The sequence below is a fragment of the Ranitomeya variabilis genome, chromosome 2 (genome assembly GCF_051348905.1).
Source record: "Ranitomeya variabilis isolate aRanVar5 chromosome 2, aRanVar5.hap1, whole genome shotgun sequence".
Taxonomy (NCBI): domain Eukaryota; kingdom Metazoa; phylum Chordata; class Amphibia; order Anura; family Dendrobatidae; genus Ranitomeya; species Ranitomeya variabilis.
Genome location: NC_135233.1, coordinates 111547274 through 111612824, shown reverse-complemented (window position 1 = coordinate 111612824; position 65551 = coordinate 111547274). Strand labels below are relative to the sequence as shown.

The following is a 65551-nucleotide window of genomic DNA, read 5'->3' as shown; positions in this document are numbered from 1 at the left end:
CTGTGCCATAATTGCTTCATAGGTAAAATGAAGGTTGATCTTGGAAGTCAAAATAGCCATAGATGGAATATCTGAGGATTTCCAATGACCCGCTATACATTGTCTAGCAGCAAACAGAATATTAGAGATTATTGGACGGAGAGGGGTGGGGAATCCCGCAAGGGAGACACCCAAAACAGCCAGACACCCGGTTAAAACAAAAGGAATTCTGGATGACCTCCGCAATCAGAGTTTCAACTTGACGCCAGAAGACCTGAATCCGCGGGCAGGACCACCAGATATGAGATCCGGAACCAATAGCCCCGCATCCCCTCCAGCAGAGAGGGGAAGAAGAGGGACCAAACCTGGCTAAGCGAGCAGGGGTTAGATACCATTGCAGCTGGATCTTTTTTGATTGCTCCAAGTGGCCTATACACGAGGAATATTTAGTTATTTCATAGTTTTGATGCCTTCAGTGTGAATGTACAATTTTCATAGTCATGAAAATACAGAAAACTCTTTAAATGAGATGTGTCCAAACTTTTGGTCTGTACTGTATATTGTATATATAAAACTTTCATCCTTCACACGGTTTAATAGTAGATCTATCCAGCAGCCACATAGATTTCAGCCACAATGATCAGATTACAGAAACATCCAAAGCATGATCTGCTCCGATATGGACACAGGACATCATGAAGGCAGCGAGAGAAGGGCAGTGATGTCATCTATTGAGAATAATAGATCCTGTGTTATCTAATGTACATAGAGCTTTTATCTATCTAATATATAATTGCCTAGAATACTACTTCCTGCAATTTGTGCCAACTTCCGTGGCTTTGTCCGGAGCTATTGTCCGGAGCTAATGTCCGGAGCTAATGTCGGGAGCTAATGTCCGTAGCTAATGTCCGGAGCTAATGTCCGGAGATAAGTGACGTCACCAGTGTCCTACACCCAGGCAGAGCACAGTGGCCCCAGGCAGAGCACAGGGGCCCCAGGCAGAACATGGGGCCCCAGGCAGAGCACAGGGGCCCCAGGCAGAGCACAGGGGCCCCAGGCAGCATATGGGGCCCCAGGCAGCATATGGGGCCCCAGGCAGAGCACACACCAAATCGGAGGCCGAGGGGCCCCGCCAACCAAATCGGAGGCCGAGGAGCCCCGCCCACCAAATCGAAGGCCGAGGAGCCCCGCCCACCAAATCGAAGGCCGAGCGGCCCGGCCCCGCCCACCAAAGCGGAGGCCGAGGGGCCCCGACCACATCTGTGGCCGAGGGTCCCCGCCCACCAAATCGGAGGCCGAGCGGCCCCGCCCACCAAATCGGAGGCCGAGCGGCCCCGCCAACCAAATCGGAGGCCGAGGGTCCCCGCCCACCAAATCAGAGGCCGAGGGGCCCCGCCCACCAAATCGGAGGCCGAGGGTCCCCGCCCACCAAATCGGAGGCCGAGGGTCCCCACCCACCAAATCGGAGGACGAGGGGCCCCACCAACCAAATCGGAGGCCGAGGAGCCCCGCCCACCAAAAGTAAGTGCGGCCCCAAAAGTAAGTGCGCCCCCGGGTGCAAAAGTAAGTGCGCCCCCGGGTGCAAAAGTAAGTGCGCCCCCGGGTGCAAAAGTAAGTGCGCCCCCGGGTGCAAAAGTAAGTGCGCCCCCGGGTGCAATAGTAAGTGCGCCCCCGGGTGCAAAAGTAAGTGCGCCCCCGGGTGCAAAAGTAAGTGCGCCTCCGGGTGCAAAAGTAAGTGCGCCCCCGGGTGCAAAAGTAAGCGCGCCCCCGGCCACGGGTGCAAAAGTAAGCGCGCCCCCCAGTCCCGTGTGTGAAAAGTGCTGCTGTAAAGCTGGTAGCGCTGTTCAAGCACCATGTATTTCCTTCAGGAAATGCCCATCTAATATATAATTGCCTAGAATACTACTTCCTGCAATTTGTGCCAACTTCCGTGGCTTTGTCCGGAGCTAATGTCCGGAGATAATGTCCGGAGCTAATGTCCGGAGCTAATGTCCGGAGATAATGTCCGGAGCTAATGTCCGGAGCTAATGTCCGGAGCTAATGTCCGGAGATAAGTGACGTCACCAGTGTCCTACACCCAGGCAGAGCACAGGGGCCCCAGGCAGCATATGGGGCCCCAGGCAGAGCACAGTGGCCCCAGGCAGAGCACAGGGGCCCCAGGCAGCATATGGGGCCCCAGGCAGAGCACAGGGGCCCCAGGGCAGCCTATGGGGCCCCAGGCAGAGCACAGGGGCCCCAGGCAGCATATGGGGCCCCAGGCAGAGCACAGGGGCCCCAGGCAGCATATGGGGCCCCAGGCAGAGCACAGTGGCCCCAGGCAGAGCACAGGGGCCCCAGGCAGAACATGGGGCCCCAGGCAGAGCACAGGGGCCCCAGGCAGCATATGGGGCCCCAGGCAGAGCACAGGGGCCCCAGGCAGAGCACAGGGGCCCCAGGCAGCATATGGGGCCCCAGGCAGAGCACAGGGGCCCCAGGCAGCATATGGGGCCCCAGGCAGAGCACAGGGGCCCCAGGCAGCATATGGGGCCCCAGGCAGAGCACAGTGGCCCCAGGCAGAGCACAGGGGCCCCAGGCAGCATATGGGGCCCCAGGCAGAGCACAGTGGTCCCAGGCAGAGCACAGGGGCCCCAGGCAGCTTAAGGGGCCCCAGGCAGAGCACAGTGGCCCCAGGCAGAACATGGGGCCCCAGGCAGAGCACAGGGGCCCCAGGCAGAACATGGGGCCCCAGGCAGAGCACAGGGGCCCCAAGCAGAGCACAGGGGCCCCAGGCAGCATATGGGGCCCCAGGCAGAGCACAGGGGCCCCAGGCAGCATATGGGGCCCCAGGCAGAGCACAGTGGCCCCAGGCAGAGCACAGGGGCCCCAGGCAGCATATGGGGCCCCAGGCAGAGCACAGTGGCCCCAGGCAGAGCACAGGGGCCCCAGGCAGCATATGGGGCCCCAGGCAGAGCACAGTGGTCCCAGGTAGAGCACAGGGGCCCCAGGCAGCATATGGGGCCCCAGGCAGAGCACAGGGGCCCCAGGCAGCATATGGGGCCCCAGGCAGAGCACAGTGATATTTTGGACCACTGTGCGGTGTTTCAGACCCCCTGTGTGATGTCTGGGGCCCTGTTCTTAAGTATATTAAAGATTAAAGTAACGTATATTAAAGTATATTATAGATCAAATTTGACACGTTTATGAGCACCATTGAGTGATATACTCAGGAATGACATAATTTTTCAACATTTTATGGTTTCAAACTGTAAACACTCAGAGTTTTTTTTACTTCAACCAGAAAACCTTAACGGTTCATAAAAAACTTGACTGTTCAGGATATGATAAAAGTCATAGTATTCTGAATCTTTAACTTATAAAGATACCTTTACATGGGGTGATTATTGGTTCCAGAGAGGCTTTCGGCCGATAATCGTACACATGGCTGGTGACAGGACAATACAATATAAACGTTCAAAGGTAAACACTGATAACATTAAAATCTAATATATAATTGCCTAGAATACTACTTCCGGCAATTTGTGCCAACTTCCGTGGCTTTGTCCGGAGATAATGTCCGGAGATAAGTGACATCACCAGCGTCCTACACCCGCTCAGGGTGGACAAAGATATATGCCTTCGTGGTGCGCGGCACTTTTCTGATTGGTTGCCGCCTGCCGCGAGCGACCAATCAGAAATGTGCCGTACTGTCAAGAATTGTCAAGAGCTGGTGAGTGCAGCCATTTTTTGTTCTTTCTTACTATTATTTATTAATTGTATTATTCTTACATTTGAATAAATAAAGTATATATGGATTCTAGACTCCCGATTCTTTAGAATCGGGCTGCCATCTAGTAATTTATAATCCTGTCTGTGATCATAATAAACCTGTTGAAAAGTCATCTGCACAGGAAAGAAAACATGAATCTAGTATACAATTTAGTGACCAGTGTAAACATTTTATTTCTGATTATTGTATGACATTTAAAGCCATGAACAATTTAGAACCCGGCTATTTAAAGAATCTACTGAAGTCCCCTACTCCTTGCCAACCGCTCAGAACAACAGGCATGAATAAACTGTTCATACCCATACACGGGACGTCATCATTACCTGGATCATTTGGAGAAAGCTCATCCTTGGACACACTTGAATCATGACTGATGATGCACCTGTTCAGTTTAGCGTTTGCAGACAAATAACCCACCCGTCCTCTACATTGGGCATAATACCAAATACATTAATTTATTTTACAAATTCACTTTGACTCCATTGTGAAAAAATAAAAATAAAGGGAACACTAAAATACCACATCCTAGATATCACTGCATTTAATATTTCAGTTGCAAATCGTTATTCATTACATAGTAGAATGTGTTGAGAACGATAAAACATAAAAAATGATCAATGTAAATCAAAATGAATATCCCATGGAGGTCTGGAGTTGAAATGATACTCAAAATCAAAGTGGAAAATCAAATTACAGGCTGATCCAACATCAGTGGAAATGCCTCAAGACAAGGAAATGATGTTCAGTTGTATGTGTGTTGCCTCCATGTGCCTGTATGACCTCCCTACAATGCCTGGGCATGCTCCTGAGGTGGCGGTGGATGGTCACCTGAGGGATCTCCTCCCAGACCTGGATTAAAGCATGCGCCAACTCCTGGATAGTCTGTGGTGCAACGTGACATTGGTGGATGGTGCGAGACATGATGTCCCAGATGTGTTCAATCGGATTCAGGTCTGGGGAACGGGCGGGTCAGTCCATAGCTTCAATGCCTTCATCTTGCAGGAATTGCTGACACACTCCAGCCACTTGAGGTCTGGCATTGTCCTGCATTAGGAGGAACCCAGGGCCAACCGCAACAGCATATGGTCTCACAAGGGGTCTGAGGATCTCATCTCGGTACCGAATGGCAGTCAGGTTACCTCTGGCGAGCACACTGAGGGCTGTGTGGCCTTCCAAAGAAATGCACCCACACACCATTACTGACCCACTGCCAACCTGGTCATGCTGAAAGATGTTGCAGGCAGCAGATCACTCTCCACAGCATCTCCAGACTCTGTCACGTCTGTCACATGTGCTCAGTGTGAACCTGCTTTCATCTGTGAAGAGCACAAGGCGCCAGTGGCGAATTTGCCAATCCTGGTGTTCTGTGGCAAATGCGAATCGTCCTGCATGGTGTTGGGCTGTGAGCACTATCCCCATCTGTGGATGTCGGGCACTCAGACCATCCTCATGGAATCAGTTTCTAACTATTTGTGCAGACACATTCACATTTGTGGCCTGCTGGAGGTCATTTTACAGGGCTCTGGCAGTGCTCCTCCTGTTCCTCCTTGCACAAAGGCTGAGGTCCTGCTGCTGGGTTGTTGCCCTCCTACGGCCCCCTCCACGTCTCCTGGTCTACTGGCCTGTCTCCTCGTAGTGCCTCCAGCCTCTGGACACTACGATGACAGACAAAGGAAACCTTCTTGCCACAGCTCGCATTGATGTGCCACCCTGGATGAGCTGCACTACCTGAGCTACTTGTGTGGGTTGTAGAGTCTGTCTCATGCTACCACGAGTGTGAAAGCACAGCCAACATTCAAAAGTGACCAAAACATCAGCCAGAAAATATTGGTACTGAGATGTGGTCTGTGGTCCCCACCTGCAGAATCACTCCTTTATTGAGTGTGTCTTGATAATTGCCAATAATTTCCATCTGTTCTCTATTGCAGTTGCACAACAGCGTGTGAAATTGATTGTCAAACAGTGTTGCTTCCTAAGTGGACAATTTGATTTCACAGAAGTTCAATTTACTTGGAGTTATATTCTGTTGTTTAAGTGTTCCCTTTAATTTTTGAGCAGTGTATATCCCTATCTATCTATCTATCTATCTATCTATCTATCTGTATGCCTCATTGAAATGGCTGAGAATTGTCTCATGTATGTGCAGCTTTAGACCGGGATCCAGTGATGTCAACTCCAAGAGCCAAAAAATGTTGTAAAGTTCTTTTGTCACAGTATATTCATTAGACTTTTATAATTTTAGTGCAGTTTATTAATTTACCGGACTAGAATCACATGACAATTTTTTTATAAAAACTTTAAAATAAACAGGACTGATCTGCAATATTACACACAACCCACAGACAGGAGTGGTGCTGTTTTCGAAATCTTGTCATCCATATTTTTTTATAGGAAATTGTCTGCTCAACTGCCCAAGAGAATTTGCATATTTAATTTCTCAGCTCAGCATGCATGGCATATGTCTCCTCACTTTGATATGCCAGGGTTGGCTTTTCACTCTTCACATGGAGAAACATTACCCATTAGTGCCCAAGAGAATGACCTTTGTCTCTAGAGTAACTTTCTCACTGAAAAGACAAAATAATGACTGATTGCTCAAGTGATGCTTGGTCTCCAACCAATGAAACAGACAACGACCGACGTTTCGGCCACTCAGACCTTTGTCACAGTTATCTATGTCCTGCAGAGATGGATGCATAAGTGAAGTGATGTGAGTGCGGGACTCCCCACACTGAACGTCAGTTTTTGTCTTTTCATTAATTGGAGACTAATTGATCATTATTTCGTCTTTTCGGTGACTAAGCCATATATTGCAATCTTTGACCATGTCACAGATGTATGGAGGAGACAGGTGGTGGATGGCTTTGTATGTCATAGTTAGGGTTTTGAACTGGAGCCTCTGGACAATAGGAAGCCAGTAAAGGGCTTGACAGAGAGGAGAGGCTGGGGAATCATGGGGAGACAAGTGGATTAGTCGGGCAGCAGAGTGTAGGATGGATTGGAGTGGTGCTAGAGGGGAGGCCAGAGATATCTGGCACATATCTGGCACTACTGTAGAACAACCATGATCATTGAAGGTCACCATAGTGTTAAACAATCCTCACAGTGCACATGGGAATGTTTCTAGACCTCTTTCGTCCTTCAAAAAACTATTTTTCCTGTTTTCCTAGCAAATATGTAAATAACTTTAAGAGGGTGGTTCAGTATTCTTACACTTCATCAGTAATTTAATTTCCTTCCTTCTGCTGCCTACAATGTGACTGACAGGGAAGACTTTCCTGAAGTCTGGGCTAATCTACCATGTTGTTCTATAGACCTAATGTACATGTGCAGCGTTACTCTTGGTCAGCTTGGTTATTGCAGCAGATTGTGGTTACACACTGAAAGTTCTCCTGGAAGACAGGCTATTTTTTGTGCTCTGGAGACTGCGGCTTTAGGCTATGTTCACACTTTGCGGGTTTTGCCGCGGATCCGCAGCGGATTTGACACTGCAGATCCGCAGCAGTTTTCCATGCAGGGTAAAGTACAATGTTACCCTATGGAAAACAAAACCCGCTGTGCCCACGCTGCGGATTTCCGCGGAAAAAGCCGCGCGGCTTTTCTGCGGAAAAAAAGAAGGAGCATGTCACTTCTTGGTGCAGAATCGCAGCGATTCTGCACCCATAGGAATGCATTGATCCGGTAACTTCCCGCATGGGGCTGTGCCCACGTTGTGGGAAGTTAAGCGGATAATGTGCCGATGGTACCCGGGGTGGAGGAGAGGAGACTCTCCTCCAGGCCCTGGGAACCATATTTTGGTGTAAAAAAAAGAATTAAAATAAAAAATAATGATATACTCACCTCTCTGCGCTGCCCGCGGCGTCCGGTCTCAGTTGCTGTGCCGAGCAGGACCTGTGGTGACGTCGCGGTCACATGACCGTGATGACGCCGCGGTCACATGACCGTGACGTCATGAAGGTCCTTGTCGGCACAGCCGCTTGCAGCGCCGAGGAGATCGCGACGTCAGAGGGTGAGTATAAGGCCAATTTTTATTATTTTTTACATTACTATTGATGCTGCATATTGCTGCATATGCAGCATCAATAGTACAGGAGTAATCCCGCAGCGGAAACCGCGGAACAAACCGCGATAAATCTGCAGGGATAACCGCAGCGGTTTTGCCCTGCAGATTTATCAATTCCGCTGCGGGATTAACCCGCAGAGGAACCCGCAAAGTATGAACGTGGCCTTATGAAGATTTCAGATGCAGACTGTCAGTCAAGCGAGGTGGGCGGAGATACTGAGGAATTTGCAGCCTCATGATCTCATAACTTCTGGCAGTGCATACATGAATAAATAAAATGCTGATTGTTCAGAAAAGATTACAAAGTCATTCGGATAAGGCACCACTCCCAGCATGTGGTGATACGAATAGTCTTCAAAACGCTCTCTTGCAGAGCAATGTGCCGTCCATCACGTCTGTCTGTGGTGCTCACATTACAATTTCAAATCATGCATCCCGAAAAAAAAGTGAAAAGCGTCACTCACCGGGTATGTGATTCATAAATCCTTTATTTCCAGTTCATTGGAAGAAAGATTGGCAAAGTGGAGGGCAGGGAGAGAAACAGAGAACAATGGCCGTCTCACGCAGCTGCGCTTCAATGGGCTCAACTAGCGGTGACATAGCAACTGCTTCCTTCTGTAGTAAGGCAGGTGCAGAACATCTGTCATTACAACAATCAGATTGTAATTTTGATCAATGATTTTGCGTCATTCTCCCTATTCTGCCATTTCCTACAGTATATCGTTTTTTTTTTTCCTGTGATGTTTAATTTGAGGAAAGTCTCGAACAGGACATCAGAGGAGGACCGCTTTGCTCTTAGTACTCAGTTTTATCACCCACGTAAAACTGGACATCATTAGAAGACAACGTTACGGTCACTTATCTCAACCTCTTTCATACTCTAGTTCATCAGCAGTTCTGTCCCTGTAACCCGTATCTTCAGTAGCTGCAGCCACACTTCTTACCACCTACATCTTCAGTTGACGCCACAGTCCCTGCTTCTGATACTGTTGTTTTTTCTCTGAAACGAGATGACATCATGGGGAAAGTGATAGAAGCAAAGGTGAGTGACACCTTCACCACCCCACAGCTTCTGTCACTGCCCTCAAATGAATCGTCGTCAGGAGGCAGCATTTGTGTCACTCACCCTTCTTCTATCACCGACCTCTGATGGGAATTTTATAAGAAAGCTAAGAAGAGTAGTTATTGCAAGATTTTATCTTTGTCTCTTCTCATCTGTTGTGTCTGCTGTATCAGGTATTTTATTTCAAACTTAAAATGGCTTGTATGTCAAGAAACTCTCATTTAGACAATATTTTTGTGTTGTCAGTTTTCTTTGATTCTTTTTATTAAGCTGTTTCAGTTAATGATTATGGTATTATTGATGTAATCTATATATATAATTATCTAAGGGTTTTTCTGTCTGTCTGTCTGTCTATCCTGGAAATCCCGCGTCTCTGATTGGTCGAGGCCAGACAGAAAAACCCTTAGACAATTATATATATAGATGTTCTGTATGTCATAAGTTGTATGTGCTGTTGTATGTGCTGTATATTATATGTTGTATGTTCTGTTGTATGTTGTATGTTCTACATGTCATATGTTGTATGTAGTATGTTATGTTTTATGTACTGCATGTCATATGTTATATATACTGTTGTATGTTGTATGTACTGTATGTCATATGTTGTATATACTGTTGTATGTTGTATGTACTGTATGTCATATGTTGTATGTACTTGTTATATGTTGTATGTACTGTGTGTGTGTTTTTTTACATTCAACACATTAGCTGGATGATGGGACTACTACTGTTCCATCATTGGCTAATGTGTCAATCACTGTCACTATAGCAGGCATAGCGTGCGCACACACACACACACCCAAAGACCCCACCGCACAGCCGCACAGACCCCCCACAGCCCCCGGCAGCCCCGCACAGACCCCCGGCAGCCCTGCACAGAACCCCGACAGCCCCTGCAGACCCCCGGCAGCCCCGCACAGACACCCAGCAGCCCCGCACAGACCCCCAGCAGCCCCGCACAGACCCCCGACAGCCCCGGCAGACCCGCACAGACCCCCGACAGCCCCAAAGATGCACCGGCAGACCCCTGGACAGCCCGCAGACCCCACCTGCACACACATACACGCAGTCTCCGACCATACTCCGTCCACACACTTCCCTCCCAATCTGTAGCGTTTCCCCCGCAGCTAAACCGCAGATGATTTTTTTACACCTGCGGTTTTGCAGCGGATGTGCCCGACTCAATGCAAGTCAATGGGGGCAGAAACGCTGCAGATCCGCACAAAGAATTGACATGCTGCGAAAAAAACAACGCTGCATTTCCATGCGTTTTTTTCCGCGCTTTTTTTTTCCGCAGCATGTGCACAGCGGAATGGGTTTTACATAGGTTTACATGATACTGTAAACCGCATGGGGAACTGCTGCAGATCTGCAGCGTCAAAAACCCTGGGGATCCGTGGTAAAATCCGCAACATGTGAACATGGCCAAAAGGCTCCTGGATTCAGAGAGTTCATGGAATTCATAATATTCAGACATCATAGATCCTATCCGCATCGTAGGAAAAAAGAGATACCTCCCATGATTAAAACCAACAAAATACAGCATACAACACAAATAAAATTAAAAACAGGACTAAATGGGGATTTTAAATAAATAATAATAGGGACCCTCCATTTTTTTACAGAAATGCATTAAAGCCTAGGGTTTCATTAAGGCCTTGCGGAGCCATAGTGCCTAGTAAATAAATCCATCTACTCTCTTTTTGGGCTAGAGCTTTCCGTGACCGTGAGAACCGTGAAAACAAGAAATATCCTGATATCTTTAATCATAGGAAAACGAATAGGAGACACGAAAAATATTTAATGGAGGATACCAGAATGTACCACATAAATATTTTTCTATCTACTGGCTTAGGCCGGTTTCACACGTCAGTGGCTCCGGTACGTGAGGTGACAGTTTCCTCACGTACCGGAGACACTGACACACGTAGACCCATAAAAATCAATGCATCTGTTCAGATGTCATTGATTTTTTGCGGACCGTGTCTCCGTGTGCAAAACACGGAGACATGTCAGTGTTCGTGGGAGCGCACGTATTACACGGACCCAATAGAGTCAATGGGTCCGTGTAAAACACGCACCTCACACGGACATTCTCCGTCTGGGGTCCGTGTGCGTGCAGGAGACAGCGCTACAGTAAGCGCTGTCCCCCCCACATGCTGCTGAAGCCGCGATTCATATGTTCCCTGCAGCAGCGTTTGCGGCAGAGAAAATATGAATAATAGTGTTTAAAATAAAGATCTATGTGTCCGCCGCCCTCCCACCCCCTGTGCGCCCCCCCGCTGTTCAGAAAATACTTACCCGCTCCCACGTTGGCTGTCACTCCTTCCTCTCTGCCCCGCGCCTCCTACTGTATGCGGTCACGTGGGGCCGATCATTTACAATCATGAATAGTCGGCTCCGCCCCATGGGAGGTGGAGCCACATATTCATGATTGTAAATGATCGGCCCCACGTGACCGCATACAGGAGAAGCCGCGGCCAGACCAGGAAGCAGCGAGGGAGGCGGGTAAGTATTTTCTGAACAGCGGGGGGGCGCACAGGGGGTGGGGGCCTGCGGACAGATAGATCTTTATTTTAAACACTATTATTCATATTTTCTCTGCAGCAAACGCTGCTGCAGGGAACATATGAATCGCGGCTTCAGCGCGATGCAGGGTACCACACGCGTGGGTACCACACGCTCTGTGTGGTACCCACTCGCCATACGGGCGGCACACGTGTGCCACACGTATGGCCTACATGAGTTCCCAGGCACACGGACACGGATAACTCCGGTACCGATTTATTCCGGTACCGGAATTATCTGGACGTGTGGGACAGCCCTAACACGGTACCAAGATATATATCTTTCATGTAGGCGACACGATACATCCAAGGTAATTAACCTATCTAATCATGTCTTAAGTGATACGCAAATAAAATTGTTGGAAAAAAATTTGACATTCTCCCCCTCCTCACATCTAGATAAATTCCAAGTAGCGAAGGATTTACACTTATTTGCACGCAAAAGTATCTTGCAAAAGTTACAGCATAGAAGTAAGGTGGGCCACTTGTTCCATACTGAGGTTGAAATGGAATTCCCTTGTCTTGTTTTATTTTTATGTCAAATAAACTGATGTTTTTATAACACATTTATCTGCCTATGCCTCTTTTTCACCTGCAATGGGCATGGTGTATGTGAGAAGTAAAATGTTCAGTTTGCCTGATTTTTCTCTTTATAGGTATATTTTTGAGTAAAATTTAAATTGTTCTTTTATTCTATAAACTACTGACAATATGCCTCCGAAGTTCCAAGCAATACATTTTGTATTTATTTTCTGAATATGAGAAATGGTCAAAATTTAAAAAAAAAATTGTTTGCAAACCTCAAATAATGCAAAAAAAAAATCAAGTTCATAAGCATTTAGAAACAACAATACTAATGTTTTAACTCAGGAAGAGTTCAGAAATCAATATTTTGTGGAATAACCATGATTTTTAATCACAGCTTTCATGCGTCTTGGCATGTTTGCCACCAGTCTTTCACACTGCTTTTGCGTGACCTTATGCCACTCCTGGTACAAAAATGTAAGCAGTTCTTCTTTGATGGCTTGTGACTATCCATCTTCCTCTTAATTACATTCCAGAGGTTTTCAATGGGGTTCAGGTCTGGAGATTGGGCTGGCCATGACAGGGATTTGATGTGGTAGTCCTTCATCCACACCTTGATTGACCTAGCTGTGTGGCATGGCGCATTGTCCTGCTGGAGAAACTCGTCCTCAGAGTTGGGGAACATTGTGTGAGCAGAAGGAATCATCTGTTTTTCCAGGATAACCTTGTATGCAGCTTGATTCATACGTCTTTCGCAAAGAACAATGTGCCCAACTCCAGCCTTGCTGAAGCATCCTTAGATCATCACCGATCCTGCACCAAATTTCACAGTGGGTGCAAGACACTGTGGCTTGTACACCTCTCCAGGTCTCCGTCTAACCATTAGGCGATCAGGTGTTGGACAAAGCTGAAAATGTCCCCAATGTCTGCTGCTTGACCTTGTTGTAATGGACTGTCGTCTTAAGGTACCTTCACACTGAACAACTTAACAACGATAACGATAGCGATCCGTGACGTTGCAGTGTCCTGGATAGCGATATCGTTGTGTTTGACATGCAGCAGCGATCAGGATCCTGCTGTGACATCGTTGGTTGGAGCTAGAAGGCCAGCACCTTATTTCATCGCTGGATCACCCGCTGACATCGCTGAATCGGTGTGTGTGATGCGGATTCAGCGATGTCTTCACTGGTAACCAGGGTAAACATCGGGTTACTAAGCGCAGGGCCGCGCTTAGTAACCCGATATTTACCCTGGTTACCAGGGTAAATGTAAAAAAAAATAAACACTACATACTCACATTCCGGTGTCTGTCGCGTCCCCCGGCGTCCGCTTCCCTGCACTGTGTCAGCGCCGGCCGGCTGTAAAGCACAGCACAGTGGTGACGTCACCGCTGTGCTCTGCTTTTACTTTACGGCCAGCGCTTACACAGTGCAGGGAAGCGGACGCCGGGGGACATGACAGGCACCAGAATGTGAGTATGTAGTGTTTGTTTTTTTTTACATTTACACTGGTAACCAGGGTAAATATCGGGTTACTAAGCGCGGCCCGATGCTTACCCTGGTTACCCGGGGACTTCGGCATCGTTGGTCGCTGGAGAGCTGTCTGTGTGACAGCTCCCCAGCGACCACACAACGACGAAACAGCGATGCTGCAGCGATCGGCATCGTTGTCTATATCGCTGCAGCGTCGCTTAATGTGACGGTACCTTTAGGAATTTTAAGGATGGAGACAACATGACACTCGCTGTGTCCCTCTGCTAGTAAAGTCAGAATTGAGCCCTTCTTTTCTTCACTCAAGACTTTTCTTTTCAACTCCTTTGGCATGGGTAAAATTTATTTTTTCATTCCTATTACTTTTGGGATATTACTAGCACATGTTTTGCTATCCAGCTTGTCCTTTTGCAAGAGGATTGTGAACACCACAGCAGTGTTTTTTTACACTTTCCTTCGTTAAATAAGATTTGGTTCAGGTGATTAGAAGCACATTAAGTAGAATGAGGTGTGCTCTGGTTGGAATTCAACTGACACTGGACTAGAATGGCTGTCAGACATGTAGAGAAGCTGATTTTTATAAAACTGTGCGGTGATCTCTTAATTTTTGCCAGAGCTGTATGTAAAATGTTATGTATTAACTATTGTATGTGACATAACTCAGTGGTATAGGGACATAAAAATGTAAAGTTTGAAAATTGCTAAATTTTCCAAATTTTAGCCAAATTTCTGATATTTTCACAAATAAATGCAAGCGTATCAAACAAATTTGACCACTATCATGAAGTATGTCAAAAGAAAACAATCTCAGAATCGGTGGGATCCGTTGAAGCGTTCCAGTTATTACCTCATAAATAACACTGCTCAGAATTATAAAATGCGGCCTGGTCAGGAAGGTGAAAACAGACTTTGAGGTGAAGGGGTTAAAAGACTTTTTTGGGTGTGTTTATTTCTTTTGACTAGGGTGTTAGTAATGGGGGTGTCCGACAGACATTTCTCCATTACCAACCCCTGAGCTTGATGTCTGCAGACATTACATACCTGACTTCAATCCAAAGGAGTAGCTAGGGTTTTGGTTCAGGGGGGAGAAACTTCTGAGTGGGCCCCTAACCAGGTACAACTGGGTGACGCACACTAAGGCCGCTGTCACACGTGTCTCCGGTACGTGTGGTGACAGTTTTCACACATAACGGAGACACGTACACACGTAGAGCCATTCAAACAAATAGGTCTGTACACATGTTGACAACAGCCGAAAACCCCGCCTCTATGGCTGAAAATTGTTCCCTCCAAATTCAGGTGACAGAGTCCCTTTAAATAAAGACACGGTCAGAATAAAGTCTTTTATTTTAAAAATTACACGGACACCTTAATGTTCTAAATTAAACCATACTTACTGCTACACCTAATTCCCCGACGCCATCGATCTCCTGTAATAAAAATGAAATAATAAACCAACACTATACCATACCTGTCCGTCGTTGTGTCCCATGCCATAATCCATATCTGGGGATATAGTTTTCACCAGGACGGTGCTACGATGTGACCGTTCCGGGTGAAAACCTCCGGCAAATGGGCTGCTGAGAGCACAGCATCATTCACCAGCGGTGACAGCATCACAGCCGGGCTGAACTGCGGTGACCTCAGGACCATGGAAAAAGCCGGTGATGTCACGCCACTTTCTTTTGAAGGTTTGCACTCAGGGCAACTACGCCTGTGGACCCAAAGTACCGGTCCAAATGTTACCAGGACCTTGTGGAGTGTGACCACGACGTCTAAGACCCCCTAAACTAACTTAAATGCCAACCAGTAAGTAGCAGACACGTAGTTTCTCAGCCTGCACGGCGCCCCTCACAAGGAGCACAGCGCACACCTGACTGACATGCCCCGCGCCACTGCGCCCAATATACCGCGTCCAACAAATACACCGCGTCACACACACAACCCCACCCCCCCTTAGGAGCGATGCATTTTGGGCAATGTAGTCTCTCCGTGTGCGCGACCGCTACCCTTTGGACTCTTAAAACTACACTTCCCAAGATGCATTGGTCCGCAGAGTAATGGCCGTCGGCCGATAGCTGGGAATATGGTTGTGGCTAAATCCAAGTCGGCTAAAGGACCTGGTCCCTCTGCCGACTGGGAAATAGCCGGCTCAGTATAGAGAGAGCTAAATCCCAGTCGGCTAAAGGACCAGGTCCTTCTGTGCACTGGGATTTAGCTTTCTCACACAGAGTCGGCTATTTCCCAGTCGGCAGAGGGACCAGGTCCTTTAGCCGACTTGGATTTAGCCTGCTCTATATAAGAATGCTAAATCCCAGCAGATAGAAAGGCCCTCATTGTATATAGATATATATGAATCCTGTCATGTGATTTTTTGCAGTAATATTGAGCTGCAGACTAGATATGACATCTGATTACACATTTATTTATATGTGACAATTATACACACAAATTTTCCCCTTAATCCCAGTGTGTACAATATTCTGCGACAATCTCATCCGCGTCCCGTTTTATTTACTGGTGATCATTTTTGTAGATCACACAACCACAGATTTTTTCCATGCATGCACCTAGGAGTGTTTTAACCCTCGGGCGATTTTCCGTTTTTTAAAAAAATGTTTTCCTTCCCGTAACTTATTTTTCCATCTACATCGCCATTGGTTTTTTTTTTATTTTGGCGGGATGTTCTTGTTGATACCATTTTGGCGCGGATACCATGTTTTGATCACCTCTTATTTCATTTTATTGCAATGTTGCGGCGACCAAAAAAAACGTAATTATGGCGTTTCTAGTTTTTCTCTCGTTATGCCGTTTACCGATCAGATTATTTTACATTTTGATTGGTCAGACCTTTCTGAACACGTCAATTCCAAATTTATTTATTTTTTTTAAATGGAGCAAAAGCGATATTTTTTTTTCTGATATTTTTATGATATATGACGTAACTGCATCATGCGTTGTGAAGGAGTCAATACTATAATTATTGGCCAAATGGACCTGGTCCTTCTGCAGACTTGGATTTAGCCTGCTCTCTGTGAGAAAGCTAAATCCCAGTTGGCTAAAGGACCAGGTCCTTCTGTGCACTGGGATTTAGCTTTCTCACAGAGAGGCGGCTATTTCCAAGTCGGCAGAGGGACCAGGTCCTTTAGCCGACTTGGATTTAGCCTGCTCTATATAAGAATGCTAAATCCCAGTAGACAGAAGGACCTTTATTGTATATAAATATATATGAATCCTGTCATGTGATTTTTTGCAGTAATATTGAGCCGCAGACTAGATATGACATCTGATTACACATTTATTTATGTGACAATTATACACACAAATTTTCCCCTTAATCCCAGTGTGTACAATATTCTGCGCGAATCTCATCCTCGTCCCGTTTTATTTACTGGTGATCATTTTTGTAGATCACACAACCACAGTTTTTTTTTCCATGCATGCACCTAGGAGTGTTTTAACCCTCGGGAGATTTTCAGTTTTGTAAAAAAATTTTTCCTTCCCATAACTTATTTTTCCATCCACATCGCCGTTGGGAATTTTTTTTTATTTTGGTGGGACGTTCTTATTGATACCATTTTGGCGTAGATACCATGTTTTGATCACCTCTTATTTCATTTTATTGCAATGTTGCGGCGACCAAAAAAAAGTCATTATGGCGTTTCTAGTTTTTTCTCGTTATGCCATTTACTGATCAGATTATTTTACATTTTGATTGGTCAGACCTTTCTGAACACGTCAATTCCAAATTTGTGTATTTTTTTAATTGAGCAAAAGCAATATTTTTTTTTCTTATATTTCTATGATATATGACGTAACTGCATCATGCGCTGTGAAGGGGTTAATACTATAATTATTGGCCAAATGGACCAGGTCCTTCTGCCAACTTGAATTTAGCCTGCTCTCTGTGAGAAAGCTAAATCCCCGTTGGCTAAAGGACCAGGTCCCTCTGAGTGTTTTAATACTAGACCTAGCAGGCTAAAGGACCAGGTCCTTCTGCCAACTTGGATTTAGCCTGCTCTCTGTGAGAAAGCTAAATCCAAGTGGGATAAAGGACCAGGTCCCTCTGAGTGTTTTAATACTAGACCTAGCAGGCTAAAGGAACAGGTCCTTCTGCCAACTTGGATTTAGCCTGCTCTCTGTGAGAAAGCTAAATCCCCGTTGGCTAAAGGACCAGGTCCCTCTGAGTGTTTTAATACTAGACCTAGCAGGCTAAAGGACCAGGTCCTTCTGCCAACTTGGATTTAGCCTGCTCTCTGTGAGAAAGCTAAATCCAAGTGGGATAAAGGACCAGGTCCCTCTGAGTGTTTTAATACTAGACCTAGCAGGCTAAAGGAACAGGTCCTTCTGCCAACTTGGATTTAGCCTGCTCTCTGTGAGAAAGCTAAATCCCAGTCGGCTAAAGGACCAGGTCCCTATAAGTGTTTTAATACTAGATCTAGCAGGCTAAAGGAACAGGTCCTTCTGCCAACTTGGATTTAGCCTGCTCTCTGTGAGAAAGCTAAATCACCGTCGGCTAAAGGACCAGGTCCCTATAAGTGTTTTAATACTAGATCTAGCAGGCTAAAGGCACAGGTCCTTCTGCCAACTTGGATTTAACCTGCTCTCTGTGAGAAAGCTAAATCACCGTCGGCTAAAGGACCAGGTCCCTATAAGTGTTTTAATACTAGATCTAGCAGGCTAAAGGACCAGGTCCTTCTGCTAACTTGAATTTAGCCTGCTCTCTGTGAGAAAGCTAAATCCCATTTGGGTAAAGGACCAGGTCCTTCTTTCAACTTGGATTTAGCCTGCTCTCTGTGAGAAAGCTAAATCCCGGTTGGCTAAACGACCAGGTCCCTGTGAGTGTTTTAATACTAGATCTAGCAGGCTAAAGGACCAGGTCCTTCTGCCAACTTGAATTTAGCATGCTCTCTGTGAGAAAGCTAAATCCCCATTGGCTAAAGGACCAGGTCCCTGTGAGTGTTTTAATACTAGACCTAGCAGGCTAAAGGACAAGGTCCTTCTGCCTACTTGGATTTAGCCTGCTCTCTGTGAGAAAGCTAAATCCCAGTCGGCTAAAGGACCAGGTCCCTGTGAGTGTTTTAATACTAGACCTAGCAGGCTAAAGGACCAGGTCCTTCTTTCAACTTGGATTTAGTCTGCTCTCTGTGAGAAAGCTAAATCCAAGTGGGATAAAGGACCAGGTCCCTGTGAGTGGTTTAATACCAGACTTAGTAAGCTAAAACACCAGGTCCTTCTGCCCACTTAGATTTAGCTTGCTGTATATAACAAAGTCTAGTGGGCAACGCAGTCCAACAGTGATTCACCAATCTGATGCACTGTAATGATTCCACTGGTTCACTGTCGGACTTCCGTACTGTAGTGCCGCTGTGTCACGCTGGGGGCAGTCCGGCAATCCAACCTACTACAATGTTTCCGCCAGGTTATGCGTATTGCCGGTCACTGTGTTCCTTGAGTTCACCTCAAGTGACAGTTGACAGCTCGGAGGGTACTGTGATAACCGCAAACTGTAATCTCCAGTGACCTCGCAGGTGGCGGCTTCCATGCCACCCTTAGTGTGTGTACGGCGGACACGGGGAGGGGTCACGTTTTATGATGCCACTGTGGCTTCTGTATGTATTGATCGTCTTGGGACCTTGATGTGGATTACGCTGGACCTTGTGGATCTCATTGAACCTGCAGGTGTTTTTTTTTTTGGTAAATGAGTGAAAGAGGGTGTCTGTTTTTATATTTTAATTACATGTGTTTAATCTGTGTTTCTTTATTTTTACTTACAGTGTTAGTAAACGGGGTGTTTCATAGACACCTCTCTATTACTAACCCTGGGCTTGATGTCAGCTGTGATTTTTGACAAATCACAGTTGTAATTATACTTACAGCTCTGGCAAAAATGAAGAGACCACTGCAAAATGTCCAGTTTGTCTGATTTTTCTCTTTATAGGTATATTTTTGAGTAAAATGTAAATTGTTCTTTTATTCTATAAATTTCTGACATGTCTCAGAATTTTCAAGCAATAAATTTAGTATTTTTTTCTAACAAAGAAAAATGGTCAAAATAAAAAAAACCCCGTGCTTTCAGACCTCAAATAATGCAAAGAAAACAAGTTCATAATCATTTAGAAACAACAGAACTAATTTTTTAACTCAGGAAGAGTTCAGAAATAGTGATGAGTGAACGTGCTTGCCACTACTCGTTACTCGCCCGAGTATCAGGGTACTCGGCGAGCAGCGAGCATTTCCGGTATTATTAGGCGGTAACTGCAGTCTCCACCCAGCAGTTTTGGCGGACTTTAGAGACCCAGTCACGGTGCAGGGATTGTCGGCCAGGCCAAGAAACGCCGCAGCCATCTTTGTTGTGTTGTGCAGTGATTGGTTGGGCCGAACAGCATCATCCCGAGTATAAGAGACCTGGTGCGGCCCTGCTCGCCGCATTCTGTTCCTGTTTCAGAGTAGGGAGAGCTGCTGCCGAGATAGAGTCTGAATCGTGGTTTTAGAGTTAGTGTAGGTCTGCAACTCTTACATCCACAACTCCTCAGAAACCAACAGTCCTTTTTAGGGCTAATTCGTGGGTCCCGATATTGCAGCGCTAGGCAGGCAGGGCACAGCATATCCACATCAGTGCAAGGCCTGCAGGCACTGTATGTGCGTCCATTGCTCCCACTGCATCCCTCCCAAAGCTCCATAACTGCGTGCCTGCTGCTGCTTATTTACTGTCTATATACCTATTTTTCCTTCTTTTTTTTTTTTTCAAAAAATCCCCCCCCCCCAAAAAAAAAAAAAAATACAGTCTGTTTTGTCAGGCTGAGGCCTGTTGAAAACTAATAGTTTGTCAGGCATACGTAGCATAGTTGTCTGTGCGACCCTTGTGCTCCCTTTTTTTTGGGTGTTTTAAATTCACTGAAAAAGGCCTCATATATCTGCGTGCTCCATGTTTGGTCATTGGAGGCCGGTGTACTTATTTTTTGACTGTGTGATAGTCAAATTCTATACAGCACTATTTCGTATCAACAAAATTCAAAGGCCACAGATTTGCCAGTGTGGTATTTCCGTAACAGCCGTGATATATCTCTGTGCTCCAAGTTTGGGCATTGGAGGCTGGTGTACTTATTTTTGGCTGTGTGATACTCAAATTCTATAGAGCACTATTTTGCATTAATTAACTTTAAAAAAAAAAAATTGAATACAGTGTGTTAGGTCAGGCTGAGGCCTGCCTGGTGTTTGGGTTTGAAAAATCATAGATTTGCAGGCATACTGATCACATATTATTTTGCTACTAATAAAGACATTTGTGTTGAGCATTTGAAATAGTGCAGTAGTCCATTTAAAATAGTTAAGGCAAGGTGCAAGGGACGGGGAAGTGGACGTGATGCTGATGGTGCATCCAGAGGATGAGGCCGTGGGCAAGGTGAAAGTGGGCAACAACAAAGACCCACATCTTCTCGCTTGACATTCCTGTCCCAGTTTCTAGGGTACCGCAGCACACAACTATTGAAGCCAGAGCAGTGTGTAACGGTTGTTGGTTGGATAGCGGATAATGCTTCCAGTCACTTAGCCACCACCACCTTGTCTTCCACATGGTCAAGTCTGAGTAGCCGTGAGTGAGGCCAGGATATTCCTCACCCTGATCCTCCTTCCTCCCACCATGCCGAGTGCCCTGAGACAACTAATCCCACACTTGGACACTCTGAAGAGCTGTTCAGTTTTCCATTTCAAGATTCAGAAATCTCTCCCAGTCAACTTGAAGTGGGGAAAGATGAGATCTCATGTAGAGCTGCCCAAAGCTTTGACCAGCCCCAGTCACACGAAGGCAATGGTGGGAAAGTGTCACAAGAGGTGGACCATGATGAGATACAATTTCTAGAAAGTCAGGAGGAGGAGCAGGGTGCAGATGTAGAAGACAAGGTGGTGGATGACATAGTAACTGACCCAAGCTGGCAGGAGGACATGCGTAGCAAGGACAGTAGCGCAAATGGGGAAGGAGGAATATCAACAGGAACAGGCAGGAAGAAGCAGTGTGGTGGCCACAGACAGAAGGCATGCATCCGTTCCCTGTAACACCAACATGAGTGAAGTTGCCATTCCACCTGTGAGATCTTCCTGAGTCTGGCTATTTTTTAAAGACTCTGCCGATAACCCTAAACAGGCCATTGGCAGCACCTGCCATGCCTGCTTCAGCAGGGGTAGCAAAACAACCAGCCTGACCACCAGCATGATCAGGCACATGCAAGCAAAGCACCTGACTTTGTGGGCCGAACTCCAGGCTCGAGGACCACTGCCTGCTGGTCACACCACTGCTTCTTCCACTGTTTTGCATAGAAGCCAATCCCCAGTACACCGTGCATGTGAAGATGCCTCTAGCCCTGCACCTGTTGTGGCCCACAGTCAAGCAGCACCATCAGCAAGCCCGTCCACGTCCTTGACCCAACACATCGTTCAGTTGTCTATAACCCAGTCTTTGGAACGCAAGCAGAAATACCCAGCCAACGCCCCACAGGCCACAGTCCTCAATTCTAATATTTCTCTTCTGCTTGTGCTAGAAATGCTGCATTTTAGGCTTGTTGAGACTGAAGCATTCCGCAACCTGATGGGGGCGGTGGTCCCAAGGTACTCGGTCCCCAGTCGCCACTATTTCTCCCGGTGTGCCATACCGGCATTACACCAGCATGTGTCCCACAACATTACCCGTGCCCTCAACAATGCTGTTACCGGGAAAGTCCACCTAACCACGGACACGTGGACAAGTGCTTGTGGACAGGGATGGTACATCTCAATGACGGCACACTGGGTTAACATAGTGGAAGCTGGGACCCAGTTGGACCTTGGGATGGAACACATCCTCCCCACGCTGAGGATTGCTGGCCCTATGTCAATCAGGGTTGCCCCCACAGTCTACAGCTCCTGCACCTCCTCCTCTTCATCCACCATCTCTGAAATTAACACATCAGTCAGAAGCTGGAAGCACTGCAGCACTGCCTCAGCCAAGCGGCAACAGGCTGTGCTGAAGCTAATCTGTATAGGTGACAAACCGCACAATGCAGAAGAGTTGTGGACAGCGCTGAAAGAGCAGTCAGATGTTTGGATGACACCACTGAACCTACAGCCAGGCATGGTCGTGTGTGACAATGGTCGTAACCTGGTGGCGGCTCTGAGGCAAGGTGAGCTCACACACATACCTTGCTTGGCCCATGTGCTTAACCTCTTGGTTCAACGTTTTCTGAAAAGCTACCCGGAGCTGCCGGATCTGCTAGTGAAAGTACGCCGTCTGACCATTTTAGAAAGTCAGCTACAGCTTCAGCCGCCCTTGCCGTGCTTCAGCAGCGTTTTCAGATTCCAGCTCACCGACTATTGTGTGATGTCCCCATCCCCACGCACTGGAACTCTACGCTGCATATGTTGGAAAGGATTTGTGAGCAGAAGAGGGCCGTTGATGACTACCAACATCAACAAGGCCGTCGAATTTCAGGTCAGACTCCACACATAAAACCTCAGGAGTGGACATGGATGTCAGACATATGTAACATCCTCCAAAACTTTGAGGACTGCACTAAGATGGCGAGTGGCGATGATGCCATAATTAGCATCACTATCCCGCTTCTCAGCATTCTGAAAAACTCTCTGCTCACAATCAAAGAGGATGCATTGCAGGCGGAGCACGAGGACATGGAGCAAGGAAACATACAGGGGGATTACACTCAGCCCAGCCTCATGTCTTCTCAACGTGGATTGGTAGGCAATGAGAAGGAGGACGAACAGGAGCTACTTTCATGTGCTATAGATGGTATTACAAACACATCCGTATTAGCTTCTGTTCAGCGGGGATGACCTGAGGACAGGGAGGAGGAGGGCAGCATCGTCAGTCTTCCTGTTGATGAGGACACGGAAGTCTTGCCTGTTAGCAGTCTGACACGCATGGCTGACTTTATGTTGTGCTGCATTTCACGTGACCCTCGGATTATCAAAATTTTGGGTGACACTCATTACTGGTTGGTGACACTTCTAGACCCACGCTACAAGTAGAACTTTCAATCTCTTCTGCCTGAGGCAGAGAGGTGTACTAAAATTTTGCAGTACCACAGGGCCCTTGTAGCGGAATTACTTAGAAAATTCCCATGTGAGAACGCTGGCAGCAGACGTCAGAGTTGTTGTACAACCAAGGACTCCAAGCGAGAGACAGAAGTACAATCCAGCTCAGGCAGGAGAACAATGGCCAAGTTCTGGGACAGTTTTCTCAGACACTCCCATCGTGGCGGCACAGAGGCAAGGGGTGATGTCACAAGTGTAATGTTTGGGAAGATGGTGAGGGAGTACCTTGCAGATCGTACAAACATCCTCCGTGATTCCTATGTGCCTTTGAATTATTGGGTATCCAAGCTGGACACGTGGCATGAACTGGCTCTCTACGCCTTGGAGGTCCTGGCCTGCCCTGCTGCTAGCGTTCTGTCAGAGAGGGTTTTTAGTGCCGCTGGTGGAATTATAACAGAAAAGCGCATCAGCCTGTCAACTGAAAATGCTGACAGGCTGACTCATAAAAATGAACAAGGCCTGGATTGGGAAAGACTTCTGTACACCACCAAGTGAAAACAGCGAAACATAACCTCAAATACATTCTTTTTTGGGGAGGCGTATTCTCATGCACCTCTTCACAACCCCACGTGGGTATACGCTTACAGATTTGGTCTGTTTGTTCTTATCCTCCTCCTTATCCTCCTCATCCGGAACCAATATATCACCAGGGTGAACATGGTCTGTACGGTGCATTTTGGCCAAGGATGCTGTGATGGCACTCTTATTTTTTTTAAAAAAAGGACAACACATTGCGGAACTGGGCATGACATTACATTGGGCCTACTTCTTAACTCGGTCTCCTGCAAACTGTCCTGTACCTGCCAGTAGATCACCAGGGTGAACGTGCTCTGTACTGTTATAGGCCAGTGAATTTTGGACAAAGGGGCTGTGATGGCACTATTTTTTTAAGTCCAAAAAGGACAACACATTGGGGAATTGGGCATGACACTACATTGGGCCTACTTCTTAACTCGGTCGCCTGCAATCTGTCCTGTATCTGCCAGTAGATCACCAGGGTGAACGTGCTCTGTACGGTGCATTTTGGCCAAGGGGGCTGTGATGGCACTCTTATTTTTTTTAAAAAGTTACCCACATTGGGGAATTGGGCATGACATTCCATTGGGCCGACTTCTTAACTCGGTCTCCTGCAATCTAAAATGTTCCTGCCACTAGATCACCTGGGTAAACGTGCTCAGTACTGTTATAGGCCGTTGATATTTGGGCTAGGGGCATGCGATGGCACTAGTGTACTTTTAAAAAAAGGTACCCCCATTGGGGAATTGTTTGGCAGATCATGCACTGCATTACAAGTCTCAGAGACACACACCACTACATTGGCCCTAATTCTTAACTGTCTCCTGCAATGTCTCTTCCTTATCTCCGACGACATGACCCGGGTGAACATGATTTGTATTGTTATAGGCCCGTAAAGTTTGGGCATGGGTGGCTGTGATGGCAATAGTATATTTTTAAAAAAGGTACCCCCCATTGGTGAAACCACATCCTTGATGGCAAACACTTCACATTTGTGTACCTTAAAGAGCTCACTGGAAAAGCTCCTTTTTGTGTTGCCTGGTTGCGCAAATTGGACACAATACACTTCATATAAATTTGATAATGCAATGATGTCTCACTTCAGAAACAGTTCGAAGACTCTATATGTTTGCTGTTTGTCATTGTAAAACATTAAGGTTTACTGAAACTCTGCCTGTGGTGGTTTGATCTAAATCCTTGTGGCTTTTATTTTCTAGTGGTTTATGGCCCCTTGTCTGATGACTCCACGATGTCTCAGTTTCATCCAACCTTGAAAGCTGGCCACTTGAATGTCTGGGTGAAACTAGAGTTACTACATAGTGTAAATTACTATATAAGACCAGAGAAACATGACTAAGACAGATGCCAAAACTGGGGTACCTGTACATGTACAGTGTGCTGATACCAGAATAATTGGGGACGCCCATGCAGTGTAGATAATCTCCCAGGGGTTCTCTGTCTTGGTGTTGCTTCTCGGATATTCCAGACAGATGATATTTAAAAGCCTCTTGGTGATGATCTAAGTAGACTGTGTGAAGTTAATCTTCATATATACGTAATCAGTATATTTATGTAATCCTTATATATAATCATTAACTTTTGTATGTTATTGGTAACATATACAAAAATGTATGCACTCACACTATTCAATCTTAATATTCCTTGAATTTTGTAGTTTGCAATGAAATTGCTTTGTATTGCAAGGATTAGACTTTTTTAAAGCCGTATCTGAACCTTAGTGTTAAAAACATGGCAAACACAATTGCCAAATTCTCCTGTAAATAATTCTGCAAAGAATTATACCAATTATACAATTATACCAAAAAATCATACCATAAAAAATACGAGTGGATTTTCATGGGCACATCCAGTATGTGGGTTCCAAGGCCTAATGGGGTGCATATGACTATGCAGCAGGGCTGGCCTTGCCGCCAATGTGTAAAACAAAGGAGTACAGAGTACAAAATGCATATTGTGAAGTGGATTTTCATGGGCCCATCCACTATGTGGATTCAAAGGCTTATTGGGGTGCATATGAATTGGTAGCAGGGCAGGCCTTGAATTCAATGCAACACTTTTTCAGGAGTCCCCCTGGACATCTTATGACAGGGGTACTGTGGTGCGTCGTAATTCTTGGCAGCCCATCCACTCACAGCATAGGATACAACAGCTTAGGAGACCCACTGTTTCATATTGGCCCTTTAAGAAGATTAATGCCGCCTGATGCACCAGTAAAAATAGGCTCTGTGACTTTAAGAGTCCCTCCTTTGTAAATGAAACAAGATGGGTCTGCTTATGTGTCACACACCACATGGCCAGCTAGGGGTGTTAAATGTTACAATGACATTTCCCAGTGAATGCATTTGTAGTGGTTAAAAGCAATGTTAAAGTTGAAAAACGCTTCAAAAACGCTGCGTCTGAACTAAGCCTAAGAGGGAGAGGAAATTTTCGGTCTGGGGTTAAATATTTGGCCTTACAGGCAAGTGATTAACCTACAAAGGATGAACCTTGACATATTTCCCAGCAAAACCCGTTTTGGTTTCGTTTTAATGTGTTTTTTGTGGCACCGGGAAAAATGGCATGAATCTCGGAAAAAAATGATTAAGGCTGTGAACTAGGAGTCAGGAATTCTTCCAGGGGCGATCCCCATGATGGTCCTGTGTCTTTTGAGCAGTGTTTCCATCATTTTCAGACATTTTTAGACCTTAAAAGGACCCCCGGGGGGGGGGGGGGGGGAAAATCACAGTAAAAATACTCGCGTCTCCCATAGACTTATATTGGGCTCGTTCTGGCCGAGTACCCGAGTATTCCAATTTGCTCGACCCGAGCATTTTAGTGCTCGCCCATCACTATTCAGAAATTAATATTTTGTGTAATAACCATAATTTTTAATCACAGCTTTCATGTGCCTTGGCATGTTTTCCAGCAGTGTTTCACACTTCTTCTGGCGCAAAAATGTAAGCAGTTCTTTGTTTGATGGCTTGTGACTATCCATCATCCTCTCGATTACATTCCAGAGGTTTCCAATGGGGTTCAGGTCTGGAGAATGGGCTGCCCATGGCAGGGTTTTGATGTGGTGGTTTCTTAATTTTGGCCAGAGCTGTATATATTACCCCAATTGCCACTGCACAAAAGCAATCAGGAAGAGCTGAGTCGATGCTCAAGAATTAGCGCTTCTAATAGATGCTCCATTTCTCGTGCGCTGAGGACTAGTCTTATTAGTGTTGGTAGGGGCCAATATCCATGGACCTTCACAGCTTTTTAATATCAGCCCTTAGCTGTCTGTTTTGCCGTAGCTGGTTATTAAAAATGGAGGGGGCCCCAATTAATTTTTTGGGTGAGTCCACCCATTTTTCAATAACCAGCAAAGAAAAAGCAGACAGCTGTTCACTGATTAATAAGCTGAAAAGGTAAATGTTGGGACCTTCCCAGCCTAATGAGACCACCTCGCAGCCAATGTGGTCTCGAACTTTTGCGCGGTAAAATGGGGGTAGTAAGCGGTAAAGATGAAAAATAGAACAAAAAGGGGGTAAGCAGGACAATAGCCCTGAAAACAAATGTGGATAGTAAGATCACTTAAAATAACAGAGAAAAAGTAATAATAATAATCTTGAAAAAAGAGGCATAGGTCCAAATGTAGGAGGAGGTGTAGTAGGTGGATGAGCTTGAGGCGAATGTGGCGATGAAGGTGGAAGAGGCAGGGGATGAGGTATCCAACAGTGTATTTTTTTTGTGGGGGGGGGGGGGGGTTCTTAAAAAATTTTTTTTTTTTTTGTTTTTTTTTTTTTTTTTTTTTTTTTTTTTTTTAGGGACAGCATTGAAAAGAACATAGTATAAAATAAAAAAGAATGTAGATACAGTAGTCGGATGTCCTAGTGGAGGAGGAGGTGGTGTAGGTGGAAGAGGCAGGCTTGATGGTATCCAACATTATTTTTGTGGATTTTATTTCTCTTCCTTTTTGGTAAGGCCCCAACATAAAACAAATGGCAAATAAAATATAACAATGTCTGGGTGCAGATGGTACATTTGTCTGGTCAGCCAAAGGTACAGAAAAGTCCTGTGGACTCCACTCCTAGTTTCTTTTAATGAATGCGAGAGTGCCCACGTTGGCTTTGGACAGGTGGATGCGCCTATGTGTGATTATATCCCCTGCTGTGATAAACACACGTTCCAACATTACACTTGCCATGCCAGCACTTCCAAGTCAAAAAGTACAAGCCTAGGCCATGTGTCCAGTTTGGAAGCCAAGAAGTTAAATGGGCAGACCCATCACTTAGTACATGCAGACCTGTGGACAAGGACTCTTCCACCATGTTGTTATAACGCTGGCACCTGGTTGTATAGACCGTATCAGATGGTGGTGCAAGATGCTGTGGCATGCTGATGAATTTTTTTTCACATTTTAGCCATGCTAACCCCTCCCTTTCGAGGTGGTGCCCCAGCTGCGTTGGCGACTTCCTCCTCCTCTGCCTTGTGTTTCTTCTGTCAGGTGGAAATGACGTCAGTAGTGCCCCTACCAGCATGTGCTTGTATTCACACATTTTGCCATCCCACTCCAGTGACGGAAGTAATAATGGTACTTTGTCTTCGCAGCAGGGATCCAGCAGGGTGGCCACCCAGTAATCAGTAGGGGTATGAGCTGGGCAACTCTGCGGTCGTTGCGCAGGCACAGCAGACTGTAAAGGCTCATCCCGCCCTCTCTTTGTTGGAGTCCCTCAAGGCTCTGTCCTGGGGCCCCTACTTTTTTCCACCTATACCCTTGGCCTAGGACAGCTCAAAGTCCCATGGCTTCCAGTATCACCTGTATGCTGATGACACTCAGATCTACCTCTCTTGCCCAGATGTCACCTCTCTGCTGTCCAGAATCCCAAAGTGTTTATCAGACATATCCTCCTTCCTCACCTGTCGCTTCCTAAAACTCAATGTAGACAATACCAAACTCATCATCTTTCCTCCATCTCGCTTATCCCCCCTACCTGATCTATCTATTATGGTAATCGGCATCACGCTCTCTCCCACACCTGAAATCTGCTGCCTCACGGTACCTCTCGACTCTGCCCTGTCCATCAAACCGCACATCCAAACTCTTGCCACCTCCAACTCAAACATATTGCCAGAATCCGTCCCTTCCTCTGCCCTCAATCTACTAAAACGCTTGTGCATGCCCTCATCATCTCTCGCCTCGACTACTGCAACATCCTCCTCTGTGGCCTCCCCGCTAACTCTCTTGCACCACTCCAGTCTGTCCTCAACTCTGCCCTGCTGCCCGGCTAATCCACCTCTCTCCTCCCCTCTGCAAATCCCTCCACTGGCTCCCAATTCCCCAACGAATCCAGTTCAAACTACTAACACCAATCTACAAAGCCATCCACAACCTGTCCCCTCCCTATATCTCTGAACTAATCTCCCAATATCTTCCCTCACGTAATCTTTGATCCTCCCAAGACCTCCTTCTCTCCTCCACACTTATTCGCTCCTCAACCAACCGCCTGCAAGATTTCTCACCAATATCCCCATCCTCTCAAATTCCACGCCTCATCACGTCCGATTATCCACCACCCTTTGATCTTTCAGACGGAACCTGAAAACCCATCTCTTCAGGAAAGCCTACAGCATGCAATAACCATTCTGCCGCCGCCTCACCACCACCAGAGCTGCTGCACCCCCGAACTTTTGTCTCTTCCCCATTATCCCATAGGATGTAAATCCGCAAGGAAAGGAAAGGAAATTTCAACTCATAGCTGTCAAACAAGTTTATTACAAGTCAGATAGTTAGAAATAAAAAAGAGAAATATATAAGTATGCATACATACAAATCAATAATAAAGAGTTTTAGAAATCAAAACAATGAATTAAACATCAAAGACAGATTAATGACAAAAAAGAAAAACACATTTTGTACCAAAGTCCTCTGTGCTTTAGCTGCAAAAATGGGTATTTATACCTACCGATAATTCGGTTTCCAGGAGTCCATCCTGACAGCACGCTGGAGGACGTCCTCCTCCTCCTTGCAGGGACAGGAAATACAACACGAGAGGTTAAAAGGTCCCACTCCACCCCCTTTCCTTCAGTGTTTTGACAAGTACCACACCATGGATAGATATATCTTGCAAAAAAACTATTAACCAACATATACAGCATATGAACATAGAATACATGGGGGGGAAATAACGGTGCTGTCAGGATGGACTCCTGGAAACCGAATTATCGGTAGGTATAATACCCATTTTCCAGGACGTCCCCCTGACAGCACGCTGGAGAATACCAAAGAAACCTCCTTTAGGGTGGGACAACGGCCTGGAGAACTTTTCTCCCAAAAGATGTTTGATGTGCAGCCAACACATCCAATTTATAATGCTTACAAAAAGTATTTACTCTGGCCCAAGTAGCGGCCTTGCAAATCTGATCAAGGGATGCCCCCACCCGCTCAGCCCATGAAGCCGAAACCGCCCTAGTAGAGTGCGCTTTAATCCCTACCGCACAATCTATCCCTTCTGATGTGTAGGCTTTTGAGATTATAGACGTGATCCATCTAGCAATTGAGGTCTTGGAAGCTTTTTTACCTCTATTTTTACCCCCGAATAAAATAAACAGGTTAGAATCCTTCCTCCAGGAACTAGTGGCTTCCAGATAGTCTAAAACCGCCTGTCTAACATCCAGGGAGTGTAACGCCTGTTCCTTTTCATTAGAAGGGTTGTCACAAAAGGAAGGTAAAATTATTTCCTGGTCTCGATTTTTAAACGAGGCTACTTTGGGGACAAAAGCTGGATCTAATTTTAGAATTATATGGTCTTCCCGGACCTGAAGGTACGGATCTTTAATTGAAAGGGCCTGAATCTCGCCTACACGTTTCGCTGTTGTAATAGCTACTAAGAAGGCCGTTTTCCAGGTACGTACTGAAATAGGCATGTCTTCTCTAAGAGTATAGGGATCTTTACATAGAGCCCTAAGAACTAAATTTAAGTCCCAAGAAGGAACTAGCTGCCTCAAGGTAGGACGTAATTTCTGGATGGCCTTCACAAATCTAATTATCCATGGGTGAGAAGCCAATGGATAATCCAAAAAAGTACTGAGCGCCGAAATCTGGACTTTAAGAGTACTTGGCCTAATCCCCATGTCGAAGCCAGACTGAAGAAAATTCAAAACTCTAGGAACATCCAAGGCTCCCGGTATCCCAGCCGACCTGCCACTTTCTGTACAAAACTTCTTCCAAATCTTGTGATAGATGGCCGCAGTCACAGGCTTTCTACTAGCCTGGATGGTTGAAATTACTTTGTCCGACAGACCTCTGGCCTTTAACATGTCCCTCTCAGGATCCATGCTGATAGATGTAATCTCCCTGGACCTTGGTGTAACACCGGTCCTTGATGAATGATGTCCTTCCATAACGGGAGACTGATAGGAGCCATGATGTTGGAAAACCCTAACAATGGGAACCAGCTTCTTCTTGGCCAGTATGGCACTATTGTTATCACTGTTGCTTGGTCCTCTTGGATCTTTCTGAGCACTACTGGGATAAGTGCTATTGGAGGGAACGCATAAGATAGAGGTTCGTCCCACCTCTGACTCAGTGCGTCGACTGCTTCCGGGATATCTGAAGGGTTGAGGGAATAAAATCTTGGCACCTTCGAATTTTTCCTTGTAGCGAACAAGTCTATGCCAGGAGTTCCCCAACGGCGGCATAGCATTTGAAAAATGTTCTGATTTAATTCCCATTCTGTTGGAGACACCTTTCTTCTGCTCAGGTAATCGGCCAGAATGTTTTGAGATCCCTCTAGATGTACTGCTGTTATTGACAGGATTGTGTTTTCTGACCAGGCAAAAATCCTTTGAGCTAGATCTTGAAGAGCCCTGTGTCTGGAGCCTCCCTGGTGTCTCAAAAAGGATACTGCTGTCACATTGTCCAATAGAATTTTTACGAGTCTGTTTCTTAGGCGGGGACGGTTTCTTCTGAGGGCCTCCCAGACTGCGTACAATTCTCTGTAGTTTGATGACATCCGACTGATTTTCCTTGGCCACTCGCCCTGAAAGAATTTTCCTTCCAAGTGTGCTCCCCATCACCACTGACCTGCGTCCGTGGTGATAACCACGCAGGGGGTTGCGATCCATGGCACACCTACTTTTAGGTTGTAGTCTCGAGTCCACCATTGTAGTGATCTTCTTACGTCTATTGATAGACGAAGCCTTTTGTCCAGGGAAGAACGACGACGGTCCCATATTTTGAGAACTTGTTCCTGTAGTGGTCTTGAGTGTGCCTGAGCCCACCTGACACAAGGGATGCAAGCTGTCATCTTCCCCAACATTTTCATGGCAGATCTTACTGTAACCGGACCCTTTAGGAACTCTAACACCAACTTCTTCATTGAAAGCCGCTAGACTTCTGGCAAAAAGGATTGTCTGACTGTAGAGTCCAAGAGTACTCCCAGAAATATTTTCCGGTATTCGGGCCTTAGATGTGACTTTTCCCGGTTTACTACCCATCCTAGGTGCTCCAAAACCGTTATGACTCGATCTCTGTGTTTTAGCAGAATATCTTCTGTTCTTGCCACCACGAGAAAATCGTCCAAGTATGGAACTATCGTTATGCCTTGGTTTCTTAGGTAAGCCACCACCTCTGCTACCAGCTTCGTGAAAATCCTTGGAGCCGATGCTAGGCCAAAGGGAAGGCACTGAAATTGGAAGTGGCAGGTTTGGTCCGGAAATTTCACCGAGAACCTCAGCAGATCCTGAGATGAGGGATGTATTGGAACCTGATAATACGCACTCTTCAGGTCGAGAGTGCACATCACCGAGTCTTTGTTTATCAGATGGATAGTTGATTTTATAGACTCCATCCTGAATCTTTTGTACTTTACGTACATATTTAGAGGTTTCAAATTTATTATCGTTCGGGATTCTCCTGACAATTTTGGAATTGAAAAAAGACGAATAGTGACCTGAACCTATTTCTGGAGGGGGAACCCGAACTATGACCCTGGAGCTGAATAGCTTTTGTAGGTCTGAGTACATAGGGGAGTTTGTGTTTACAACGGTTGGTGCGATACACCTCTGCGGTACGCGGGATATTAGTTCTATTTTGTAACCGTCTGCAATTATACCGAGGACATATTTGTTGTCTGAGATCAGACTCCAAGAATCTAGAAACAGACTTAATCTCCCGCCTATCCCTATGGCGTCATTGCCTTCTTTGTCTATAGCTTGAACCAAAAAGGGAACTTCTTCCCTTCCTGTTCTGAGAGAAGGAACCCCTGAAGGACCCCCTGCTGGGTCTCCATTGTTCTCTATACTCAGGCAGCCTGCGGGGGGGGGGGGGGGTGAGGGGGAAGGGCCTTTTCCGAAAAGGCTGAAACTTCCTAGGTTTATCCTCCGGGAATCCTTTTTTAGTATCCGATGCAGATTCTAAAATGTCATCCAGGGCCTGACCAAAAATTTTGGACCCCGTAAATGGAATGGCGCATAATTTATTTTTAGATGCGCTATCCCCCGACCAAGATCTAAGCCAAATAGCCCTACGTGTCGCATTTGACAAAGAGCTATTTCTGGCTGCAAATCTAACGGACTCAGCCGAAGTATCTGCCATGAAAGCCGTAGCTGACTTTATGATAGGCAGGGAGGCAATTATATCTGCCCGTGGGGTCTTGTTAATTAAATGTTCTTCTAATTGTTCCATCCACAGGAACATGGATCTTGCTACTGACGTAGCCGCGATGTTAGTCTTAATCAGAGCTGCTGAGGTTTCCCAAGCTCGACGTAATAGGATATCTGCCTTCCGATCCATTGCGTCCCTGAGACTTGAGGAATCTTCAAAAGGGATGGAAGTCTTCTTTGTAACTTTGGCTATGGGCACATCTACTTTCGGAATTTCTTCCCAAGTCTTGATTTCTTCAGGGTTAAACGGTAGACGACCTTTAAACTCACGTGACATTACCAACCTACGTTCCGCATCTTTCCCTTCTTGGGCTATCATCTGACGAATGTGTTCGCTCACAGGGAAAACCGTCTGTTCCTGACGTGTGAGACCTCCAAACATCTGGTCTTGTCTAGATCTCAGCCGAGGTTCTTCCTTTATCTGCATAGTCTCTCTTACAGCTTGAACCAGCTGTTCTGTGTCTTCCACTGGAAAATAATACTTTCTTCCTTGCTCTTCCTTAGGCAATTCTCCTTCCTCTTGATCAGAACCTCTAAACTCCAATTCTTCTTCTGACGAATCATACCGATCTTCTTGGGCTGCATCACTTCTGGGTCTCTTACGTGCCGGGCCTGGACTGGACCGACCGCTTTGAGACATTGAGGCCAAGGAGTTCTGGACCTCTTCTCGGATTAGGCTCCTCATTTCCGATAATAAAGAAGGTTGTTCCTCTCTGACAATCTTAGAGATACACGAGCTGCAGAGAGCTTTATTATACGTCTCTGGAAGCTTCGTGTTACATACAGAACACCTCTTAGACTTTGAAGATGCTTTTCCCGTCTTTTTTGTCAGAGGGAGGGGATTTTGGGTGGCCTCCTTATCCTAAACTTAAGAATAGGCACTGCTCAGTGTATGTGCAAATAGGAACGACATTCTGCACCCTGCGCACTTACCCCTGCCTCCTCACTTTTGACCTCCATATCTTCTGTTGAGGAATACACAGGGTAAGTGTGAAATCTCTTAATCAAAATAAAGGATATAGCAGCTTCTGCTGCGCTCACCCTTAGTCTCCGGCATAAGATGCGGTTCAATATGCTGGCTGGCCCGGACTATCCGCTGTACGTGTCCTGCCATCACCACAATCAAATCCTGCGCCTTATCTTCCTTCACATAGAGGAATGCAGGGCGCACTATTGCAGTACCTCCGGGTTTATATATAAATACTTCCGCGTTCCACCTAGTGGAACGCACGCCGAATGCATCGCCTTCCCCCGGATGTATCGCCTCCCCCCGGATGTGACGTCACCTTACCTTGCGACGCCACCGGAAGTGCTGTATGAACGTACTTCCGCGTTCCACCTCATGGAACGCAAACCGCCGCCGGATCTTCTGACATGTGGCGCCTCTTGCTGGTCTGGCGCCCGAGCCGAGAGCCTCCCACCGGGAGGAAGCGGCTCTCACCCAGGAGCTCGTCTGCTCACTGGTCTCTAGGCAGAGGGACTCCCCACCGGGGAGTTTCTACCTCAGGGCATCGTCGCGGGGGAAAGATATTGGCAGAGCCGCACGATCCCCCGGGCCCTCTGGACTGGTAAGTTTCTGCGCTGCTCTCGTGTGTCCCTCCATGCAGGGACAGGAAAAACACTGAAGGAAAGGGGGTGGAGTGGGACCTTTTAACCTCTCGTGTTGTATTTCCTGTCCCTGCAAGGAGGAGGAGGACGTCCTCCAGCGTGCTGTCAGGGGGACGTCCTGGAAAATTGCATTGTGGTGCTTAAATGCAACCTGTCACCCCCAAAATCGAGGGTGAGCTAAGCCCACCAGCATCAGGGGCTTATCTACAGCATTCTGTAATGCATTCTGTAATGCTGTAGAAAAGCCCCAGATGTATCCTAAAAAATGAGAAAAAAAGGTTATATTATACTCACCCAGGGACAGTCCCGGTCCTGTCCGATGGGCATCGCGGTCCGGCACCTCCTATCTTCATCAGATGACGTCCTCTTCGTGTCTTCACGCTGCGGCTCCAGCACAAAGTACTGCAGTGTGCAGGCCCCAGGCCTCTCTGACCTTTCCCGGCGCCTGCGCACCGCAGCGTGAAGACAAGAAGAGGAAGTCATCCTATCAAGATGGGAGGCCCAGGACCGGACTGCCCGCGTGAGTATAATCTAACCTCTTTTTCTCATCTTTTAGATTACATTGGAGGCTTATCTACAGCATTACAGAATGCTGTAGATAAGCCCCTGATGCTGGAGGGCTTAGCTCACCATCGATTTTGGGGGTGACAGGTTCCCTTTAGGAGACAGAGGGAGAGCGGGGAGACAGAGGGAGAGCAAATTATAAGTAATTATACTCATCTATCTGACATTATCAGACGCACACAGTGTCATCCCTTTGGGTCCTCACATGGATTGTGGGGGCACCGCCATTCCACTTGGTGAAAAGAAGTCCAGAGATGAAATGACATCTGCAGGGAGGTCACTGCTCTGGGGGGGCACAGGATGGGGAAAAGTCACAATACCTAGAATAAAACAGAAAAAAAATCATGCAGAAAACTGGATACAAGTAGTGGCTGACACCAGTGGCCACCGGGCTAATACTGACCAGCACAGCGTGCGAGGGGAGAATAAAGCCAGGGATCTGGATACGTTGTAAAGCTGTTTCGCTCCCAGAGGTCATAGATCAGTCATCAACCTGACAGCATGTGTCCCCAGTAATATTAATGAGAAAACGTTTTATGGATTTAAAAAAAAAAAAAAAAACAGGACCGACTCCTCACCATCAGGCAGAGATTCTCATGCTAAGTAATATCAATCCCTCAGATCTCCATCATCATTCATCCCCTCCCCTGTTCGCCCCCACACACGTAGCACTATACTTCCCTGCACCCCCCACCGCAAGTAACATCACACACACTGACCTGCACAGCACGTGACATCAGCCCCCCACACCAAACAGACCCATGCGGGTAACATCAGCCCCATTCTGCAGGTAGACCCCCTTGCATGCAGATCCCCCCCACGCAGGCAACATGACCCCCTTCCCAACAGAGACTCCAGCACACAGCCTCTCTTGCCCAGAGACCTGCAGCCCCCCTTCCCAACAGACACCCAGCACCACTAGCAAGGAACATGACCCCCTTTCCACTGAGACCCCCAGTATGCAGTCTCCTTTCCCCAGGCAGGCCCCTCCAGCACGCAGTCCCATGCAAACAACATCTCCGCCTTCTCCCCAGCATGCACATGCAGCCCCATGCAAGCAACAGCACCCCATTCCCCCCAGGCAGCCCCATGCAAGCAGCAACACCCCATTCCCCCCAGGCAGCCCCATGCAAGCAGCAACACCCCATTCTCCCCAGGCAGCCCCATGCAAGCAGCAACACCCCATTCTCCCCAGGCAGCCCCATGCAAGCAGCAACACCCCATTCTCCCCAGGCAGCCCCATGCAAGCAGCAACACCCCATTCTCCCCAGGCAGCCCCATGCAAGCAACACCACCCCATTCTCCCCAGGCAGCCCCATGCAAGCAACATCACCCCATTCTCCCCAGGCAGCCCCATGCAAGCAGCAACACCCCATTCTCACCACGGCAGACCCCCCGTCCAGAAAAGAACATGCAGCACCATGCAAGCATCACCCCATTCTCCCCAGGCAGCCCCATGCAAGCATCACCCCATTCTCACCAGGCAGACCCCCCCCATCCAGCATGCACATGCAGCCCCATGCAAGCAACATCACCTCATTCTCCCCAGGCAGCCCCATGCAAGCAACATCACCCCATTCTCCCCAGGCAGCCCCATGCACGCAGCAACACCCCATTCTCCCCAGGCGGCCCCATGCAAGCAGCATCACCCCATTCTCCCCAGGCAGCCCCATGCAAGCAGCATCACCCCATTCTCCCCAGGCAGCCCCATGCAAGCAGCATCACCCCATTCTCCCCAGGCAGCCCCATGCAAGCAGCATCACCCCATTCTCCCCAGGCAGCCCCATGAAAGCAGCATCACGCCATTCTCCGCAGGCAGCCCCATGCAAGCAACATCACCCCATTCTCACCACGGCAGACCCCCCCGTCCAGAAAAGAACATGCAGCACCATGCAAGCATCACCCCATTCTCCCCAGGCAGCCCCATGCAAGCAGCAACACCCCATTCTCCCCAGGCAGCCCCATGCAAGCAGCATCACCCCATTCTCCCCAGGCAGCCCCATGCAAGCAGCATCACCCCATTCTCCCCAGGCAGCCCCATGCAAGCAGCATCACCCCATTCTCCCCAGGCAGCCCCATGCAAGCAGCATCACCCCATTCTCCCCAGGCAGCCCCATGCAAGCAACATCACCCCATTCTCACCACGGCAGACACCCCCCGTCCAGAAAAGAACATGCAGCACCATGCAAGCATCACCCCATTCTCCCCAGGCAGCCCCATGCAAGCATCACCCCATTCTCACCAGGCAGACCCCCCCATCCAGCATGCACATGCAGCCCCATGCAAGCAACATCACCCCATTCTCCCCAGGCAGCCCCATGCAAGCAGCAACACCCCATTCTCCCCAGGCAGCCCCATGCAAGCAGCAACACCCCATTCTCCCCAGGCAGCCCCATGCAAGCAGCAACACCCCATTCTCCCCAGGCAGCCCCATGCCAGCAGCATCACCCCATTCTCCCCAGGCAGCCCCATGCCAGCAGCATCACCCCATTCTCCCCAGGCAGCCCCATGAAAGCAGCATCACGCCATTCTCCGCAGGCAGCCCCATGCAAGCAACATCACCCCATTCTCACCACGGCAGACCCCCCCGTCCAGAAAAGAACATGCAGCACCACCCCATTCTCCCCAGGCAGCCCCATGCAAGCAGCAACACCCCATTCTCCCCAGGCAGCCCCTGCAAGCAACAACACCCCATTCTCCCCAGGCAGCCCCATGCAAGCAACATCACCCCATTCTCCCCAGGCAGCCCCATGCAAGCAGCAACACCCCATTCTCCCCAGGCAGCCCCATGCAGGCAGCATCACCCCATTCTCCCCAGGCAGCCCCATGCCAGCAGCATCACCCCATTCTCCCCAGGCAGCCCCATGCAAGCAGCAACACCCCATTCTCCCCAGGCAGCCCCATGCAGGCAGCATCACCCCATTCTCCCCAGGCAGCCCCATGCAAGCAGCATCACCCCATTCTCCCCAGGCAGCCCCATGCAAGCAGCATCACCCCATTCTCCCCAGGCAGCCCCATGCAAGCAACATCACCCCATTCTCCCCAGGCAGACTCACACTTACCTGATCTGTGACTTTGGAGAATGACCCCAAAATACCCCAAATCTTGCACAAAATCCTCGATATCCAGCCATGACATCCACAGCCTCCTCCTGTCTGCTCTGCTCTATGGAGGAAGAGGCAGATCCTGCAGAAAACACTCCAAATCCAAATCCTGCACGAAATCCCGCCATGACATCCACAGCCTCCTCCTGTCTGCTCTGTCTGTTCTATGGTAGATGCTAGAGTGTATGGGCTCCTTCCAGGTGTGACGTCATTTCCGGGGGCGTGTCCTATCAGGAGGGGGCGTGTTCTCCAAGGCGGCAAAGGAAAGCAGCATGACAGCTTGTGGACGCCATGGAGGTCAGTGGTTTCAGGGTGAAAAATGCTACTTGCCGATCGCTATTCGCTATTGGGGGGAGGCCCTGTGGTGGTCGACCTACTTGTCTGTGTGGGGAGTGACCCGTGGTGGGATTTTGGGGGGTGTTGCTGGCTATTGTGGGGGATCCCTGCGGTGGGATTTTGGGGGGCTCCGCTGCTGCTCGCTATTGTGGGGGACCGCTGCGGTGTAGTTTTGGGGGGCTCCGCTGCTGCTGGCTATTGTGGGGGACCCCTGTGGTGGGGTTTTGGTGGGCTCCGCTGCTGCTGGCTATTGTGGGGGACCCCTGTGGTGGGGTTTTGGGGGGCTCCGCTGCTGCTGGCTATTGTGGGGGACCCCTGCGGTGTAGTTTTGGGGGGCTCCGCTGCTGCTGGCTATTGTGGGGGCCCCTGTGGTGGGGTTTTGGGGGGCTCCGCTGCTGCCGGCTATTGTGGGGGATCCCTGTGGTGGGATTTTGGGGGGCTCCGCTGCTGCTGGCTATTGTGGGGGACCCCTGTGGTAGGATTTTGGGGGGCTCTGCTGCTGTTGGCTATTGTGGGGGACCCCTGCGGTGGGGTTTTGGTGGGCTCTGCTGCTGTTGGCTATTGTGGGGGATACCTGCGGTGGGGTTTTGGTGGGCTCCGCTGCTGCTCGCTATTGTGGGGGACCCCTGTGGTGGGGTTTTGGTGGGCTCCGCTGCTGCTGGCTATTGTGGGGGGCCCCTGCGGTGGGATTTTGGGGGGCTCCGCTGCCGCTGGCTATTGTGGGGGACCCCTGCGGTGGGATTTTGGGAGGCTCCGCTGCTGCTGGCTATTGTGGGGGACCCCTGTGGTGGGCTTTTGGAGGGAACTGCTGCTGGCTATTGTGGGGGGCCCCTGCGGTGGGGTTTTGGTGGGCTCCGCTGCTGCTGGCTATTGTGGGGGACCCCTGTGGTGGGGTTTTGGTGGGCTCCGCTGCTGCTGGCTATTGTGGGGGACCCCTGTGGTAGGATTTTGGGGGGCTCTGCTGCTGTTGGCTGTTGTGGGGGATCCCTGCGGTGGGGTTTTGGTGGGCTCCGCTGCTGCTGGCTATTGTGGGGGACCCCTGTGGTGGGGTTTTGGGGGGGCTCCGCTGCTGCTGACTATTGTGGGGGACCCCTGTGGTAGGATTTTGGGGGGCTCTGCTGCTGCTGGCTATTGTGGGGGATCCCAGCGGTGGGATTTGGGGGGCTCCGCTGCTGCTTGCTATTGTGGGGGACCCCTGCGGTGGGATTTGGGGGGGCTCCGCTGCTGCTGGCTATTGTGGGGGACCCCTGTGGTAGGATTTTGGGGGGCTCTGCTGCTGTTGGCTATTGTGGGGGATCCCTGCGGTGGGGTTTTGGTGGGCTCCGCTGCTGCTCGCTATTGTGGGGGACCCCTGTGGTGGGGTTTTGGTGGGCTCCGCTGCTGCTGGCTATTGTGGGGGACCCCTGCGGTGTAGTTTTGGGGGGCTCCGCTGCTGCTGGCTATTGTGGGGGCCCCTGTGGTGGGGTTTTGGGGGGCTCCGCTGCTGCCGGCTATTGTGGGGGATCCCTGTGGTGGGATTTTGGGGGGCTCCGCTGCTGCTGGCTATTGTGGGGGACCCCTGTGGTAGGATTTTGGGGGGCTCTGCTGCTGTTGGCTATTGTGGGGGACCCCTGCGGTGGGGTTTTGGTGGGCTCTGCTGCTGTTGGCTATTGTGGGGGATACCTGCGGTGGGGTTTTGGTGGGCTCCGCTGCTGCTCGCTATTGTGGGGGACCCCTGTGGTGGGGTTTTGGTGGGCTCCGCTGCTGCTGGCTATTGTGGGGGACCCCTGCGGTGGGATTTTGGGGGGCTCCGCTGCTGCTGGCTATTGTGGGGGACCCCTGTGGTGGGGTTTTGGGGGGCTCCGCTGCTGCCGGCTATTGTGGGGGATCCCTGCGGTGGGATTTTGGGGGGCTCCGCTGCTGCTGGCTATTGTGGGGGACCCCTGTGGTAGGATTTTGGGGGGCTCTGCTGCTGTTGGCTATTGTGGGGGATCCCTGCGGTGGGGTTTTGGTGGGCTCCGCTGCTGCTTGCTATTGTGGGGGACCCCTGTGGTGGGGTTTTGGTGGGCTCCGCTGCTGCTGGCTATTGTGGGGGACCCCTGCGGTGGGATTTGGGGGGGCTCCGCTGCTGCTGGCTATTGTGGGGGACCGCTGCGGTGTAGTTTTGGGGGGCTCCGCTGCTGCTGGCTATTGTGGGGGACCGCTGCGGTGTAGTTTTGGGGGGCTCCGCTGCTGCTGGCTATTGTGGGGGACCCCTGCGGTGGGATTTTGGGGGGCTCCGCTGCTGCTGGCTATTGTGGGGGACCCCTGTGGTAGGATTTTGGGGGGCTCTGCTGCTGTTGGCTATTGTGGGGGATCCCTGCGGTGGGGTTTTGGTGGGCTCTGCTGCTGTTGGCTATTGTGGGGGATCCCTGCGGTGGGGTTTTGGTGGGCTCCGCTGCTGCTCGCTATTGTGGGGGACCCCTGTGGTGGGGTTTTGGTGGGCTCCGCTGCTGCTGGCTATTGTGGGGGGCCCCTGCGGTGGGATTTTGGGGGGCTCCGCTGCCGCTGGCTATTGTGGGGGACCCCTGCGGTGGGATTTTGGGAGGCTCCGCTGCTGCTGGCTATTGTGGGGGACCCCTGTGGTGGGCTTTTGGGGGGACCTGCTGCTGGCTATTGTGGGGGGCCCCTGCGGTGGGATTTTGGGGGGCTCCGCTGCTGCTGGCTATTGTGGGGGACCCCTGTGGTAGGATTTTGGGGGGCTCCGCTGCTGCTGGCTATTGTGGGGGACCCCTGTGGTGGGATTTTGGGGGGCTCCGCTGCTGCTCGCTATTGTGGGGGACCGCTGCGGTGGGGTTTTGGTGGGCTCCGCTGCTGCTGGCTATTGTGGGGGACCCCTGTGGTGGGGTTTTGGTGGGCTCCGCTGCTGCTGGCTATTGTGGGGGACCCCTGTGGTAGGATTTTGGGGGGCTCTGCTGCTGTTGGCTGTTGTGGGGGATCCCTGCGGTGGGGTTTTGGTGGGCTCCGCTGCTGCTGGCTATTGTGGGGGACCCCTGTGGTGGGGTTTTGGGGGGCTCCGCTGCTGCTGACTATTGTGGGGGACCCCTGTGGTAGGATTTTGGGGGGCTCTGCTGCTGCTGGCTATTGTGGGGGATCCCAGCGGTGGGATTTGGGGGGCTCCGCTGCTGCTTGCTATTGTGGGGGACCCCTGCGGTGGGATTTTGGGGGGCTCCGCTGCTGCTGGCTATTGTGGGGGACCCCTGTGGTAGGATTTTGGGGGGCTCTGCTGCTGTTGGCTATTGTGGGGGATCCCTGCGGTGGGGTTTTGGTGGGCTCCGCTGCTGCTCGCTATTGTGGGGGACCCCTGCGGTGGGGTTTTGGTGGGCTCCGCTGCTGCTGGCTATTGTGGGGGACCCCTGCGGTGGGATTTTGGGGGCTCCGCTGCTGCTGGCTATTGTGGGGGACCGCTGCGGTGTAGTTTTGGCGGGCTCCGCTGCTGCTGGCTATTGTGGGGGACCCCTGTGGTGGGGTTTTGGGGGGCTCCGCTGCTGCCGGCTATTGTGGGGGATCCCTGCGGTGGGATTTTGGGGGGCTCCGCTGCTGCTGGCTATTGTGGGGGACCCCTGTGGTAGGATTTTGGGGGGCTCTGCTGCTGTTGGCTATTGTGGGGGATCCCTGCGGTGGGGTTTTGGTGGGCTCCGCTGCTGCTCGCTATTGTGGGGGACCCCTGTGGTGGGGTTTTGGTGGGCTCCGCTGCTGCTGGCTATTGTGGGGGACCCCTGCGGTGGGATTTGGGGGGGCTCCGCTGCTGCTGGCTATTGTGGGGGACCGCTGCGGTGTAGTTTTGGGGGGCTCCGCTGCTGCTGGCTATTGTGGGGGACCGCTGCGGTGTAGTTTTGGGGGGCTCCGCTGCTGCTGGCTATTGTGGGGGACCCCTGCGGTGGGATTTTGGGGGGCTCCGCTGCTGCTGGCTATTGTGGGGGACCCCTGTGGTAGGATTTTGGGGGGCTCTGCTGCTGTTGGCTATTGTGGGGGATCCCTGCGGTGGGGTTTTGGTGGGCTCCGCTGCTGCTGGCTATTGTGGGGGACCCCTGTGGTGGGGTTTTGGTGGGCTCCGCTGCTGCTGGCTATTGTGGGGGACCCCTGCGGTGGGATTTTGGGGGGCTCCGCTGCTGCTGGCTATTGTGGGGGACCGCTGCGGTGTAGTTTTGGGGGCCTCCGCTGCTGCTGGCTATTGTGGGGGACCCCTGTGGTGGGGTTTTGGGGGGCTCCGCTGCTGCCGGCTATTGTGGGGGATCCCTGCGGTGGGATTTTGGGGGGCTCCGCTGCTGCTGGCTATTGTGGGGGACCCCTGCGGTGGGATTTTGGTGGGCTCCGCTGCTGCTGGCTATTGTGGGGGACCCCTGCGGTGGGATTTTGGGAGGCTCTGCTGCTGCTGGCTATTGTGGGGGACCCCTGCGGTGGGATTTTGGGAGGCTCCGCTGCTGCTGGCTATTGTGGGGGACCCCTGTGGTGGGCTTTTGGGGGGACCTGCTGCTGGCTATTGTGGGATTTTGTGGGGGGGGGGGACTGCTGCTGGCTGTTGTGGTGGACTTCTGTGGTAGGCGACCTGCTTGTGTGAGGGGGGCTGCAGGCTATTGGGGGACCCCTGACCTGCTTGTGGGGGGGCGACCTGCTGCATGCTATTGGGGGTGACCCATTTTAGTGGGGGGTGACCTGCTTGTGGGGGGGGGACCTGCTGCTGGCAATTGGGGGGACCCCTGTGGTGGGATTTAGGGGTGACCTGCTTATGGGGTGACTTGTTTGGGGTGGGAGACCTGCTGCTGGCTATTGGGGTGACCCCTATGGTGGAACCCCTGTGGTGTGATTTGGGGGCGACCTGCGTGCGGAGGACCCCTTTTAGTGAGGGTGGCCTGCTTATGGTTGGGTTTGGGGAGGCGACCTGCTTGTTGCAGGACCCCTTTTAGTGGGGGCGACCTGCTTGTGGAGGGGTGACCTGCTGATGGCTATTGATGGGCCCCTGTGGTGGGGTTTGGGGGTGACCTGCTGGCTATTGAGGGGGACCCCTGTGGTGGGGTTTGGAGGTGACGTGCTGCTTACGGGGTGGACCCCTTTTAGTGGGGGCGACCTGCTGCTGGCTATTGGGGAGACCCTGGTGGTGGGGTTTGAGGGCGACATGCTTGTGGTCGGGTTTTGGGAGGGCGTGACCTGCTGTCTATTGGGGGGGACCCTTGTGGTGGATGTGGGGGGAGACCTGCTGCAAGCTATTGGGGGACCCCTGTGGTGGGATGTGGGGGTGACCTGCTTGTGATGGGATGTGGGGAGGCGACCTGCATGTGAGGGGTGACCTGCTGCAGGCTATTTGGGGGACCCCTGTGGTCAGATTTGAGGGCGACCTGCTTGTGGGGAGGCGACCTGCTTGTCGTTGAATGTGGGGAGGCGACCTGCTTGTCGTTGAATGTGGGGAGGCGACCTGCTTGTCGTTGAATGTGGGGAGGCGACCTGCTTGTCGTTGAATGTGGGGAGGCGACCTGCTTGTCGTTGAATGTGGGGAGGCGACCTGCTTGTCGTTGAATGTGGGGAGGCGACCTGCTTGTCGTTGAATGTGGGGAGGCGACCTGCTGCTGGCTATTGGGGGGATCCCGTGGTGGGATTTGGGGATGACCTGCTGCTTACAGATGGAACCCTTTTATTGGGAGGTGACCTGCTGCTTACTGGGGGATCCCTTTTATTGGGGGGCGACCTACTTATGGGTTGGGTTTGGGGGGGGCTGAAGAGGGTTTAAGCTGGGTGGGGGGTGGACATCGAAGGGGGTGTGTGCTGGGTGGGGGGGGTCCACGTCCGATGGGTGTTGGACGTCCGATGGGGGTTTGTGGGGGTTGGACGTCCGAAGGGGGTGTGTGCTGGGTGGGGGGGTCCACGTCCGATGGGGGTTTGTGCTGGGTGGGGGGGGTCCACGTGTGATGGGGGTTTGTGCGGGGTGGGGGGTCTGCATCTGGGGGTTTCTGCTGGGTGGGGGGTTCCGCGTCCGGTGGGGGTTGTACGTCCGATGGGGGTTTGTGGGGGTTGGACGTCCGATGAGAGTTTAAGCTAGGGTGGCGTTCGATTGGAGGGGGTGTCTGATGGGATTTATGGTTGGGGCAGGGGGCGTCATATTTGGATTTACGCTTGAGGGGAGGGAATGTCTGGTGGGCTTTGGATTTATCCTGTGGGGTCCGCTGGTTAATGTGAGGTAAATGTTTCTGACTGGGGGAGCGAGGTTATGCTGTGTGGCCCGCTGGTTAATGTGAGGTGGAGGTTTCTGACTGGGGGAGCGAGTTTATGCTGTGTGGCCATCTGGTTGATGTGGGGGGGGCTAATGCTTCATTGGGGTACACAAAAAAAATATGAGTGTATGCTGCTTATGCTATGCAAAAAATTTTTTGAGGTATTTCCCTGTAGAGTAGGCCACACCACCAACTGGCACGAAGCTAATCCTTTTTAGCTTAATGTCAGTAGGAGGCAGACATGGGTCTGGACCACCCAGCCCAGTTCTGACTTAGGTTTTGGGTTTTTTTTTTTATTAACGATTTTCCTTTTTCTTTTCTTTTTTTTTTTTCAGATACGGCTTTTGAGGGCGACAGTGGAATTGTCACTCTAATCTCCCACCTAGAATTGTCACTACCGTATCATCTGTGGTCTACGAGGCAAGGCCCTAACACATCAAGAGTGTTTGTGGTTCCCCAGAGGACGGTCCATGCCACGAATCCCCCTACCCTCCGGCCCCCCCAGAGCCAGATAGAGTAGGGAGGGAAGACTAATCCGTTATGTGCCAGCCGCCGAAAGGTCTGCGTCCAGGTTGTTCCATGCCCATCTTCATGATCGGTCTGTGAAGAATGATGTGTGATCTTCAGGACACATATATCCTACCAGGCAGTGAGGGGGCTACTTTAAAAAAAAAAAAAATGGACAGGACAAGTATGTCCTAGTTTGCCCCTGAGCAATATGGACGTCTCCTGGGGAAACCTTCCTATTCATGCAGCCTCCATGTTTTCCAGAGGCTCCTGTGACCCTGCTCTTAAAATATCCAGGCTTCGGTCTAGGACTTCTCTGGTGGCCGGTCCACACCGCCAGTGCCCTGAACAATCATGCACGCCAACTTTCTAGTGCGTCCTACTCTGCACCTATCAGTTTAAGAGTACTTCGCTTCTGCAACAGAGTACTAAAGTCTGCCTCCCAAGAGATCTGCTGTTCAATTTTGGTTGTCTTGGAAATGTTCTGTCCAAAAAACCGACGGGACAACTCTCCGACCCGCCAGGAAAAGACGAGACCTTCCTTTAAGCCCCCGTCTCACATAGCGAGATCGCTAGCGAGATCGCTGCTGAGTCACAAGTTTTGTGACGCAACAGCGACCTCAGTAGCGATCTCGCTATGTGTGACACGTACCAGCGATCAGGCCCCTGCTGTGAGATCGCTGGTCGTGTCGGAATGGCCTGAACCATTTTTTGGTCGTTGAGGTCCCGCTGACATCGCTGAATCGGTGTGTGTGACACCGATCCAGCGATGTCTTCACTGGTAACCAGGGTAAACATCGGGTTACTAAGCGCAGGGCCGCGCTTAGTAACCCGATGTTTACCCTGGTTACCAAAAAAAACAAACACTACATACTCACCATCTGATGTCCGTCAGGTCCCTTGCCGTCTGCTTCCTGCTCTGACTGTGAGCGCCGGCCGTACAGTGAGAGCACAGCAGTGACGTCACCGCTGCGCTCTGCTCTCACTGTACGGCGGCACTGTCAGAGCAGGAAGCAGACGGCAAGGGACCTGACGGACATCAGATGGTGAGTATGTAGTGTTTGTTTTTTTTGGTAACCAGGGTAAACATCGGGTTACTAAGCGCGGCCCTGCGCTTAAGTAACCCGATGTTTACCCTGGTTACCCGGGTGCTGCAGGGGGACTTCGGCATCATTGAAGACAGTTTCAACAATGCCGAAGTCGTTCCCCCTGATCGTTGGTCGCTGGAGAGAGCGGTCTGTGTGACAGCTCCCCAGCGACCACACAACGACTTACCAACGATCACGGCTAGGTCGTATCGCTGGTCGTGATCTTTGGTAAATCGCTATGTGAGACGGGGCCTTTAGGCCAACCCCCTCCTGGCATCCATGAACCCACCAGCACTGGTCTGCTAGGCCTGGATCTAGCAGACTCTCTTCGACATGATGGGGCGTTCCCACCTTGGATGTTTCTCAGGGTCGGCTGCCGTGTCCTTCACAATTCAAGGCCGGTATTATGATCTCTGGTCTGGGACACCGAAACCTCAGACATCGGAGGCAGGCCTGGGGGGAACAGAGCCACATACCAAACCGACAGTCCAGCCCGCATGCACCAACAGCATACTACAGTTTTACAATACTTTAGAAATGCATAAAATGAAACAAGCAAAGGCATAAAGTTATTCAATGCAAAAAATGCAGTTTTATAAAATTGGAAATGTTTCTATATCTAATGGTAAAATGATATTTATCCAGTATTTCTATAAGTAAAAGTCTGAGATTTCTGTGGGAAATGGTAATTTGTTCCTCTTAAACCAGTTCTGAATGTAAATAAAACATTGCTCTGATGAAGTCTCCACATTGTATTTTTGCCTTTCATTTCATGCGCAGGGCAGGACAAGCCCATGATGTATCTGTGTTAAGGTACCTTCACATTAAGCGACGCTGCAGCGATAGCGACAACGATGCCGATCGCTGCAGCGTCGCTGTTTGATCGCTGGAGAGCTGTCACACAGACCGCTCTCCAGCGACCAACGATGCCGAGGTCCCCGGGTAACCAGGGTAAACATCGGGTTGCTAAGCGCAGGGCCGCGCTTAGTAACCCGATGTTTACCCTGGCTACCAGCGTAAAATGTAAAAAAAACAAACAGTACATACTTACATTCGCGTCCCCCGGCGTCCGCTTCCAGTACTGACTGAGCGCCGGCCCTAACAGCAGAGCTGTGCTGTACTTTCACTTTCCGGCGCTCAGTCAGTGTGGGAAGCGGACGCCGGGGGATGCGAAGGTGAGTATGTACTGTTTGTTTTTTTTGCATTTTACACTGGTAACCAGGGTAAACATCGGGTTACTAAGCGCGGCCCTGTGTAAAACATCGCTGGTATCGTTGCTTTTGGTGTCAAACACGACGATACACGCCAGTCTGACGACCAAATAAAGTTCTGAACTTTGTTCAACGACCAGCGATATCACAGCAGGATCCTGATCGCTGCCGCGTGTCAAATATCGCTAGCCAGGACGCTGCAACGTCACGGATCGCTAGCGATATCGTTTAGTGTGAAGGTACCTTAACACATGGAAGGTGCTATAATAACAGCCGTAGGCTGGTTTCACACCAGCGTTCGGCAGGGCTTCCTCCGTTAAGGCTACTTTCACACTAACGTCGCTTGCTGTACGTCTCAATGCGTCGATTTGGAGAAAAAATGCATCCTGCAAAGTTGCCTGCATGATGCATTTTTTCTCCATAGACTTTCATTAGCAACACATCTGGACGGATTGCCACACGTCGCACACAGAAAAGGTGAACGGATGGACTCTAAATGCCTGGTTTCCACCGTGAAGCATGGAGGAGGAGGTGTGATGGTGTGGGGGGCTTTGCTGGTGACACTGTTGGGGATTTATTCAAAATTGAAGGCATACTGAACCAGCATGGCTACAACAGCATCTTGCAGCGACATGCTATACCATCCGGTTTGCTTTTAGTTGGACCATCGTTTATTTTTCAACAGGACAATGACCCCAAACACACCTCCAGGCTGTGTAAGGGCTATTTGACCAAGAAGGAAAGTGATGGGGTGCTATGCCAGATGACCTGGCCTCCACAGTCACCAGACCTGAACCCAATCGAGATGGTTTGGGGTGAGCTGGACCGCAGAGTGAAGGCAAAAAGGGCCAACAAGTGCTAAGCATCTCTGGGAACTCCTTCAAGATTGTTGGAAGACCATTTCCGGTGACTACCTCTTGAAGCTCATCAAGAGACTGCCAAGAGTGTGCAAAGCAGTCATCAAAGCAAAAGGTGGCCACTTTGAAAAACCTAGAATATAAGACATATTTTCAGTTGCCTTACACTTTTATTAAGTATATAATTCCACATAGTTTTGATGCCTTCAGTGTGAATGTACAGTTTTCATAGTCATAAAAATACAGAAAAATCTTTAAATGAGATGTCTAAACATTTGGTCTGTACTGTCTGTGTGTATGTATGTGTGTGTGTATATGTATTTGTGTGTATATATATATATATATATATATATATATATATATATATATATATAAATATATTACACAGACAGCGGAATAGCTGATAGTTAATTTGTCGGCTTCTGTTAAATCATTGCAGAGGCTGACAGGATAGGAGACATGGTTTACATACAGTAAACCATTGCAGAACAGTTAGACTTATATAGGTCAGTGACTAATACGGTTAGTAGTGTGTGTGTGTGTGTGTGTGTGTGTGTGTGTGTGTAAAATTTGGGGCCTGTATGTATTTAATAATGTTTTCACTGAAAAAACTGGCGTGGGCTCCCGCACAATTTTCTGTGCCACAGAGGGAAAGCCAGTGACTGAGGACAGATATTATAGCCTAGAGAGGGACCATGGTTATTGCCACCCCAGAAAATGTGCATCTGTAAGATGCGCCAATTCTGGCACTCAGCCTCTGTCTTCTCACTGCCCTGTAGCGGTGGCATATGGGGTAATAAGGGGTTAATGTCACCTTTGTATTGTAAGGTGACATTAGGCCAGCTTAGTAATGGAGAGATGTCTGATAGATGCCTCTCCATTACTAACCTGTGCGCTTGATGTTATTTGACAATAAAAAGGTGACATCAACCGCACAATTATGAACCCCTCTGCTACAGGGCAAGTGGGAAGAGCGAGGCTAAGTGCCGGAATTGGCACATCTATAAGATGCACCATTTCTGGGATGGCTGACAGCTGATGGTTTTTAGCCTGTGGGGCTGCCAATATCCATGGCCTCTTCACAGGCTATAAATATCAGCCTACAGCTGTCTGCCTAGCATTTGCTGGTTGGATTTTATGTCAATATTTTGTGTCCCCCTGTAAAATAGCCAGTAAAGGCTAAGCAAACAGCTGTGAGCTGATATTAATAGCCTGGGAACCTTTATGGTTATTGGCTCCTTTCCAAAATAGTAACATCAGCTGTCAGCTTTCCCACTGCTGGTTATGAAAATTATGCGGGAGCCCATGCAGGTTTTATTTTTTGAAAAATAAACATTGCATTTCACGCAGGTTTCTTAGTTGTTTTTTTTACAGCATATGTAGGTTAATTATGTTAATGCTCCTACATGGGTGTGTATGTGTCTTTAGTTAATATTAATGAGGGTATCTCGTGAAGAGATTGAATAAGGAAATGCATCAAATTCCTTTATTTATTTTTTAATATATCTTTATTTAGCGCTCACGATTTACAGAAACGCATCAAATCCGCATAAAAAAGTACAGAATTTCCACTGCGTTTTCTGCTAAGAGACGCACTAACCATGCAGACATTTCCTCAAGCAAATCTGCAACGTGCGCACATAGCCTTAACCATTATGCGTCCATATTCATTAATGGAGAAGAAATTGGTGTGCACTAAGGTTGAAATAAGGCGAGGTGCAGGTGTAGAGGACTGGGATGTCCTAACACACTAAGATTAAATTTAATACACCGCACTCTAAGTGTATCATTTGTGAAAAACTTGAAATTTATTGAAGTGCTATAGACATATCATTCAACAATGCAGAATGCGACCAGAAGTCAAACTGACAACGTTTCGACTCCTCCCGAGTCTTTATCAAATGGTCGCTTAGCAAGGTGAATAGTAGTATAGCATAAATAGTATCCTCGTAGCATAAAGAGTATCTTATAAAATGGTATTAATAATAGGCAGGTAGCCTTACGTTATGGTACCGCAAGTATAGTCTTTCAGAGTTGGTGGGAGTACTAAAAGTATTTTTGTAGCTCAAAGAATGCGATGTTCCTGTTGTGCCGTAAAGCGAATCCTGGCAGGCTCTGTGGGTAGTAGGTGACGTAGGTACTGCCTAGGTCTACTGGTAGTGTGGGGCTATTTGTGAAGTTCCTCTGGCAATTTTAGTAGATAGGTAGCAGCAGCTACCACGGCGCTCCTGCCGTTACAGCAAGGCGCAGGAGCGCCGCCTACACCCCAGCACCCTAAGAGGTCTCCAACCCATGGCCCCTTTTGCCATTTATGCAACCCACTCTTTGCTACCGCCGCATACAGCCTGTGTGGAGCCTTGCTTATAAAGAAGTACCCTGTCTTCAGCTTCATGGTAGCTGCTGCTACCTATCTACTAATATTGCCAGAGGAACTTCACAAATAGCCCCACACTACAAGTAGTCCTAGGCAGTACCTACGTCACGTTAGACCCATCTGCTGTCCATATACCACACGAGGCTAATCCTCTTACTACCCACAGAGCCTGCCATGATTCGCTTTACGGCACAACAGGAACATCGCATTCTTTGAGCTACAAAAATACTTTTAGTACTCCCACCAACTCTGAAAGACTATACTTGCGGTACCATAACGTAAGGCCACCTGCCTATTATTAATACCATTTTATAAGATACTCTTTATGCTACGATGATACTATTTATGCTATACTACTATTCACCTTGCTAAGCGACCATTTGATAAAGACTCGGGAGGAGTCGAAACGTTGTCAGTTTGACTTCTGGTCGAATTCTGCATTGTTGAATGATATGTCTATAGCACTTCAATAAATTTCAAGTTTTTCACAAATGATACACTTAGAGTGTGCGGTGTATTAAATTCATATTCATTAATGAGCAGAACCACGTGACCGCTGAACACAGGAAGAGCTGCCCGGAGACCATCGGACATGCAGGGACCGCACCAGGAGCAGGTGAGTATGTGACAGCCGCCGCTTCCCCGCCGACAATGACTCGAGTATAAGCCGAGAGGGTCTCTTTCTGCCCAAAAAAATTTCGGCTTTTATGTGAGTACATACGGTACAGCACTCTAGAAGGGTGTGTATAAGGTCATATAGGTGCTGGTGGTACTATATATGGGGAAAACCTGGTGACAGGTTCCCTTTAAGAAACCTATGGAACTAGGTTAAAATTAGCATTTTTTTGGATGGTGAAAAACTTGTAATTTAAATATTGATGGTGGCTGAACTGCAGGTGGTCTGTGTCGCTTCATAAGTTTAAGGCCGGGGTCACACTAGCGTAGAATATGGATGAGCGCTATGTGAGAAAGCATCGCATGGCACTCGGACCAGTGTTAATCTATGGGGCAGATCACATCTGTGATTATTTTTTCATGCCAAATCAGCATACGAGAACAATTGCAGCATATATACCTGACAGGGGCCCATACAGTCTATATCTACAATAATATATACCTGACAGGGGCCCATACATTCTGATATCATCACTAATATACACTCACTGGCCACTTTATTAGGTACACCTGTCCAACTTCTTGTTAACACTCAATTTCTAATCAGCCAATCACATGGCGGCAACTCAGTGCATTTAGGCATGTAGACATGGTCAAGACAATCTCCTGCAGTTCAAACCGAGCATCAGTATGGGGAAGAAAGGTGATTTGAGTGCCTTTGAACGTGGCATGGTTGTTGGTGCCAGAAGGGCTGGTCTGAGTATTTCAGAAACTGCTGATCTACTGGGATTTTCATGCACAACCATCTCTAGGGTTTACAGAGAATGGTCCGAAAAAGAAAAAAAATCCAGTGAGCGGCAGTTCTGTGGGTGGAAATGCCTTGTTGATGCCAGAGGTCAGAGGAGAATGGGCAGACTGGTTCGAGCTGATAGAATGGCAACAGTGACTCAAATCGCCACCCGTTACAACCAAGGTAGGCCTAAGAGCATCTCTGAACGCACAGTGCGTCGAACTTTGAGGCAGATGGGCTACAGCAGCAGAAGACCACACCGGGTACCACTCCTTTCAGCTAAGAACAGGAAACTGAGGCTACAATTTGTACAAGCTCATCGAAATTGGACAGTAGAAGATTGGAAAAACGTTGCTTGGTCTGATGAGTCTCGATTTCTGCTGCGACATTCGGATGGTAGGGTCAGAATTTGGCGTAAACAACATGAAAGCATGGATCCATCCTGCCTTGTATGGAGCATCTTTGGGATGTGCAGCCGACAAATCTGCGGCAACTGTGTGATGCCATCATGTCAATATGGACCAAAATCTCTGAGGAATGCTTCCAGCACCTTGTTGAATCTATGCCACGAAGAATTGAGGCAGTTCTGAAGGCAAAAGGGGTCCAACCCGTTACTAGCATGGTGTACCTAATAAAGTGGCCGGTGAGTGTATACCTGACAGGGGCCCATACATTCTGATATCATCAGTAATATATACCTGACAGGGGCCCATACATTCTGATATCATCACTAATATATACCTGACAGGGGCCCATACATTCTGATACCATCACTAATATATACCTGACAGGGGCCCATACATTCTGATACCATCACTAATATATATACCTGACGGGGCCCATACATTCTGATATCATCACTAATATATACCTGACAAGAGCGGAGCCCATACATTCTGATACCATCACTAATATATACCTGACAGGGGCGCATACATTCTGATACCATCACTAATATATACCTGACAGGAGCCCATACATTCTGATATTATCACTAATATACACCTGACAGGAGCCCACACATTCTGATACCGTCAATGATATATATACCTGATAGGAGCCCATACATTCTGATATCATCGCTTATATATACCTGACAGGAGCCCGTACAGTCTACAGTATATCTATAGTAATATATACCTGACAGGAGCCCGTACAGTCTATATCTACAATAATATATACCTGACAGGAGCCCGTACAGTCTATATCTACAATAATATATGCCTGAAAGGAGTCTGTACAGTCTATATCTACAATAATATATACCAGGAAGGAGCCCATACACTCTAGCATCTTCAGTAATGAGCCGGCTAGAGTGTATGGGCTGCAGTCAGGCACCTGGAAGGAGCCCATACAGTCTATATCTACAATAATATATACCTGACAGGAGCCCATACAGTCTATATCTACAATAATATATACCTGACAGGAGCCCGTACAGTCTGTATCTACAATAATATATACCTGACAGGAGCCCGTACAGTCTGTATCTACAATAATATATACCTGACAGGAGCCTGTACAGTCTATATCTACAATAATATATATCTGACAGGAGTAGGTACAGTCTATATCTACAATAATATATATCTGACAGGAGCCCGTACAGTCTGTATCTACAATAATATATACCTGACAGGAGACCGTACAGTCTATATCTACAATAATATATACCTGACAGGAGCCCGTACAGTCTATATCTACAATAATATATACCTGACAGGAGCCCGTACAGTCTATATCTACAATAATATATACCTGACAGGAGCCTGTACAGTCTATATCTACAATAATATATACCTGACAGGAGCCTGTACAGTCTGTATCTACAATAATATATACCTGACAGGAGCCTGTACAGTCTATATCTACAATAATATATACCTGACAGGAGCCCGTACAGTCTATATCTACAATAATATATACCTGACAGGAGCCTGTACAGTCTATATCTACAATAATATATACCTGACAGGAGCCCGTACAGTCTATATCTACAATAATATATACCTGACAGGAGTCCGTACAGTCTGTATCTACAATAATATATACCTGACAGGAGCCCGTACAGTCTGTATGTACAATAATGTATACCTGACAGGAGCCTGTACAGTCTGTATCTACAATAATATATACCTGACAGGAGCCCGTACAGTCTATATCTACAATAATATATACCAGGAAGGAGCCCGTACAGTCTATATCTACAATAATATATACCAGGAAGGAGCCCGTACAGTCTATATCTACAATAATATATACATGACAGGAGTCCGTACAGTCTGTATCTACAATAATATATACCTGACAGGAGCCTGTACAGTCTATATCTACAATAATATATACCTGACAGGAGCCTGTACAGTCTATATCTACAATAATATATACCTGACAGGAGCCCGTACAGTCTATATCTACAATAATATATACCTGACAGGAGCCCGTACAGTCTATATCTACAATAATATATACCTGACAGGAGCCCGTACAGTCTATATCTACAATAATATATACCTGACAGGAGCCTGTACAGTCTGTATCTACAATAATATATACCTGACAGGAGCCTGTACAGTCTGTATCTACAATAATATATACCTGACAGGAGCCTGTACAGTCTATATCTACAATAATATATACCTGACAGGAGACCGTACAGTCTATATCTACAATAATATATACCTGACAGGAGCCCGTACAGTCTATATCTACAATAATATATACCTGACAGGAGTCCGTACAGTCTGTATCTACAATAATATATACCTGACAGGAGCCCGTACAGTCTGTATCTACAATAATATATACCTGACAGGAGCCCGTACAGTCTGTATCTACAATAATATATACCTGACAGGAGCCCGTACAGTCTATATCTACAATAATATATATCTGACAGGAGCCCGTACAGTCTATATCTACAATAATATATACCTGACAGGAGCCCGTACAGTCTATATCTACAATAATATATATCTGACAGGAGCCCGTACAGTCTATATCTACAATAATATATACCTGACAGGAGCCCGTACAGTCTGTATCTACAATAATATATACCTGACAGGAGCCCGTACAGTCTATATCTACAATAATATATACCTGACAGGAGCCCATACAGTCTGTATCTACAACAATATATACCTGACAGGAGCCCGTACAGTCTATATCTACAATAATATATACCAGGAAGGAGCCCATACACTCTAGCATCTTCAGTAATGAGCCGGCTAGAGTGTATGGGCTGCAGTCAGGCACCTGGAAGGAGCCCATACACTCTAGGCTCAACCCTGTTCTATGGAGGAAGAGGCGCCGCCCCTTCCGGCCACATGGGCATGACGTCAGCAGAGGTCCTTTAGCCGACTTGGATTTAGCCTCTACCCTGGGACTATGCTTAGCTGGTGCTTGCTGCTATAAGGCGGGTGAGTGACGGCCGGGTGACTGCTGTGTGCTGTATGGGGGAGGCTGTATGATCTGATAGAGCAGAGTGGGGCAATAACTGGGGACCATTTCTGCATAAGGGAGCGCTGCTCCGGAGGATCCACATGTAAGTAGCTGTGGTGCAGTCCTGGAAACAGCAGTGGTGTAAGTGTCCGGCACTTTCCGTGCTCCACTGTCCGGAATGGGAAGGCCTGATATGTAAGGAGTTATGGACTTATTGTCCTGCAAGATGCTGCACTCAGTGGTCAAAAAAATAAGATACCAGGAGAGTGGAAAAGTCCGACACGTAAATATGTGCAATACAGAGGCGGGATACAAGGCTGCGACAGGGAGGCGGGATACGGGGCTGTGACAGGGAGGCGGGATACAAGGCTGCGACAGGGAGGCGGGATACGGGGCTGGGACAGGGAGGCGGGATACGGGGCTGTGACAGGGAGGCGGGATACGGGGCTGGGACAGGGAGGCGGGATACGGGGCTGGGACAGGGAGGCGGGATACGGGGCTGGGACAGGGAGGCGGGATACGGGGCTGGGACAGGGAGGCGGGATACGGGGCTGGGACAGGGAGGCGGGATACGGGGCTGCGACAGGGAGGCGGGATACGGGGCTGCGACAGGGAGGCGGGATACGGGGCTGCGACAGGGAGGCGGGATACGGGGCTGCGACAGGGAGGCGGGATACGGGGCTGCGACAGGGAGGCGGGATACGGAGCTGCGACAGGGAGGCGGGATACGGGGCTGCGACAGGGAGGCGGGATACGGGGCTGCGACAGGGAGGCGGGATACGGGGCTGCGACAGGGAGGCGGGATACGGGGCTGCGACAGGGAGGCGGGATACGGGGCTGCGACAGGGAGGCGGGATACAAGGCTGCGACAGGGAGGCGGGATACGGGGCTGGGACAGGGAGGCGGGATACGGGGCTGTGACAGGGAGGCGGGATACGGGGCTGGGACAGGGAGGCGGGATACGGGGCTGGGACAGGGAGGCGGGATACGGGGCTGGGACAGGGAGGCGGGATACGGGGCTGGGACAGGGAGGCGGGATACGGGGCTGGGACAGGGAGGCGGGATACGGGGCTGCGACAGGGAGGCGGGATACGGGGCTGCGACAGGGAGGCGGGATACGGGGCTGCGACAGGGAGGCGGGATACGGGGCTGCGACAGGGAGGCGGGATACGGGGCTGCGACAGGGAGGCGGGATACGGAGCTGCGACAGGGAGGCGGGATACGGGGCTGCGACAGGGAGGCGGGATACGGGGCTGCGACAGGGAGGCGGGATACGGGGCTGCGACAGGGAGGCGGGATACGGGGCTGCGACAGGGAGGCGGGATACGGGGCTGCGACAGGGAGGCGGGATACGGGGCTGCGACAGGGAGGCGGGATACGGGGCTGCGACAGGGAGGCGGGATACGGGGCTGCGACAGGGAGGCGGGATACTGGGCTGCGACAGGGAGGCGGGATACTGGGCTGCGACAGGGAGGCGGGATACTGGGCTGCGACAGGGAGGCGGGATACTGGGCTGCGACAGGGAGGCGGGATACTGGGCTGCGACAGGGAGGCGGGATACTGGGCTGCGACAGGGAGGCGGGATACTGGGCTGCGACAGGGAGGCGGGATACTGGGCTGCGACAGGGAGGCGGGATACTGGGCTGCGACAGGGAGGCGGGATACTGGGCTGCGACAGGGAGGCGGGATACTGGGCTGCGACAGGGAGGCGGGATACTGGGCTGCGACAGGGAGGCGGGATACTGGGCTGCGACAGGGAGGCGGGATACTGGGCTGCGACAGGGAGGCGGGATACTGGGCTGCGACAGGGAGGCGGGATACGGGGCTGCGACAGGGAGGCGGGATACGGGGCTGCGACAGGGAGGCGGGATACGGGGCTGCGACAGGGAGGCGGGATACGGGGCTGCGACAGGGAGGCGGGATACGGGGCTGCGACAGGGAGGCGGGATACGGGGCTGCGACAGGGAGGCGGGATACGGGGCTGCGACAGGGAGGCGGGATACGGGGCTGCGACAGGGAGGCGGGATACGGGGCTGCGACAGGGAGGCGGGATACGGGGCTGCGACAGGGAGGCGGGATACGGGGCTGCGACAGGGAGGCGGGATACGGGGCTGCGACAGGGAGGCGGGATACGGGGCTGCGACAGGGAGGCGGGATACGGGGCTGCGACAGGGAGGCGGGATACGGGGCTGCGACAGGGAGGCGGGATACTGGGCTGCGACAGGGAGGCGGGATACTGGGCTGCGACAGGGAGGCGGGATACTGGGCTGCGACAGGGAGGCGGGATACTGGGCTGCGACAGGGAGGCGGGATACTGGGCTGTGACAGGGAGGTGCAACACGTGGCTGCGACAGGGAGGCGGGATATGGGGCTGCGACAGGGAGGCGGGATATGGGGCTGCGACAGGGAGGCGGGATATGGGGCTGCGACAGGGAGGCGGGATACTGGGCTGTGACAGGGAGGCGGGATAGGGAGGCGGGATACTGGGCTGTGACAGGGAGGCGGGATACTGGGCTGTGACAGGGAGGCGGGATACTGGGCTGTGACAGGGAGGCGGGATACTGGGCTGTGACAGGGAGGCGGGATACTGGGCTGTGACAGGGAGGTGCAACACGTGGCTGCGACAGGGAGGCAGGATATGGGGCTGCGACAGGGAGGCGGGATACTGGGCTGTGACAGGGAGGCGGGATACTGGGCTGTGACAGGGAGGCGGGATACTGGGCTGTGACAGGGAGGCGGGATACGGGGCTGTGACAGGGAGGCGGGATACGGGGCTGTGACAGGGAGGTGGGATATGGGGCTGTGACAGGGAGGCGGGATGCGGGGCTGTGACAGGGAGGCAGGATACGGGGCTGCAACAGAGACGGGACATGGGGCTGCGACAGGGAGGCGGGACGCGGGGCTGCGACAGGGAGGCGGGGCTGGGACAGGGAGGCGGGATACGGGGCTGCAACAGGGAGGCGGGAGACCGGGCTGCGACAGATGGGACATGGGGTTGCGACAGGGAGGCGGGACACGGGGCTGTGACGGGGAGGTGCGACACGTGGCTGCGACAGGGAGGCGGGACACGGGGCTGTGACAGGCATACGGGGCTGCGACGGAGGCGGGATACGGGGCTGTGACAGGGATACGGGGCTGCAACAGGGAGGTGCAACACTGCATATGTGAAAAATGGAAAAAGCGACGTCTGAACGAGGCTTTAATTGGGTTTCGTCCCTGGGACTTGACGAGTGTCATAGCCATTCTTGTTCTAGCCATCCTGTGGTTTTAAGAACTCTGTGGTATCTATAAATGCATAAAATATGCTGCACTAGGGATGCGCATACCCTGTAATGTAGTTCAGCTGCTGGTTTTCTGTACAGATAAATCATGTTTTCTTGGTACTGACTTGCGATTGCTACAGTGGTGAGGTGTTGTTCGTCTTATGCGCCAACAGATGGGCTGCAGCAGTCACATGATATCCCCACAATTAAAGGGAACCTGTCACCCCGTTTTTTGAAGATGAGCTAAAAATAGCATTAAATAGGGGCAGAGCTGGGCGTTACATTAGTGTCTTTGTGTGCCTTTATTACCCACCTATGCTGCCGAAATACCTTTTGTAAAGTCGCCGTTTTCTGCTGTCACTCACGCTGGTCTGGTCCTATGGGCGTGGTGACAGCGCTGTTTCTCCCCCAGAATCCTGCTCATCATTACGTTGGTGGCGTAGTGGTGTGCGCATGTCCAAAGAGAATATCCACTGCCCAGGAGATGAAAAAGAGCGCGGTCTGCGCTATTCAGCCATTTACCGGTGGGCGCGGCCATCTTTCCTGTGGCCGCGCGTGCGCAGATGGAGCGCTCTGCTGCCCGGGGCTTCAGGAAAATGGCCGCGGGATTCCGCGCGTGCGCAGATGGAGATCGCGGCGGCCATTTTCCTGAAGCCCCGGGCAGCAGAGCGCTCCATCTGCGCACGCGCGGCCACAGGAAAGTAAACGGCTGAATAGCGCAGACGGCGCTCTTTTTCATCTCCTGGGCAGTGGATTTTCTCTTTGGACATGCGCACACCACTACGCCACCAACGTAATGATGAGCAGGATTCTGGGGGAGAAACAGCGCTGTCACCACGCCCATAGGACCAGACCAGCGTGAGTGACAGCAGAAAACGGCGACTTTACAAAGGTATTTCGGCAGCATAGGTGGGTAATAAAGGCACACAAAGACACTAATGTAACGCCCAGCTCTGCCCCTATTTAACGCTATTTTTAACTCATCTTCAAAAAACGGGGTGACAGGTTCCCTTTAAATAACATTTGGCTAGTATAGTCGTAGATCTATCTTAAAAACCTCTGGATGGACTGTTGCCACTTATCAATGACGCGTCACACGTTCCAGATTTGGTGCCTCTTTATTTGAATCAAGATTCCTGATTTTATTTTTGTAAATAATTAGGGTTTTCTTGCTCATTTTTCTAATTTTTTGTTGCTTTTTCTACAGCTAATTAAGCCTCTTTCTTCTTCAAATATTGATTGATGTTCATCATGAAGCCTGTTCAGCTATTAGGTAGAAACTGCAAAAGACTAGTAAATGTCTTGCCCCAACAACTCTACTTGCCGGTTTTCTTGTCCACATCCTGTAGTTTCCTTAGCAGAAAGAAAAAGGTAAATGGCTATGAAGATGTCAGCCAGCAAAAATATGCAGATTTGGTGCGGACAGTAACCACCTCCAAGACTAGTTCTCAGACGCCAGAGAGGATATTGGAAGAAGACAGTTTCTTGTACGGTAAAGTGTTGAAGTCAAAGGATCAATCCCAAGGATCTGAACTGAAGGTCCTTCAGAATCATGTCCCATTGGCCAATCCCAATAAAGTGCTTTCGTCTGTGGTGAACACAGATCCCAACATCCCGGTGAAATTTGGCCTTCCAGGCAAGAGTCAAGTAACCAATGGTAGACTACCAAGTGTCACCCGAATCCTTCAGCAGACCATGCCCATGGAGCAGGCATTTTATTTGGAAAGGTGGAAACAAAGGATGATCATGGAGCTGGGAGAGGAAGGCTTCATAGAGTACACAGCAGGTACACTTACGTATATTGGATTATTTGGGGTAATGACACTCTTTAGCTTTAATCAGTCTGGAACAGTGCCTGTACGTTACATTGTCCTCTGATTTGGTAGAAGGGAGGTTTCTCATGTTGAGTATGTAGTTAAAGGATGTTCTCTGGATTAGAATATTGGTGGCCTATCCTTAGGGCTGTGCACAGACCGGATTACAATTATGTTTCATGGACTTTTTATAAAAAAGATAATAGAAAGTGGCCAACCCCCTTAAGTTTTGGAGCTGGCATGTATACGTTGCCTGTATCTAATTATCTATTTAACTCTTTCCAAGCCGTGTTCTCACAGGGAAAACTCTTCCATGCTCAGATAGAGGATCTGCTTTTGTCCGAGGAACAGTATACCCAGAAAGCGGAGGATACGGACGCCCTGGTGGGATATATGAACAGTGTGGAGCACTTGCTGTCTGATGTTGGAGGAGTCAGGACTCTGGAAAGCGCCGTCGTTCATTCGGTGCTGCAGTACTCGGGCTTTGTAGACTGTGTGGCTAAATATCGGTGAGACATTTGTTCCATCATTTTTGCTTGTTATGTAGATAAGTGGATAACTGATTATTGCCCCATGTACAATCTGCTGAAGGATCATGTAAGGGGCCATGTATGACTTTTCATCAAGTTTTAAAAGAAATGTTGTTTTTTATGCAGCAAATATGTAGCATGGTCATGGAAGCCATGACACCAAGCATGTATGTTATCCCACATGGTTTATTAGAGTCTGATATACAATATATTAGACATTTTGTCTTTGTCTTGCAGCAGTAGATTTGACAATGAATCCCGCCCATTTGAGCAAGGCTGTGCTCTTCAGCTATTAAAAAAAAAAACCTTGACTTTCTCTCTTGAAAAATAATTTGTGCCCAATATTGATCATTGAGGAGAGCCCAGAGGCCTTAACCACATTAGGTTGTTGGCCAGTCACACCAAAATCAGCAGGTCTGGACTAAATTGTGTATAGACACCTTAAAAACAGATCACCCCTCTCCCCTAGTGCAGCATGTGTTTTACTTTGTTGTTTTTTAAGCTGAGCTTTACTTGCCCTTCTCGGGTCCTCAAATGGTTTCCGCTGCTCCCGGGATCTATTGTTGTGTGTAGCAGTGATATCACATTGACAGCGCTGCAGTTAATCGAAAAGTGCAATGGCCCTGAGGGGCTTGTCCTCCCTACTCAGGCAGACACTGAGCTCACTAATTGGCTAACAGAGATTCCGAATTTCAATACAAGTTTTATGGGTGTTTGGGGTCGTAATGCTAAAACGCATCGATGTGGTCTCCTTACTGATTTCACCCTGTACCATAGTCATTTATCCGCCTGATTGGCCACTGCTCATTTTAGTAAGCAGCCAGGAGCATTAGGCGGTGCAGGTGCTGGGAAGGGTATAAAATTATTTTTGCTTTTCAAATCATTTTCAAAAATCTCTTTTAGATAAGTCTGTCCCTGAAAGTGGGGGAGCATTTATGTACATGTGCACCCGGGATCTCGGAGGTGAAGGGTCATAATGATCCAGACCAACTATCTGCAGTGTGCAGTTTGCTTAGAGGAAGAACAACGCTGGTTGCTGTCATTTAAGATATAGATTTTTTTGCAGGGGGAAGTTGTGTGTAATAGACTGGAAAACCTCAGAAAAACAGAAGGCGCACTTAAAGAACACCTTTGATAATCCTCTGCAGGTAGCTGCGTATATCGGAGCAATAAATCATGACAATAATTATAACTTTCAAGTAAGTAAATTGGATTGTTAGACATGTGTTTATCTGCAGCGAAAATAAAAGAATGCTGCCGACAATGGATTTATTATACATTCACATATTTGATTCGTAAATAGAATTTCTCGGTTTTAACAATACTCTATCAGTAGAAGCATTCAAATAGAGCGGCACAACCTGGAAAAGGGCTTGTCCAGTGAAAACAAGTTATTACCTATCCACTGGATAAGTGATAACTTGCTGATCGTTGGGGGTCCACCCACTGGATAAGTGATAACTTGCTGATCGTTGGGGGTCCGCCCACTGGAACACTTGCTGGTCGGTGAGGGTCCGCCCACTGGAACAGTTGCTGATTGGTGGGGGCCCACTGGAACTCTTGCTGATCAGCATAACGGGGAATTTTATCCCCATTTCAAGATGCAGCCGCAGGTAAAAGTCCGCCTCCACTCCATTCATTCTCTGTGGAGCTGCCAGCAAAAGCCTTGTACATGGTTCAGAGCCCCCATAGGGAATGAATGGTCAAGAAGAATGTGCACTGCAGCTGTGTTCTAACCGGAATAAAAGTTCCCTGTTCTGACAACCTTTGCAGGTACCAGCGGTCTGCCACCCACTTACCAGTAAGTTATCCCCAGACAGATTCTTCAATGGGAACCTGTCATGTAACAAAACTCTTAACCTGCAGATATGGGGTTAATCTGCATCTTAAAAGCATTCTGAAGCCGTGCGGTCTGCGCACTAAAAGCCTGGCATCCTGGAGCAAATTAGCTTTATTACTCCTGGCAGCCTTGGGCTTTCAGTCATGGAGGCACCGCTTCAGTCACTGCTCAGTATACAGTGAGCAGCAGCTGTAACCATACTGCAGCACTGACTAACAGCCGGCTAAGCAGTACATCAGTACAGAGCCTGCTGTCAGTCAGTTCCGGGGCGCAGTTACAGCCTCCACTCACTGATCAGTGGCCGCATCTATATGACTGAAAGCCCGGGTCTGCCAGGGGGAGAATAAAGTTAATTTCCTCCCAGTAGCCATGCTCACGTGCGGCAGCTGCACGTCTTCAACCTATTAACCCCATATCTACAGGTTAATAGAATTTTTTCACAGCGCAGGTTTTCTTTAATATTACCTTTCCTGGTGCATGTGCTAGTTTCTAATGGTGAGTGCACTTGCTGGAGGCCACCGATGAACGTGTGCTCACATACCCTTCTGTCAGTGGTCATGTTCCAGACTGGCGTGACATACAGTTAGGGGGCGGCACTTTTGAATTGAATACATTGTCACTGCTGTAGTAATCTCATTATATAAATCACTGGATGAAATTTATGCTTCTTGGACTTTTCGTAATAAAATAATGGATAATGACCAACCTCCTTTATTTTTTGGAGCTGGATCCGTTACTGGCTAAATTTATTCTGGCCTGAAGTTAAATCACTATAATGTTTTGTTTTTAAGCAGAAAGGTTATTGGTGGCCTCTTTTTTGTTTTACAGGTTGATTGCGGACTTATAGTCATTGCTTATAAAGATGGCTCCCCTGCTCATGCCCATTTTATGGACTCGGAAATATGTTTGCACTACTGGGACAAATGGCTTTTACGACTAGAAGAGTTCAAAGAGAAAAAGGAGAAGCAGTAAGATAACTATGGAAAATGTACCGTCACATTTATAAATCAAAACATTTTAATTCCTCATATTGGACATGAATTCAGGATCACAAAAAAAGAAGTCGCTGCCGAAAAAGCCAGCTGTTCATTACAATAATATCTGGATGACTGATTCTGCAGTTGATTTGGGGACCGCTGATAATCCTTTCTTCTGATACTCCTAACTTTTAGTAATCTTACCTGTAAATTTGCTGGTTACATATTTTTGTACATTAAAACGACCATGTTTTTAGGTGGATGTTAGCTTGTCCTTTCAGTGTAAGCCCAGTTCTTTCTACTGTCATCACATATTAATATATATTTTGGGTGCAATATTGATCATTAAACTGTGCTCAAACATCTACTGATCTGTCATAGAGAATCATAACCTCTATGACGTGATCTTGGTGCGGAGAACCCCACTGATGGCAAGTAGAAGGAGCTACAGTATTTGTCTCCATCATCTATTCTGTGTATACATCACTGGAGAAAAGCATAAGGCTATAGACTTCATAGGAAAGGTGATTGGTTATTTTTATCCGATGGGTGGGAGGTTCGACAACTTGCACCGTCAACAATCGGCTGTTATTACCTCTGGTGGTGGCCAGATGGAACATGTAACAGCTGCTGCTGGGTACTGCAGATCAGCTCCTATTCTCATGATAAAGATAGGTCATCAATGGCAAGTGGCTGGTCAATCCC

At 49.2% G+C, this 65551-nt stretch overlaps 2 protein-coding genes and 1 long non-coding RNA gene across 5 annotated transcripts; 2 read left to right on the top strand and 1 right to left on the bottom strand.

Moving 5' to 3' along the window:
• Nucleotides 1-29790: 29790 nt before the first annotated feature.
• Nucleotides 29791-33061, bottom strand: LOC143804593 (uncharacterized). The gene is made up of 2 exons (XM_077282832.1): nucleotides 30276-33061; nucleotides 29791-29996 (listed from the first exon to the last, which is right to left on the bottom strand). Exon 1 carries the CDS (start codon nucleotides 33059-33061, stop codon nucleotides 30332-30334), a length of 2730 nt encoding a protein of 909 aa, XP_077138947.1. The 3' UTR covers nucleotides 29791-29996; nucleotides 30276-30331.
• Nucleotides 33062-39191: 6130 nt separating this feature from the next.
• On the top strand, nucleotides 39192-47868 carry LOC143804592 (uncharacterized). The gene is made up of 2 exons (XR_013221064.1): nucleotides 39192-39273; nucleotides 45872-47868. It is a non-coding gene; the product is annotated as an uncharacterized LOC143804592 (long non-coding RNA).
• An 8396-nt stretch (nucleotides 47869-56264) lies between these two features.
• Nucleotides 56265-65102, top strand: MGME1 (mitochondrial genome maintenance exonuclease 1). Of its 3 annotated transcripts, none has more exons than XM_077282831.1 (5): nucleotides 56265-56400; nucleotides 60893-61471; nucleotides 61786-62008; nucleotides 63096-63228; nucleotides 64698-65102. In XM_077282831.1, the coding sequence occupies exons 2-5, from the start codon at nucleotides 60928-60930 to the stop codon at nucleotides 64839-64841; spliced, it is 1044 nt and encodes a 347-aa protein (XP_077138946.1). In that variant the 5' UTR covers nucleotides 56265-56400; nucleotides 60893-60927; the 3' UTR covers nucleotides 64842-65102. The 3 variants fall into 3 exon arrangements, with proteins under 3 accessions (XP_077138946.1, XP_077138944.1, XP_077138945.1); XM_077282829.1 differs by lacking the exon at nucleotides 56265-56400 and adding an exon at nucleotides 56405-56525; XM_077282830.1 differs by lacking the exon at nucleotides 56265-56400 and adding an exon at nucleotides 56616-56705.
• The last annotated feature ends 449 nt before the right edge of the window (nucleotides 65103-65551 follow it).

Coding starts and splice junctions, on each gene's coding strand:
- MGME1 (XM_077282831.1), top strand. CDS start 60,928: ATGTTCATCATGAAGCCTGTTCAGCTATTAGGTAGAAACTGCAAAAGA. Junction 62,009..63,095: donor GACTGTGTGGCTAAATATCG/GTGAGACATTTG, acceptor ATTTTTTTGCAG/GGGGAAGTTGTGTGTAATAG. Junction 63,229..64,697: donor ACAATAATTATAACTTTCAA/GTAAGTAAATTG, acceptor TTTGTTTTACAG/GTTGATTGCGGACTTATAGT.
- LOC143804593 (XM_077282832.1), bottom strand. CDS start 33,061: ATGTACTCAGACCTACAAAAGCTATTCAGCTCCAGGGTCATAGTTCGG.